Source organism: Rhinolophus hipposideros (genome assembly GCF_964194185.1).
Source record: "Rhinolophus hipposideros genome assembly, chromosome: 16".
NCBI lineage: Eukaryota > Metazoa > Chordata > Mammalia > Chiroptera > Rhinolophidae > Rhinolophus > Rhinolophus hipposideros.
The window spans coordinates 42,283,718-42,355,806 of record NC_138062.1 but is presented as its reverse complement, the minus strand read 5'-3'; the positions used below and the strand labels follow the sequence as shown (position 1 = coordinate 42,355,806).

At 35.5% G+C, this 72,089-nt stretch overlaps 1 protein-coding gene across 7 annotated transcripts; it reads left to right on the top strand.

Annotated features, from left to right (window-relative positions):
- The first annotated feature begins 17,670 nt into the window (after positions 1-17,670).
- On the top strand, positions 17,671-71,779 carry ADAM28 (ADAM metallopeptidase domain 28). Of its 7 annotated transcripts, none has more exons than XM_081076446.1 (24): positions 17,671-17,826; positions 23,129-23,232; positions 26,936-27,012; positions 29,484-29,562; positions 30,670-30,746; positions 32,315-32,507; positions 35,330-35,401; positions 36,292-36,363; positions 41,086-41,255; positions 44,412-44,496; positions 45,788-45,918; positions 46,942-47,119; positions 48,439-48,528; positions 50,766-50,961; positions 57,080-57,182; positions 59,273-59,432; positions 60,135-60,215; positions 60,519-60,597; positions 62,573-62,642; positions 64,076-64,154; positions 64,938-65,003; positions 65,481-65,546; positions 66,450-66,512; positions 67,639-71,779. In XM_081076446.1, exons 1-24 carry the CDS (start codon positions 17,754-17,756, stop codon positions 67,657-67,659), a joined length of 2,385 nt encoding a protein of 794 aa, XP_080932572.1. In that variant the 5' UTR covers positions 17,671-17,753; the 3' UTR covers positions 67,660-71,779. The 7 variants fall into 7 exon arrangements, 6 of the variants coding, with proteins under 6 accessions (XP_080932572.1, XP_080932571.1, XP_080932573.1 ...); XM_081076445.1 differs by having other exon boundaries at positions 62,573-62,681; XR_013995101.1 differs by lacking the exon at positions 64,938-65,003 and having other exon boundaries at positions 60,519-60,601; positions 67,639-68,257.
- The last annotated feature ends 310 nt before the right edge of the window (positions 71,780-72,089 follow it).

The window sequence follows — 72,089 nt, the reverse complement described above, 5'->3', positions numbered from 1 at the left end:
GTTTATTCCATGTGTCCATGTCTTGGCTATTATAAATAATGCTACAATGAACATGGAACTACAGATATCTTTTCAATTTAGTGTTTTCATTTCCTTTGGATAAATACTCAGAATGGAATTGTTGGATCACATGGTAGTTCTATTTTTTATTTTTTGGTAACCTCCATACTATTCTCAATAGTGGTTGCTCCAATTTACATTCCCACCAACAGTGCACGATTATTTATTTTCTCTACATCATCACCAACGCTTATTATTTCTTCTCCTTTTGGTAATAGCCATTTTAACAGATGTAAGGTGATATCTCCTTGTGGTGTTGATTTGCATTTCCCTGGTGTTAGTGATGTTGAGGACCTATTGGCCACCTGTATATGTCTTCTTTGGAAAATAGTCTATTTAGATTCTCTGCTCATTTTTTTTAATCAGATTTTTAATTTATATTTTTTTGCTATTGAATTGAGTTATTTTTATATTTTGGATATTAACCCCTTTTCAGATATATGATTTGCAGATATTATCTCCCATTTTGTAGGTTGTCTTTTCATTTTGTTGATGGTTTTCTTTGCTGTGCAAAGCATTTTAGTTTGATACAGTCCCACTTGTTTATTTTTGTTTTGTTGCTTTTGCATTTAAGTAAATGCTTATTTATTTAAACACCTGTTTAAATTTAGATGATTTAATCGAGATCAAGAAAATCAAGATTTATTTAAAAATAAACATGATTTATTTTTTAAAAATCATCACAAAGACCAATGTCAAGGAGCTTACTGCCTTGTTTTCTTCTAGGAGTTTTATGGTTTCAGGCCTCACATTCAAGTCTTTAACATTGTTCTTTACCTATTTTAAAAGTGATGGTCTTAAATTTGGGTTTTCAATTTCCAATAGTTGGGTTTCTAGGACAAGCTTAAAAAACAGCATTTTGTTTTAGTTTAACATTTATCCAAATTAGTCTCTTCCTATTATAATAGTCTTTGGCAATACTTAGGAAAGGAGGCACAAATGGTAAAATAGGGAAATAAGAACAATTTATTCAAGGAGAAGGGAATTTTTGCAAAGAGAATCAGAGAAGTAAGACAACCATCTAAAATGAGATTTATGGACCAGAAGGCTGAGATCAGTGGTTCTCAAGCCTGGATGAGCATTAGGATCATCAGGGGGAGCTTTTAACAAACACTGAAGTCTGGGCCTCACCCTAGGAGTATCCGATTTAATTGGCTTTGGATGAGGTCTGGGCTTTGGTGTTTTTTAATAATTCTCTAGGTGATTCTAATGTACAGTCAGGGTTGAGAACCACTGGTTTAGAAATGGTCTCAAATACCCATATGGAATATACAGATAACATAATCGGAAGTGCATTTTATTGGTATTTCTGCTGAAAGTGAGCAACTTAATCTTAAATTTCTTTCAGTTTCAGGAAATATTGTTGTTAGAAGTTAGACACACACAGGCACACTAAAACACAAGACTGAATCAGATCTTTAGAGCAACAGAGAGGTACAGTCTTTAACATGGTCTTTAAATGCTATTGCTCAAAATTTCCAATTTGCAATAACTGTTATAATAATAATCACTTGTCTTTAATAAAAATAGAATTGCGCAGTTTGTGCTTCTAAGGTTTTTAAAACATTAACCAAAATTGTTAACTATAATATTAAAAACATGAATTGGCACATTTCCTTGGAGGGGCTGTCCAGGTTTCTTTTGTCCACTCCCTCTAGGAGATGAAAGTGATGACACATGGAGAGTGAAAGCAGGAATGTGGCATGAGGTGCAGCCCCCATCAAAAGTTTCCTCCACACTGAGAATGCTTCTGTAGTTGAAAGTAGTTGGGCTGAGTATGGTTGAAGACCTCTGGTTAAAAAGCAAATTGATAGGTATGGATAGAGTTGCAGGACTCAGCATGATGAAAACACAGGCCAGGTCTTCTACTGAAAACATGCACATATTTCTTTCATTACTTACTTTTATTAGATCATACTCTTATTTAAACATACTTTCAAGGATTTTTGGGAATGAAGCACTAAACAAGAATGGAACACTGACGAGGTAGCAGAGTCCATGCAAAAATACTGGTTCCATCAATATATTGGAAGTCATGGTGGAGACTTGCATACTTCCAATGCCTCCCACGTTGCTTTCTCTTCCCCAGTGATTAATGAAAGTGGACTTCCCAGTCTCCTACTCCCCAGATTTGTTATTGCTACCTGAGCTTGCAAGCCATTCCTCCTTCTCTCCTTACTGTCTGAATCCTTCTCAGCCATTGTCAGGGAACCTATCAAAAAACCCATTGGCTCATCTGTCTAATACTTATTTGATCTTTGTCAACATCAATGTGTAAAATAGGAATGATATTACTTGTCCTACTATTTTTATTAGAGCAAAAATTAGATGAACTTATAGGAAGTACGCTATAAACTTTCACTATTCGATGTTATCAAAGTTCAATCTAGGAAAATTGCTTACTTTCTTTGTTTTTACTGACAAACATCACTGTGGGAAGTATTGCAAATATGTTGCTCTGATTGAAATATTCAATGTCAGTCTGTACCTCACTGCTGTCCCGTAATTATTTTATTTAATTTTTTGTGGTCTCCCTGTTGCATTATCTTTTCCACTTTCTCTATCCCCCATTTCAGCTCTTGTGATAGGCAGCCTTCTCTCTGTTAGTAAGAATGATTGGGTCCATCCAGTGGGAGTTTCTTTAACTTTTCTACATTTCATCTGTATATTTCTGTGCATTTTCTTCTTCTTATCTCTCTTTGCTTCTGCCAAAAATCTTTCCTAAAAATTACCTTGACTGAATCTCATCTTCTGTTCTATGAAACCAGCTAAGTCATTACACCCTCTCTGCCCATCCTCTTCCCTCTCTCTTTGTTCATTGACTTGTTGCCTTTAGACATATGCAGGTCTTGCCATCCTAATATAAACTCTCCTTTATCCCGTTTCTACCTTATATTACCATGACAACTCTTTTCTAGATCCCAAATCTCTTAAGTGAGTAATATTCCTCATTCCGCTTTGAATATTTAACCTCTCATTATTTCTTTACCTCCTATTCTCAAGCCTCATTTTCTATGATTTTTCTATTTCCTATAATTCAGCATTCCTATCTTTACATCACTAACACCTTTTTTGGCCTCTGTGACATTATCTGTCCTAATTCTTGTTTTACTTTTTCACTGACTTTTTTCTGTCTTATCTTCCAAGTACAGTTTTATTCTAAATTCATTTCACAGCCATCTTCTCTTTTTATGATTTCTCCCTTAAGAATATCATGCATTCTTACAAATTCTAATATAAACATAACTCTCAAATTTATTCAATGCCAGTTTCTTGAGTCCTGTTCTTGCATTTTCAAATTGTTTGATGATAACCCCACCAAACTCATATTTAAAACTGAACTCATTATGTTTCCCTCAAGCACATTTTTTCAGTACTTATTTCTATTAATAGCATCAGCCATGTAATATTGGCACTTCAATCTCACTCAACAACCTACTCAACCATTTTTAGTCTAAATGTAATTAGATTCATATTTAAAAAGCATTTAGTCAGTCTAGCTCATGCAGTAAAACCATCTAAACACACATATGTTTTCTTTATTTGCATTTAGTTTTGAATAATATTGATGTTTTGTAAATATTATTAGTATGAAATGGATTACTAGGGATAGTCTGATTTTATGGCACTGTGTTTATTGGAAAAAAAAGTGGATTTATGGTAAATCTGACATGTAACTGTCATCTAAGAACTAACCAAATCGAATATCTAATGTGGCATGAATCCCTTTTACGTCGCATTCTGTCTGTCTGTAGTAAATTTTAAAATTTGTCTTATTTTACATTCTAGGCTGTAATGTTAAGGGATAGCAGGGATTATGTCCCATTAATCTCCTACCAATAGTCCCTAGAACATTGCCCACATAGAGTAGGTAATCAATAAACATTTACTAAATTCACAGAGACATTCATTCTTTGAGGTATTACTGAAAAAGCCACTCGCAATGGCTGGTGGGACAATTGCTGATAGCAGAATAGAGAGATTGCAAAAAGCAAACTTGCCTACTTATACATTTTTTTTCTTAGACCCAAACATAGCTGTGGCATCTTCAGCAAGAAACAAGGAAATTAATACAAGAAATATGTACAGTTCTACCCTATATTACTACCATGTGTTTCTTATATTCCATCTTTTTTTTCTTTGTGTTTGGCAAGCCCTACATAGTTAACTGTTCATTCTGGGAGTTCTTCCAGAAATATCATGAGATTAGCTCACTTATGAAACTTGAGCAATTTTACTACATGATTATTACTAGTAATAACAACAATTAGTTAATAAACAGAAACATTGAATCAGGACAAACAGAGCTCTATGGAATCATTTTCTGTTTAAAATGTTGTTAGAGGTTAGTGTTAGAAGAGCCAAGGAGCAGAGTTTGAGCCAAGAATTATGGAAACATAAATCTTAGGGAAACTGGCTTCCAACTTTATAAATTTTCTCATAAAGTTTCAGTTACTTTTTTGAACAGTTTTATAAAATTCCAGCACTTCCCATTTTATTTTGGAACTGGATTATCTCAGACGTAAGCCACTGTTCTTATCTGACTTTTATGGTTAGTTTCATACTGTCTTTTGATTAGTTTGACTGGCACTGACTCTAGTGCCATGCCTAAAAATGTGGGCATGTCAAAGAAAATCCAGTTTTTATTTTTAATGCCAGCATGTTATGTATGCTTTCATAGAATGCTGCGTGGGGAAATGGATAGTCTCCATTCATTGTGGCAATAGGAATTGTTTTTCAATATAATCATTTGCTAAAAATGAATGTGCTGGTATGGGCTACTGCTTATACCAGTCAGTGTGTAAAATTAGAAAAAAGTTAAAAGAAACCCTAGAATATGAAGGCACAATTTAAATCTTGAAGAGTTTTTAAATTGATAGGTTGATATTTGATAGGTTGATCATGCTGATATTTGTAAATGACTCAAATGACTCACAAATGGTGTATGAAATATTTACTAGGGAATAAATGTTTAAAAAAGAAAAAGAAAGCAAAGAAAAACACCAAGTTCTCTCTTTTTTAACTTTGTCTGTTTTAGCCTATATAGGTACAGCAAATTTCAGAATTCACTATCAAACATTTATCCCATGAGCTTAAGTCAAATTAAATGAAGACATGTTAGTAATAATACTTTGTAAAATTATAAATGGCTATATAAATGGAAGGTTTTATTATCATATTGCAATATAATTTAAAGTAATATTAGACAATATGGAACAGTTCAGGAAATGTTTGAGCATTGTAAGTTCCTCAATGCTAGAAAGATGTTTTGCTTCATATTTGTATCTATTCAGCAAGGTAACGTATTTTAAGTGAAAATATAGATGTGAATATATTAATATATAATTTTATATTTATATATAACCATGTATAAATATGAATATATTAATATATAATTTATGTTGACATATAAGTATGAGAACGTATTAATACATATTTTATATATAAATATAAATTAGTACTTAAGTACTACTAATATATAAGTACTAGTACTTATATGTATACATATTATATATATAAATTTTATACACAGATATATGACATTTACAAGAAGTGGTACCAGTATAAAAAGTTTATGTTTTCATCACCTTAATTGTCACAATTGTATGTTTCTGTTGTTCTGTGGAAACTTTAATAAAGAGTTAAAGTCAGAACAGTAAGAGAAAGCAGGAGCCCAGAATTTTCCATTGTGATACACTGGAAATATTCTTAAAAAGCAGAAATATTTATGGATTGATGTGTCTTACCTGAAAACATGGCCCTACAAATATAATAGCAGGTAGAAAATCATCTTGGTGGCTCATCCATTTTCAATGGATGTTCTACAACGTATTATATACATGGAAGGCATTCCTGCTCCAAAGTAATACACCCAGGCTCTCTAAAGTTAACTTCCTATGTCAGTTATTTTTAATAGAAAATTTTAATGCCAGCCCCTAATATTTTGGAGAATTAATATAAGCTCACCACACCTGTAGAATTGACTTTCTCCTTGTTTATTAATACTACCAGACCCTCCAAACCCAAGTCTAATCTCACTTTTTCCTGGAGGCATCCGCAGTGCAGAAAGGAAAATTAAGTCATCTTATCTGGCTGTATTATTTTACAGATGAGAAAACTAATGTGAAGAGAGGTTAAGTGAATTGCCTAAAATCACATAGTCTGTTGCTCTCAGGCCAGAACCCAAATCCTCAAGTCAAAGTCTATTCCACTTTCCTGGCTTCCTTACCATCCCTAGAGAACATCTCAGACTTTGAAAATTACCAAATAATGCAATTTAGGAAGATAGTGTTCTAGGAAATGGGTGAAATGTTCCAAGACCGGCTGCATAGCCTTGTCAGGATGTAGGTCTTCCTGACAAAGGAAATAAATGTAGGAGGCTTGTTAGAGGCAAGGCCTCACTCTGTCCTGGCTGGTTAGTTTGAGGAGGTGATAATGGCAGTTACAGCAAGGATGGAATAACCACTTTGTCAACATTACCGTAGCTTAACTTTGAATCGGTGTATGTTCTAGAACACTGATTTTGAAACCAGATCTGTAAATGAACTTCAGGGGGTCAGTACCTGTCATGTGAAAATCTATGCAGTATTTTGTGGTTTTTTTTTTTTTAGTTTGGTTGGTTTGCTTTGCATTCATTTAGGCTAAAGACCACAGAATTCCTCAAAATGTTAAGGGTTTTCTGAACCAAACGAGTTAAAAATCACTTCCCTAGCCTGTCAAAGGAAGTGAATCCTGCTATAAATGTGGAAAGCTAATTTTATCTTTGGTATTTCCAGCATCTCCTTTCTGCAATATTTTGTCTTATTATAATACTCTGTCCCAGTCAACCCCATCCATTTCAGGTACTCAGTGTTCTCATGGTCTTTTTCTCCCTCTTCAGAACTTACCTTCAAAAAAAAAAATTAAACTCTTTCCTCTCAACTGCGATGTTATATGGCCAAGAAGGCAATTATGAGTCTACTCTCTTCTGTTTAGTTGAGCTGGAGGTTTGAGGAGCCCCAACTGCATCCTGCTTTGGATAACCCCAACATTCCTTGGCTCTCTGCCATTCTCGTTTTGAGGCCAACTTTGATGATTCCAGGTAAAGTAGAGTTCTCTTTCTGTGTTTATCAACTTAACCTTCTAAAGAACATGGAGTTTTGTCTGTGGGAGGTACATAATATTTCTATTGCTATTCAGTTCTAAGAATTCTTTAATTTCTCTTAAGATTTGCATTTGTTTGATCTCCGGGTTATTTATAAATCTGTTCTTAAATTCCCATTCATAAGAGGTGTTTAATTTTTTTATTTCCATACTGAGTTCTAAATTAATTTTGCTGTGGTTTTTAAACATAATCTTCACAAAACATGATTGAAAAATTTATTCTATTTCTGTGAAAAATGCCACTGGAATTTTGATAGGTGTTGCATTGAATCTATAGGCAGCTTTGGGGAGTATGGACATTTTTTATTTCTTTGTATAATTTTTATTTTTTTATATTACATAGTTTCAGGTGTACAAAACAGCATAATGATTAGACATTTACAACCCTCACAAAGTGATAACCCCCCCCCAAGTTTACTACCTCTCTCCTTCCAACCCATGGACACAAGATATCTTTCCATTTATTTGTGTATTCTCCAATTTTCATCAATGTCTTATAGTTCTCAGTTTATAGATCTTTATTTCCTTGGTTAAATTTATTTCTAAATATTTTATTATTTTTGATATTGTTGTATATGTGATTGTTTACTTATCTTTCAGATATATCATTATATATATATAGAAATGTAACTAATTTTATGTGTTGATGTTTCCTGCACATTACTGAATTCATTTATTAGTTCTAACAGTGTTTTTGGTGGAGTCTTGGGGGTTTTCTACATATTAAGATCATGTCATCTGCAAACAGAGACAATTTTGCTTTTTTCTCGCCTACTTGGAAATTTTAAATTTCTTTTTCTTTACTAATTGCTCTTACTAGGACTTCCAGTACTATGATGAATACAAATAGTGACAGTGGGCACTCTTGTCTTGTTCCTGATTTTAGAGTAAAAGCTTTCAACTTTTTATCATTGATTATGATGTTAGGTTATGATGTTAGATTTATCATATATGGACCTTGTTATGTTGAGGTGTGTTCCTTCTATACTAAATCTGCTGAGAGTTTTTATCGTGAATTTTGAGATAAATTTCGAGAGTTTTTATCGTTGAATTTTGTCAAACGCTTTTTCTGCGTCAACTGAGAGGATTATATTATCTTTTTCTTTGTTCTATTAATACATACGCTGTATCACATATGTTGATTTCATGTATATTGTGCCATCCATGCATCATAGAAATGAATGCCATTGATCATGACAGTTCATTCTTTTCATATGCTATTGAAATCAGTTTGACAATATTTTGTTGAGAAATTTAAAATCTATATTTATCAGGAATATCGGACCATAGTTTTAATTTCTTATATCCTTATCTGGCTTTGTGTCAGAGTAATGCTGGCCTTGTAAAATGCATTTGGAAGTGTTCCCTCTTCTTCAATTTTTTTGGGAGAGTTTGAGAAGAATTGACATTAATACTTTAAATATTTGGTAGAACTCACCTGTGAAACCACCTGGTCCTGGGCTTTTCTTCGTTGAGAGGTTTTAATTACTGCATCAGTCTCTAGTCTTTATTGTTGTTCATATTTTCTGTCTTCATAATTCAGTCTTGGTAGGTTGTGTGTTTCTAGGAGTTTATCCGTTTATTTTATGATATTCAATTTACTGGCATATAATTTTTTATACCATGTTTCCCGGAAAATAAGAACTAACTGGAAAATAAGCCCTGGCATGATTTTTCAGGATGACATCCCCTGAACATAAGCCCTAATGCATCTTTTGGAGCAAAAAATTAATATAAGACCTGGTCCTATTTTCGGGGAAACATGGTAGTAGCCTCTTATGATACTTTGTATTTCTGTGGTATCAGTTTTAATGTCTTTTCTTTTATTTACAATTTTCTTTATTTTAATTCTCTGTCTTTTTATTGGTTAGTGTGGCTAATGATTGCTTAATTTTGTTAATTTTTTCAAAAAACAAATTTTCAGTTTTATTGATTTTTTTTCTATTATCTTTCTAGTCTCTATTTCATCTATTTCTGCTCTAATTTTTATTGTGTCCTTACTTCTGCTAACTTAGGACTTGGTTTGTTTTTCTTTTTCTAGTTCCTTGAGTTATAAAGTTAGACTGTCTATTTGAGATTTCTTTTAAAAAATTTTATTGGGGAATATTGGGTGACAGTATGTTTTTCCCAGGACCCATCAACTCCAAGTCAAGTCATTGTCCTTCAATCTAGTTGTACAGGGCACATCTCAGCTCCAAGTCCAGTCGCCGTTTTCAATCTTTAGTTGCAGGAGGTGCAACCCACCATCCCATGCAGGAATTGAACCAGGAACCTTGCTGTTGAGAGCTTGTACTCTAACCAACTGAGCCATCCGGCTGCCCCTCTGGCAGCTCAGCAGTAGCAGCAGCTTGTTGTCTTCAATCTAGTGTGGAGGGCGCATCTCACTGGCCCATGTGAGAATTGAACTGGCAACCCTGTTGTTAAGAGCTCACGCTTTAACCAACTGAGCCATCCGGCCACCCTCGAGATTTGTTTTTCTTAATGTAGGTGTTTAACCCTATAAACTTCCCTCTTAGAACTGTTTTTATTACATCCCACAAGTTTTGGTATGTTGTGTTTTTATTTTCACTTATGTCAAGATATTTTTTTATTGCTCTTTTTATTACTTGTTACTCATTGTTTGTTTAGGAGTGTGTTGTCTAATTTTTACATGTTTGTGAATTTTCAAGATTTTCTCCTGTTATTGATTTCTAGTTTCATCATTGTGGTTGGAAAAATGCTTGACATAATTTCAATCTTCTTAAGGTTATTGTCTTGTTTTATGGCCTATTATATGACTATCCTGGAGAATGTTCTGGGTATGCTTGAGAAGAATGTTTATTCCACTGCTGTTGGATGAGATGTTCTACATATGTCTGTTTGGTGCATTTGGTCTAAAATGTATTTCAACTCCAATGTTTCCTTATTTATTTGTGGTCTGAGTAATTTAGTCATCGTAGAGAGCAGTGGGTATTGTAGTTTCCTACTATTATTGTATTGATGTCTATTTTTCCCTTCATATCTGTTAGTATTTGCTGTATATATGGAGCTGTGTTTAAGTGCATACATGTTTGTAATTGTTATATTCTCTTGATAAATTGACCCCTTTATCATTATATAATGACCTTTTTTGTGTCTTGTCAAGACTTTTTGACTTAAAGTCTATCCTATCTTCTCTGATATATATGTATATATAGCTACTTCAGCTCTCTCTTTTTCCATTTGCATAAAATATCATTTCTTATTATTCCTTTTTCAGTCTCTGTTTGTCCTTAAATCTGAAGTGAGGTTTTTGGAGACAGTATATAGTTGGGTCTTTTTATTTTTTTTCTTTCCTACTCAGTTACTCTATGTCTTAATCAATCTAATTTTAATGTAATTATTGATAGAGAAGGTCTTAGTATTGCCATTTGTTAATATTTTTTTCCTGGCTGTTTATTTGTTCCTTTATTCCCTTCTTCCTCTCTTGCTGTCTTTCTTTGTGACGTGATGATTTTATGCAGTGATCCCTTTTTATTTTTCTTTTGTGTATGTCCTCTAGGTTTTTGTTTTGTAATTACCATAGGGTTATATAAGTCGTCTTACAGTTATAAAAGTCTATTTTAAGCTGATAGCAACCCAACTTTGATTGCACACAAAAAATTTTCACTTTTACTCACATTTTATTTATGATCATAAAATCTGAGACTATCCCAGGCAAACGGAGCTGTGTGGTCACCCTGCATATGGGGTTGAAGAACAAGGAGTCCAAGAGGATTTTGGGGTTTGGCGAACTCATGGGAAACTTCAGTGCAGTTTACAGGGAAGGAGCACTTTGTATTTAATCACCCATTGTATGATATGGAATTACAGGGTGTGATAAATGACCTAAGTATGTACCACTTTTTTCTTTGTCTTTCTCTTCTTTCTTCTTTCTCTTTCTCTTTTCACTTTTCATTGTAATAACAGTTAATATGACTGATATGTAAAGGATCAGGATTGTAATGCTTTGGACTCTTGCTAGAACTAGTCCATAAATGATCTAAAAGTGAGTTTCCCAAACCATATTCTGGGAAACACTAACTGAAATAATATAGTCGTTTTAAAACCTGTCCTCAGTTTTTTTGATATTCTTTCTATCAAGAGGCGTCTAATTCCCCTCCCTGTAGTGACTTGACTGTAATGAATGGAATATGGTGAAAATCATGCTGCATGATTTTTGAGGCATTAAACACAACTTCTGTCTGGGCCTCTCTTTGGGAACTTGCTCTTGAAGCTCATATGCAGCGCTCTGAGGGGGTATCTAAGCCACATGGGAGGTGTTATGACAGTGTCCAGCTGGCGCCTAGCTTGGGTCCCAGGCAATAGCTAATGCTAACCTTCACACCTGTGACAGAAGGAGCCTTTTGGTGTTTAAAGACCCAGCCACTGTCAGGCTGCAATTTCATGAGAGATCCCAAGCAAGAACCCCAGGCAAGTCACAGAAATGTGCAGTAGGCATACATGATTGTTTCATAAGTATTGAAGTGTGTAGGTGGTGTGTTATACAGTAATGAATAAGTAGAACAAAGGGTAATCATTCTTCCACCTAAAATACTGTGTTTTCCTGACAATAAAACCTAGCTGGACCATCAGCTCTAATGTGTCTTTTGGAGCAAAAATTAATATAATATGATATGATATGATATGATATTGTATGATATGATATGATACAATATAATAAATACCGGGTCCAGTCTTATATAGGACCCGGTATTTATTATATTACATTGCATTATATTATATTATATTATACCCGGTATTATATTGAAAAAAGACCGGGTCTTATATTGATTTTTGCTCCAAAAGATGCATTAGAGCTGATGGTCTAGCTAGGTCTTATTTTTGGGGAAGCACAGTAGTTCTATTGTCAAATATCTTCTGAAATTCTATATACTATGTCGTCATTTCACCAGGCATAGTAACGTATTAAAGTTTCTGATAAGTCTTACAGTGAAGAAAGCCTATGTGTCATAGCTTAATTTATGCATTTAATGACCACCCCAGCCACCTTTTTTTGTAGAAACAACTTTTAATATTTAAAAAATCACAATGTTTCACAGAGAATATTGAAAAATACCTTAGAAGAGCCCTCTACTACTACTTGGTATTGTAGATTGTTGCTGAAATATCTCATTAAGGGCTAAATTTATGTTTTATGTGTATTGTTATCTTTCTAATTTTGCCAAAATAGATACTGTGCAACTGACTAAAAGCTTTTGCTCCCAGTAATCAAATGTCCGTTCTGGACCAGAAAAGATCTTTATTTCAAGAGTGGGCTAGACAGAATCCAGGGTGACAGGTTTAATTATTAGCCTGGGACGGAATGAAATTCAGGTTTCTGGGAAACCTGAGCTCAAATTATCTACCTGATCTCTCCTGAGTATCTGATTCTGACCAAGAACAGCATGTTTGCACAAAATGCCACCTGACATTTATCTGAAGCAAACATTAAAGGCTGAAACAAAGTTCAAGCAACAGTAAAGAAACTAGAACTGTAATTAGTATGCACGTAGGACTTTTGGAGGACAGTGAGCAATACACAGTTCACTCTAAGACCAAACTTTAAGGAGAAGTGATAAAGAGAAATATAAATTAATCATGAGTCACTTTGTAATTTGGTAGAAACCACATCGTCTGTGTACAAACATTGCAAACTCCATTCCTCTTTCCCATCCACAAAGAGTGAGAACAGATGGCTTTGGAGAAATTTGTTTTGTAAGAGGAGCTTTTGAATTGCATAGTTTCTTTTCTTTCTTTTTACGTTAGCCTTCCCTCCATCCACAAGGCCCTCAAAGTCTTGATTTGTTGTACTGTTGGGGGATGCCCACTTCTCTGTCTACACTGACAAGTCTCTTGCCCTGGCCCTGGTCTACTTCTGTCTACACTAACAAATGAACAGTGTTATAACTGGGGGGTTTCTTTCTTTCTTTCTTTCTTTTTTTTTTTTTTTTTTTTATAAAAAGTATCTTCGCCTCACTGACCTCAGTTTTCTTTCAGGAAAATTAGTGGGTTTGGCTAGAAGGCCCACTAAGTTTTCTTCCCACCCTCCGAGTTATTCTGTAGCTCAGATCCCTGATACATTCAGCAGCCTCTTTGTTGGGATTAATAACAATGTGGGCGTCTTCCAATTATTTGGAGGCCTTCATAGAAAAACGACAGACCGAGCTTGAGCAAGAGGGCGTTCTGCCAGGAAATGGCTCTCAGACTTGAGCAGTAACATCAGCTCTTCTGGGTTTCCAGCCTACTGGCCCACCCTGCAGATTTTGGACTTGCCAATGCCCACAGCTGTGTGAGGCAATTCAGCGAATACTTCAGAGTATGATGACCAAAGACAGAAATTAAATAACATGTGGGAAAAAGGAATTCAAGTGGAGAACTGGGCTTTAGACAAGAGCTGGAGTGTGATCGAGAAGAGTAGCCTGGAAGCAGTGTATAGCTGTTACCTCCTTTAACTCTAGCTACCCTGGCATGAAGAGGCCAATGCAAAAAATAACGAACCAAGCCAACGTGAACTAAGAACTTTAGTGTCCTATGTGGGACACCATCACTGGCTATAGAAGATCCAGAGCCTGTAAAAATACTTCTACATTATGGACCAGTTTCCATCCAGTGACAAAACAGTTGCTATAACAAACCAATCAGAATCTAGTTCTCACTCTCTGCTTAAGGATCTTGAAAAGGCATGACATTCAACTATATCAATCTGTCAGAGTCGTCAAATGATTTGGAGTGGAAGGGTGTACAAAGAGGAATATAATGGGTTTCCTGCTGATAATGTGCTATGTGGGCTCTAGTGGAGTACTAAAAACTTTTATAAGGTTAAAAATACATATCAGAATTCTATGCTAATAAATACAAAAAAATCTTGCTACAAAAATTTAATTTGAATTCATTCATTTGAGAAATATTAACAAATTTTATTGGGCACTTACGCTGAAGCATGCACAGTTCTAGGTGCTAAAGATATATAAGAAGGGAAATTTGACTAGGGGATCTCATCCAGGGGAGCAGAGTAGGGAAAGAAACTTGTGGGTAGGCCAATGCAAGCCCTCTTAGTTTTCTTCAGGTGTAAAAGCATACATGATGTAGAGTCTTAATTTTAATTCTTATACCAGAAGGAGAGTGGGGAGAGTGTAGGTCAATAACAGAGAAAAATTAGGAATCACTACCAGCCCTTGTCTGTTGGTTAAGTACATCAGATTATGCAAATGGTGAATCAGTTTGATTGGACCCAGTAAATCTCTGATGGTTACCTACTGCTTTTAATTTAGATGTTGTACAATGAGAGGCAAGGCCTTTTCTTGTCACAAAGAACCTAATGGAATACAGCATGTCTTAAGCACACAGCTAGTAATTCAAGGGCAGAGGGATTAGCGGCTGATATTAACACATAAGCCAGAAAGTAAAATCTTATATAAATATAGTACCTGAAAGATGGCAACTAAATCTCTTGGCTTCCTCATGTAAAAGTATATTTACTAAGCTTAACAGCAAATAGCTTTCTTTCCTTTGTGTCACACTATCTACTTCCCACAGGTGGGAACATGGTAAACCAGAATAGGAAACCCTAAGGCTTTAAATTGGTTTTGGCTTTAAAAGAATAACAGCTCTTTTTCCTTCTTTTCTCTCAGGGACTCATGACTTATGGTTCAGAGGCTCTACTTGTTTTTTAAGAGTGATACTCCTTCAATCATTAATTGAGTATGCAAACATATATTTAGTAGCTACTTTTTTCTCAGCACTGTGTTGGGGTCTTGGGGATACAATGATGAAGACTAATACATATTCTAAAGGAGAGCTCAGTTTAGGGGAAGGAAGACCAATCAACAATTTTGGAAAAGATTTAGATATTTTTGTGTTTATTTTACATAATTTTTAAATGATAAAATTAATGCTGCTTAAAAGTTAAGAAATATAGAAAGAAAAGGTATAAAAACACATCTCAGCACACACATAAAAGAAATCTCTCTAAATGTTTTGGAATTTGTTTTTGTTTTTTACCCTGTGATGGTCTTTGAAATTTTCTTAGAATGATTCTCAGTGGTTTTTGTTTAATTTTGATGATTTTGCATATAACTTTATTGCTTTATTTTTGTCCTAGTATTATGATGCAATGATTTCCCATAATATTGAAGTTCATTGTACAGGTAATTTTAAATATTGGCTTAATATTTCATTGAGTAGGCATACAGTAGCTTACAAACCCACCTTCTTAATTTTGGATACTTAATTTTAGTTTTATCTTTTATAAATCACATAATTAACATTTTGATGCATAAAATTCATTTTATATTTCAGATTACTTTTCTTAGAATGTTTCTCAGTGGTTGATTTAAAACGTAAGAAAATATTTTAAAATTTTGAATTTGACAGTGACCAGTCTTATTCTCTTGGATGTTACTTTCAAACGCTAAGTTCGCACTTTTGTTTGTTCTGTTATCCTAAGTAGTGGTAGAGATCTGATCAGATACATTTTCAACATGTATACAAGTGTAGAGAGCAGAGAGAAGGAATATGTTCATCCATTTTCAAACCTGAGTTTCTAAAGCCCACGACACATCCCTTAATAATATTATTAGAAGCATTTACTCCATGCCAACTCTGCAGTTCATTTCTGGGTACAGGGAAAGCAAAGAAGGCAGTGCCTCTCAGTTATCGATGACGCTCTATCATCTTTGGATTGAAGGAGTGGTACCTCTCTGTCCATTCCAGAAGCAATTGGAAAAGCAAGGCTATTTAGAAATGTTTTAATTAAATAAAAACATATCAAAGATCCTATATCCAATAATCCCAAAATTTGCCACACATGCTTAGAAAAGATCTATTGTCTTTGATTTTAATACTTCCCTCTAAGAGTTGTGGTGAAAAGTGATACATCACAATATAAACCAACAGGCACATTCTAATCACCCAGTAAATATTGTATCCTTCTCTTTTTCCCATTAAGAAGAACTTGTGTCCCCTTGGCCTGAGTGGGGCCTAGTAAGTGGTGACTGAATCATCCTTTCCTCTCATCTCCAGCCTTCAGCACTAAAACCATTTCCTCGTCTTTCTGCATGACATTCATTCTTTAAATTAATCAAAATAGAAAGCAAAAAGAATAGTGAGACTTCTGGGCTGAAAACAGATTTTTGTGAAGTTCTTTTGAGGAAAGATACCATCTTCTGTGTCTGCAGTCCCTCTTCTGCCCCTCGTGACTAGAGTACCTAGAAGCAGAGCTTTTATGATCCTGATGTGTGAAACTGAGTTACAATGAGGTCTTCCTGGTGCTTTAGTAATAACCCACCTTGGGCAGAGTTCAAGACATGACCACTAATTCATATAATTTATTGGTTCTAAGTAATTGTTTTGGAAGATATTTTGAAACCCTTGAATGAAATAAATATCCAGAGAACACAGCAGGATAACTATATTTATTTAATCAGATTCAATCTTTGAGTCTTAGGAAACTACCCATAGATGGGTCCTTCTTTCCCATCCTCCCACTCCCAGGTTTTAGGGCCATCTACTCTTAAAAAGGAGGCACTGTCTTCCATAAAAATAAGATGTTTGAAACTTTGAATATTTCCCCTCCCCATTTATCTGTGTCTGTTTTTCCTGTGGTTTCTTTTTCAAGGTGCGCACCAAGAAAAAAAATAGGAGGAGAGTATCATACTCTGCTACAGATTCTCAACTCCAAGAAATGTCTTCCAAATCACCAATAAAAAGGCAGTACCAATCGAAAGACCAGGTCCTCCCTGATACATTAATTCTCATTATCTGCTTCCCCCTGGGTATTGTAGGATGCTTTCATTATCAATCTCTCCCTAGCCAGCTTACTTGAGGGATTTTCTCTTTCTGACAATCATTCCCCAGTGGACTGTGCTCCCTGAGAGAGGGAGCTAGGATCTGGGCAAACCCTGCTAGTGAATGCTACCACAAAATAATCTTTCATAAGCTTCACAGTGCTACAGTCCTTAGGACAGCTCCCTCATACACCTGGGCTGCACTTTCCTCATATGAAACTTGGAGATGTCAAGACTTACATGGAAAATGTTTTTATAAGATTGAGTGACACAGTATACCATGCACTTTCAAATGGTGTCAGGCATGTATTTAAAAAGGGGGGCCTTCCCAGTCTTTCATAAATGCCGATATATAGGAATTACACAGTTTGGAGCATGGGTTCAAAACAAGAATGCTCTTACCTGCATCTAGATCATAATAAATACATACATTTATCAAGATATGTCGAAGCTGTAATCTTATGGTGACTTATTGGGCTATAGTAATGTATTGGAAATGCCCTGCATTTGAATGGGGAATGTGGGGGGAGAAGGAAAGAGAAAACATAGCTTACGATAAAGGAATCTTAGAGCCAGGAGGCTCCCAGAACTTCCGCCTGCTGCGCCTTTGTTACGTGGCCACAGCTTCAAGATTGTGCAACACCTTCAGTAAACACTTCCTGAAGCAGAGGCAAGTATGCACCTGGGAGTTTCATTCTGTCTCACTTGACAGGAGGCAGCCACAGACCAAGCAGTGCACGTCTGTTTCGGCCAGAAAGGCAGACCATGCTCCTGGAATCACCCAGGATGTTGCAAGTTCTTCTTCTGGTGGCCACTTTCTTCCTTTCTCCAGGTCCAGGTAGGTGGTTAAGTCTTTCTCATGTTCTGTTTAATGTACCAGTGAACAGCTTGCTTTTCATCTTCTCCTGATACGTTTCTTTCCAGCAGTTTTACTAACCTGTTGGGCTGGTTTTATTTTGGGGGGCTGTGACTGATGTAAACACTCAGTGTAAAGGCAAGGCACGGAGATGTCCTTAATCGATATTTACGTGTCTGATCTGAGAATATAGAAACCAAAGGGAAGATGTCATTCACCATAATTTAAATAATGAATAGGATCTTTAAGTCGAAAAGTGAAATTCATAAAAACCCACCCTGTCATTTTTAGAGCAGGAAAGATGCAGTGGGTTTGACTGGTTATCATTGTATGGACGGCTTTGGGAAGTATATGCTGTTATTACTGGGACCAGTTGGCATGTCCTGTTCTTTTTGAGTGTACATTTTTACGTTTTGTCCTTTCATTCCTGGTGATAATAAATATGACTAATTAGAAAGAGTTGACCAACTTGGTTTTATAAATCATTGCAATATGACTTGATGACAAGAATGTTGTAAGCTGATCATTCACTTCCATTTTGCTGATTATATCAAACATTTAAGAATTTAAAAGTGGAGGAATCCTACTTCCTAATAATCAATTCTGTCTAGCACGTCTCTCCATTTCTGATAAATTCTCCCATTAGCTTTTGGTTAAATTAGATTGGGAAACGCATTGCCTTGGCCAATTTTTATTTCTAGAGCTTATTTAACTTAGCACATTACCTTCAGTGCCTAGGAATCATCGCTGGTCAAACTTTTCTTGGATTTTAGAATGCTTGCTGGGACTAGGAATGGGAACAACAAGAACTATGGGGTTAAGGAAGAAAAGATTCTCCTCCCCTTTGTACTCACTCTGTACTTTGTCACTAAAAGTGATTTTCCTTTTCCTCTTGTTTCTGATTTGTTTTCCAGACTTGTGAATGTTTGACGTAATATCTTTAAATATAGAACTGTGCTAGGCATTCAAGTTATTGACTTAAAATTCCTACTTTTTGAATTGAACTTAATAAAAATTTTCTTTCCCTACAGTCTCCAAAAATAGTGTCATTAGAAACTCTGTGGGACCCTTTGCTTGGTTGAAATATAAGAATTGCTTGGGTACTAGCTTTATCCAACAGCATAAAGATTCAGACTGGACCCATGAACAGAAGCACATAGCTAACACTGGAGTACACTCGTATTATAGCCTTTTCAGTGAAATGGGGCATACCAACTGATTCTGTTCCCCCATGTTTACTTTCACCACATGGCACCAAGAGATGCAATTTCCTTAAAAGTCATGCCTAAAAGTGTGATACTGCAACTACTTGGTGGTGGGAACAAAGGTTCTGAGTATCTCTTGTGAGAATGGGGGAAGAGACAGAAAGCTGCCCACCTTATCTTCCCTCTCAAACAGAAAGCTGCCCCCTCCTTTTACATTTCACCTTGTATTTTCAAGACTGGCTCCTTGGTCACTGAAATACCCTGATATTGTTTCCAGTAGATTTATTTCCCAGCCAGAATGTAAGAAGTGAAATCATTTTCATTTCACCATCTCTTCCTTTTTTGTTTGTCAGCCCCCATCATCCAAAAAACACACACAAATATGTGTTTCTCAGACCATGACTTTTGCCCACTTCTCATATACATGAAATAAAAGAATGAGGTAAAACCAGGCCAACTGTTTTTAATAAGCTTAACAATCCCCTGAGAAAAATACCTTATGGGATTTCATCATAGAAAAGAAAAAAAAACTTAAAAGGATGTGACAGGTGTTTTGAGGGGAGAAATGAAGTGCATTGACAAAGGTGAAAGGTCTTTACTATATTGTAGCAGAATATCCAGGAGGTATAGTAATTTTGAAATTATTTTATTTCAAATTAACAATTCTTTCTTGCCTTTCTAAGGTGACTAGAAGACCCGAGAGATTACATATAATTTCATTTTAATAGCCAAAATGATAGACTTAATTAGAATGTGTTTTTTTCCCTCAGTGTTTGTACTCACTTTTCCTACATGAAATTTGAAATCACCAGATGGTTTGAGCAGGTACAAAGAATCCCAGAACTTAAATCAATATCATTGTATAAACCCTGATTCAGGGCTTAATGTCATGTGTTCAGTTTACAAAGACATTGCTTTAAACAGTTTTTGAACAGATCAGAGCAAAAATGAAAATGTAAATATTATATACAAATGTGCTAAACTCCAAAATGGCCCCAAGCACATTAAAAAATAAAGCAGCAATCCAGACCAATGTCTGTTCTATTAATCTTTTAATAACGTTTCACCTTTTAAAAACTAATAAACATAAAAATAATTATCCAATCTAAACCAAAACAACAGATTTATTTTTCTTGATCCAGTTTGCTAGTCAAAAGTAATCCAGCACCTATGAGTTCTGTGGGAGAGAGAAAGCAAGTATTAAAATGAATTAGTAGAAACATATTGTGTTACATCTCAGATTTGTGTAATCCCCGGATGGCGGTTAGTTGTGTTTGTTCCACAGGCTTCAAAATAATTAGCCTGTGTTATTCGGCTGGGAGGAGGCTGAACCATCTCCATCAGTTTTAAGGGCGAATAAGCCAAACAATATTTAGGTCTGCTGCATCTCTAACTGCAGTGCAATTTGTTATATCTCAAGTTGCATTCATTCAGGGGCCTTCTTGGTTTCAGAAAAATAAAGGCCAGTAAGGGAAATTCTATCTCTTTTCTTTAGAGTAAGTGGTATGTCGTAAGAGTTTGTGAAGAGCTGGAAATCATTCACCTCAATTTAAAGAGAGTAAGAGGTTCCTGAAGACTAAAAAAACTATGGTTTATTTTATTTATTGATTTATTTTGGTTGCATTTGGAAGTGCTCTGCTATCAAACAGAGAATTGAAAATAAAATTAACTGCTAATTTACATATTTCCACTTTGTATTTAAGAGGTCATTTCTGATTTCATGAAATATTAGAATTTAGATACTTCTAGAAGCATGAAGATCCGTGTGTATATATCAAAGACCAACTTGTGTTGGTTGGATTAACTTCTTCCTTTCTCACCTCTTCTGAATGAGAAATGTGCATGTGTTAACCATTTTTTTTTTTGTAAAAAATAATCAGTTGGGTGGTTATTATTTTATAAGCTGAGGGCAGATTTGACTAACATTTCCTTTCAAAAGAAGGTATGTAATGGGTAAAAACCATTTTTCATATAGCACTTTTAAGAGTTACTCTGTTTGCAACATTGGCGAATATATAGCTTCATGAGGTCCGTATTCATGGGACTAATTGCACTGAAAGGTCACATCCCACCAGACAGTAGGCATGCTTCATGGTGTGCTTGTTTGGCATCACAGCTACCGGAGGCTGTAGAGAAACGTGTCATTACCATCAGTTAATTTCTTGCACACATAATTTTCCTACCTCTTAGCATCTTATTGGTTTGAAATAATTATGGTAATTACAAAAATGTTCCCTCAATAAAAAGACAATGATTGATTTAATGTCCCTTTAGTCTTCTGAACTTCTGCTATAAAAATTGTTTATAACTAACATTATTATTTTCCTTTACAAAAATTCACTAAACAGAAGTTAAAAGATGATTATAACAGCAAGAGGTAAATGAAAAACCTTGTGAGGCAGTTCTGGAAGTATGACTATGTAATGAGACTTATTGTATCACAGCTGATTAGAACTTTATTCAAATGACCCTCATCTCTTGAAAAAGTTTATAGGGACTTCTGTATTTATTTGCCTAAAATTGTAGACTACTTAAAAGTGGCCTTAGGGTTTATTTAATCTGCCCCCTCTATTCAAACAATTAAAAAACCAAAACTAAACCCCACGTTAATGTATTCTAGTGTTGATGGCATGGATGTGATTTTGAAATATTTTTTAAGAGTAAATCTCAAGTCACTGAAACAAAAGCCATTTTATTATATTAACACTTCAACTTTTTAGCCCATTTAATCACATTTCCTGTCTTTCAAAGTTAGATTTAAACAGCTCTTGAGTGGTCAAAACAACTGAAGCCATTCTAAAATGATAAAAGAACATTGACATCACTGGGAAGTTTTGAAAGTTCCTACTTTAGTTTCTGAAGGAACTTTTTAAAACTAAATATTCTTTGGGGTATTTTGGAATAAGTGTACAGTCATCCAAGAGAACTCACAAAAAAAAATTCAGTTTTATTTGTTAAAAATTCATCCATAGTAACTTAAATGTATATTACAATAGGATGTCAATTTGAATACTTTAATGAACCAGGGCTACCTTTAGAGAGCCTTCTAGTTATTACACAGAGAACTAAAGGCTTTCCAGTCACAGCATTAGGAAATCACTGGGTAGGATCCTATTGCATCTACATTCTACGTGGACCTGCAGCCCCTTCAGCAGCCAGAGAGCAAGTCTGTTGACATTTCCTCAGGCACCACTCGGCACAGAGCAGAGACTGGACCACGTGGGCAAATAAAAAAGAAAATAGAAAGTTGTGTTAACTTTGGAAAAACTGAATTTCTCTCAAAAATAACTTCTAGAAACAACACTGAAATGAGAATTCAAGACACAGATAAAAAGTTGGATGAGATAACTTTCCAGTGCTCTTTTACTGTATAACGGCAGGATCAAAAAAATTTCCTTCTAGGCCAGTACTTGTGTTCTAGTTGTATGTTTCTCTAATTTTCCTTTTCTTTTTTCATATTTTGGATGGAAAAATAAAGGTGTGTCTGTATTGCAATACCGGCCTTTTCTATGGAACTGGTATTGGAACCTTTTCTTAATGACTTAGTTTCTTTTATTAATGGAAAATATTGCTATTGGAAAACCCAGAACAAATATATTGAACTCCAAAATGGCATCATTAGTTATTAGTTATTTCATTTTTCTAACACTGTATAGTTTTCAGAGTGCTTCAACTCAATTGCTCTGACACTGATTAGCTTCTTAAAGGATTTATTTGGCTTTGACCTTCCTATACTATCTTTTGCTAGTACTGCTTGCTGCATTCCTCCGCAGGGGATCCAGGACAACAGAGAGAAGTGGGAAAATTCAAAAGAAATATTTTCACTAAGTTGAGAAACACTTGTAAACTTTCAGTGGGGCATTTGTAGATATAGGCTAAAGTAAAGATTTGACAGGAAGAATGTGTTTCTTATTTTGTTGATGGCTTCTGGTGTCTTGAATAACCCTCTTACGTAACTCAATACCTCTGTGTGTGGTATCGCTCATCAGGAATACAGTAAAGATCACCATTGCTGACGCACCTGTGTGAGTTCTGCTCAGCTAAATTTTCTCTTACTCGTTTTTTTTTTTTTTTCTCAGTAAATGCTATAAAAGAACTCCCTGAAGTAAAGAAGTATGAAGTGGTTTATCCCAGAAGACTTCATCCACTACATAAAAGAGAGGTCAAGGGGCCAGACCAACAGGTACAACTTTTGATTTAACAGAGACAAAGAATCTTGAATATACATATATATTTTATACACACACACACCCCACACACACAGTGCCAAAAAAATGTATACACATTTTAAGAAAGAAAACGGTATTAAAATTGTAATACTCAATATATACCGATAACAAAAGATGAATACAAGTCACGTTTGACTTCTGCAATGACAAGAGGTGCTCAAAGTGGTTACCATCAGAGTCCAGACACTTCTGATTACAGTGAACTTGAGCAATATTGACCAAAATGTCCACTTGTATACATTTGTTTGGCACCCCTGATATATATTATATATGCATATATATATATTATGTATATATGTATATATATTATATGTATATACACACATATGATATACATATAAATATATAACTATATGTAATATATACATATTCATATTTATATATATATATTTGTATTTGTTTTTTGACCTATGTTAATCTTTATTAATCTTCACAATAACCCACCATTTTATTATTAGCCTTATTTTTCAGATTAAGGCTCTGACAATTAAAATAAATTGTCCATGGTCACACACAGAGTGAACATTAACACTTTTATGGTAATTTATAATTTATTCTGCATACTCCCAAAGAAATTTGATACAGTTTATAATCTATCTATCTACACATGCACACAAAGAAACAAAACCATGAACATTAAAACTGAAGTAGAAAATAAAATATTGTGGATGAATGCATGTATGTATACATATTAAGATTAATTATTGTAATTAAACGTGAAATTTACCTCTGTCTTTTCTAAAAAAAGCAGCTATTAAAGAGTGTGTAATTCTTACTAAATACAATGACACATTCTCAGTCAATTAGAGGAAAGCTAAAACGTGATGATTTATTCAACCACAGTTTTTTAATTACTGAGACCTGGAAGTCTTCTGCAGGGAGCCTGGAATATCCAGATAAATGAGACATAAATAATAACTTGCATCAATCTATTGGAAGGTACAACTCACTGGGGAGATCATATTCCCCTTACTGAACAAATTTCCTCACAGATTATTTCTTTTAAAGCAAACATATTTATAATAGCAGAACCTGTAGTAGACCCTACTTCCAAAAATTATCTCTCAACAAAATATTTCTGCTAAATCTCTAAATTTAAAGGGGTGCCATATGCATTGGCTTTCCTTTCAGTCAACAGTCTGTATGGCTTTCTTCCAATGTTTTGTGTCAGTCCCTTAAAAATGCCAGATACCTTTTTTCACTGAATAGTTTTAAGAAAAATTTGAATACAGTTCCAGTGTTGTTTTTTTAGTCACAATTATAAAGTGAGTTCTTCAAAAGTGTGAAAGTAAATGTAAGCTGTTGAACAATTTATTTTGATGAAAAACCATAGAGTAGTTACTGGAACATGCGATGATCAGTCAATATTTGAAATAATTGAGTAGATGGATGGATACAGTTATTATAATGTGTTTGCTATTTATTGCAAATGCATTATCTAGTCTACTACTCAGTTAACTGACTGTATGAACCTTATGTTTTCCTGATCCATAGTGAAAGTGTAAAGGATCTAAATTCAGAAGGCTTATCTTGTTCATGTCTTAGCTTTGGTAATTCTCCCTGTATAAATTTAGACACACACGAACTTCAAATTCTTTGCCTTAAAATTGAGATAATAATAGTAATGTTTATTTTATATGGCTATTTTGAAATAATGTACATGAAAAGCAAAGCACACTGTAGTTATTAACTCCCTGTTCAAGAGTAGCTATGATGCTATCTTGCGTAACCTATCATACTCCACTTCTTATGACTAACTTTTAAGGCTCTTTGTGCTTAATGCTACAGTTTATTAAGCCATTTTGTTTTCTTTCTGCTGTCAGCATAACCTCCTTTGAGTCACCCTTGGTATTTTCAAGGCACTGCTTAATAATATGCTTGTTTCTATCCCTATGCCCTTCCTTAAGGATTTCTTGCTAGTTATAGTATATGTAAAGCCTATGTGTAAAGTCCAACCCATCTTACATTCTGTGTGAAGGCAACATGGAATAATCATGCATATACTGATAGATCCCTTTCCTGAAGTCATGTTTTAATCCTGGTCAGTGTTTCACCATTTGGTTCTTGATTTTTTTTTTTTAATGTTGATTTTATTGCAGTGATGGTGTGTGTACGTGTGTGCATGTGCGTGTGCGTGTGTGTATGTGTGAGAGAGAGTATGTAATCTTCTCTTCTGGTTTGAAACTGCCCAGGTCAATTAAAAAAACAAAAGTGTTTTCTATGTCTCTGACATGTCTCTGCCTATCCTTCACCCTCATCACTCAGCTCGTCCTACAGAAGAGATTCCATAAATGCTCATTGATTCAAAGAAATCTTTGCAAAACATACTGATTTTATCTTTTAAAGAAAATAAAAACATTAAATCCCATAAAGAATCAAAGGAAATGTTGCCTAAATAATTTGAATACTTTAATGTTTCTTTATATGGTAAATCTTATGTTTATGTTTGTAGTTTTATCCAGCATATTTGCAAGTTTCTCCTTGCTCCCTTTAGTTGCTCCCAGAGAATAAAAGACAACATGTTATTGGACATGATGAATATAATGGGATGAGCACTGAATGCGTCCACAAATATATATAACTCAATCATGTTTACTTTCTAGTATTGAAGTGACATTGGTGTTCTCAGGCATTGGTGGATGCCTTTAAATAACCCTATAGAAAGTATCTGATTGAACCATTCAAAGTAATTCCTGATTAAAGAAACATTCCAAAAGAGTTAATCTGCTTTTCCCTGGTAATGGTTCCCATGTTTAGGTATCTCAGAAGCTCATGTCCTTTCCTATATACTGATGTCTAGTTTCCATTATTTCTTACATCACCTGGACTCTACCATGATGTCGAATAGCCAGATTTAGCAAATAAAAATACAGGATATCCACTTTAATTTGAATGTCAGATAAACGATGAATTTTGTTTTAGCATTAAGTATTCTCAACTATTGTATGAGGCAGGCTTATATTTTAAAAAAATATTCACTGTTTATTTGAAATTGAATTTAACTAGTATACTATATTTTAGCGGGTGATCATACCATGTGGCTTTTGTTCCCTCCGCGTGAACATACAGAACTAAACCTTAACAGTCTCTCTGTGAGTCCAGCCCTTGGCCCATCTATAGATATAAGGCCCGTGCCTCTGCATGTCTGATGTTTCAGTCCTGCCCTGTTAGGATTACTGAGTTCTGCCATATCACACTTATCTTCCAAGCATACACTAGAGAAGCCAGTGACATCCTCGTCTGTTGTACAGCAGGTACATTCTTTCCCTTGACATAGAACTTTTATTTTTGTTCTGGTACATCCTATGAGTAATAAGCACACTATCTTACCAGTATAAGCCAAGGTCTTGAAACTTATTCTAGTGGTTTTAGTATTGATGCCATTGGTCTTTCTTGTGCAAAGAATTAATTAACAACTACTGAAAACATCCAGAATTCATGCTGCATGTGACTGAGGAATATCTGGATCCAAAGAAGCTACACAGGTCTGTCTAGATTAATTACCTCTCAAGGTCTGAAGAAAAGGAGTCTTGTTATTATTATTATTATACAACTGTGCCTTTTACTGGAGCAGAGACTGAGGGGCCAGATGGACCTAGCCAAATGAATATCTGTGTGTGTGTTTAATTACCAGCAAATGTTTGTGCATTTTTGCAGGAAAAATTTGAAACTGAATTGAAGTATGAAATGACTGTTAATGGAAAAATCGCAGTGCTTTATTTGAAAAAATCCAAGTAAGTGTCTTAGTTCTGATATAATCCTCACCAACAGCAAGTTCCATGTGGAAAGTGTGCTAATTGAGTCTGTTACTACTTATGGCTCTCACAAACTTTGGCTAATTAGCTTTTTTTCTCAACTGGCCTGAGGGGTTTGGCGAATATTTCTTCCTATTGAAGCAGTAGAAACGCATTGACTAAAACAAGTTTACTAGTGTTTTGATACTTCTAGTAATAAAGCAATGAATGAGGTGCAGGCAGACATACATTTTATCAAATTCTATGAAATTGCAGATAGATTTTTTAACTCCCTACATCATTGCATTTTATTCTAACACTGAAATATTAGACAGATAATCCTCAACACCTAAAAACACAAACAATCCAATTTAAAAATGGGTAGAGGACCTGAACAGGCATTTTTCCAAAGAGGACATACAGATGGCTAATAGACATATGAAAAGATGCTCAACATCACTAACCATCAGATAAATACAAATTAAAACCACATTGAGATATCACCTCACATCTGTTAGAATGGCTCTCATCAATAAATCAACAAACAAGTGCTGGCGAGGATGTGGAGAAAAGGGAACCCTCATGCACTGTTGGTGGGATTGCAAATTGGTGCAGTCACTATGGAAAACATTATGAAAGTTCCTCAAAAATTAAAAATAGAAATACCTTATGACCCAGCAATTCAACTTCTTTGGATTCCATAGAAATCCAAAACAGTAATTCAAAAAGATATGTGCACCCCTGTGTTCACTGCAACATTATTCATAATAGCCAAGATATGAAAGCAACCGAAATGCCCATCAATAGACAACTGGATAAAGAAGATGTGGCAAATATATGTGTGTATGTGTGTGTGTGTGTGTGTGTGTGTGTGTATATATATATATATATAAATGAAATAAGTCAGACTGAGGAAGACAAACACTATGTGATCGCACTTATATGTGGAATCTAAAGTACAAAACAAACAAACAAAACAGACTCATAAATACAGAGAACATATTGATGGTTGCCAAACTAGGGGAGCTGGGTGAAAAAAGGTGAAGAAATGAAGAAGTACAAATGGGTAGTTACAACATAGTTATGGGGATGGAAAGAACAACACAGAAAATACAGACAATAAGAATGTAATGAATGTAATGAAAATATAGACAATAAGAATGGTGCCAGCTGACTTAACAGGGGAATCACTTTATAAATTATATAAATGTCCAACCACTAAACTGTACACCTGAAACTAATATAAAATAATATTGAATGTCAACTATAATTGAAAAAAGGAAAGATTAGATATTAAAACAATTTGCAAACATTTTCTTAAAAAAGAAAAAGAAAAAGAAAAGGAGACATATATAAAGTTAAATCCACTGAAGGGCCAAAGAACAAATCAGTGGTAAAACCAGAACTGAGACCTTCTGATCCTAACACCAATGCCTTTTCTGTGCAGCTATCCCCTAACCTGTCTATTTTTCTCCTACATCACATTGCGCTCTTATTCCTTCATACCCTTCATCCCATTCATTGAAATTCAACATCTCTTTTCAAATTTCGCTGCTTCAACTCTCACCCAGATATTGACCATCCTATATCTAGACTACTTCAAAAGCAGTTTTTCGTAATTCTTTGCTTTAAAACTTTTTTAATCCCTAAATTGTTCTATAAAGGACAGCAAGATAGACAAATAGATTATCATGTCTTGCAAAATATCACAGCTGACGAGTTTGGAAACAGTGTGATATCATGGAACTAATACATGCTTTGGTTCAAGGCAGACCTAGATATGGTCCTGTACCACTCAAATTATTTACTCTCATCTGGAAAATAAGAAGAGTGATATTTACCTTGTAGGATTGTTGAAGAGATTATGTTAAATGATTCACATGACATGTCTAACCCAGTGGCCTGTATAGAGCTAGCATTTAATACATCTTAGTCACTATCTTTTCTCTTTTCCCTGATTATTTAAAATACATATTCAGGCTCCTCTTTTCTGGCATGATAATTGAAAGAATTTTAAGAAGCTCAGTGGAAATGCTAAAAGGGCTCTAGTTACCAAATGCAAGTCAATTTCTACTAAACTCTTCGCTGCTACAGTTGTTAATAGTCACTGGTACTGAAAGGGCCGGGTGGAAATGCAGTTATCCTAAACTGATGAGGAACATTACTTTTCTGATAATTTTTATCAACTTTCCCCTTCTCAGTTCCATTTGATTCTCAAATCTCTCCTCAGACAAGTCTGCAAAGTCTGATGACAAAGCAGACATTGTTCCACATTCATCAGGAATGTCCTTGTCTCTCTCAGTCTTTCCATTTTAAGCATCCCTTTCATGCTTGGACTTGTTTTGAGGGGTTAGGAGAAGGAATTTAGGAGTAAAAACGTTTCTGCACAACCAGTGGAAGCTCGCGCTTTGATCACTGGACTTTGCAATTAACATGAATAACCATGACCTTTTTATTTCCCCCGCCTCCAGGGATCTCCTTGCACCAGACTACACAGAAACACATTATAATTCCACTGGAAAGGAGGTCACCACTAGCCCACAGATCATGGTAAAACAGAATATTCTAGATTCATTGTTAATTGAGGTATGACTGACGCACCCAAATGCAGTGTGATTTCCAGACAATTGTGAAAGGGAAATAGCATTTATAGCATTCGTGCTTTATTCAGTAGTAGTAATTTCTTAATTGGTCTTTCATCATTTGTACAGTTTGGCAAGAACAGAGTCATTCCTTGACAACCACAGTAACCCTTTCCAGCCTTCAAATGCTCCCTGGAGGATGCACAGAAGGGACCTCTTATTTTCATTAGAAGAGTGAAAAATTAAATACACCTGGTGTTCTTAGTTAATCTCTAGATCATGCAGTCTCTCAAACTCTAGACATTTCCTCAATGGTAGAATTGTAGAATTCTATGTTTTCTTTAAATAATTTCCACTCTTGACTCTTATTCAGAGTAGGTGACAGTGTGAAGTAACACGAGTGTTTTTTTTTTATCATTGCCATCTTTTGTGAGCTGCGTTTTTTATTGGAAGGCCTTCACACATTCTCGTCTATAGCAATGGCACAGAGGTTTACATAGGCCAATAGCTCATCTGTCCCAAAGGAGAAAAGTGTGCTTGATTAAGTCCTCCCACATGAAAAAAGGTTAGGATTGGGCATTTTGGTCCAAAGGGAGGCAGGGGTTACTGTACTACTCCAGTTAGTCTGGTGAGACTCTCAGATAAATTAAGAAATAACAGAATAATCTTAATAACACATTCACTGGAAAATACTCACAGGTGTTAGAAAAAAATAATAGCAATCAATTAAGGAAAAGAATGAATGTGTGATGTTTTGGGATCTCAGGTTTTAAACGTACATTTATAAGTTTGTTTTTTCCAGACTGTATACTCCCTGTTATCCTTTTTCTGCAACACCAACATTTACGCCATTTAGTTAACGCTCTCTAAGTATTTGGGATCATGAGCTAAATAATATAGATTTTTAACCATAAAAAAACAATTTTTTTTCATATCTCCGAGTTGACTGTTATTCAGCATAAAATAATTCAAAAACATTATAGACCCTGTTTTAAGATTTCAAATTTAAATTTAGCAAGGGGTCTGAAAATCACATACACCTTTCCTTATAAAACCCCTTTTCTCTTTTCTTCAGGATCACTGTTATTACCAAGGACATGTCATTGATGAAAAAGTTTCGGAAGCTAGCATCAGCACATGTAGGGGTCTAAGGTAAGACTTCTTGAATGGTCTGTATGTACCTGTGGTGATGATGATGTGTGGGTTTTAATAAACCTGAAGAATATCACATATAACTAACTTTAGTATAGTTAGGAAAATTCTAAGGGCTCAAAAATTTTGAAATTTGAAGGAAACATGACTTCTGTTGATAGTAGTTTATCAATTACACATCTGAATTGCTTATAGAGTTGCTTTTGTTTGTTTGCTTGCTTCTTTTGAGCCCCAATTTTAAAGTCAGAATCTTTAGGGATTGGGAGCTCCTCTCCACCTTCTCTCTTCACTCTAAAATCTCTAGCTGTCCTATCCATACCTGTGATATTCATTTCTTTTTCTGTGTTAAGGAGTCCTCATATATCTGTCTATAGTAAGATATCTTCTGATACTCAGCTTTGGTTACCTAATCCTCTTATATATCTCCATATCTAGATATCTTAATGAAGTCTGAATCTTAATATACCTCCAATCAAACTAATAGTTGTATCCCAAATCTGGTATTTCCCCTATTTCAATGAATAGTATAATCAACCGGCCACTTGCCAGTCCAGAAACCTAGGTTTCTTGATGACTTATTGCCTCTCGACTACCCCTTTTCAATCCATTATCAAGCCTTATTGATTATATGTTCTAAATATTTCCTGAGATGGTTCACTACATTTTCTCATTCTAGTCCAAACTACCATGATCTTCATGTAGACCATTGTAATGAACCATCTAACTTATCTTCTCACATCCACTCTTGTCTTCTAATTCTATGAATACTTAATCCAGTCTCCCTATTATGTATTCTTGTGCTTTTTATTCTTAACAGTGATCTGCTGTAACTATATATATATTACATATATGTCATAGACAGACAGATAGATATAATCCACGTCTATCTTCTTCATTTGAATGTAAGCTCTATGATAGGAGAGACCATGACTTTTCTTTTTTACCATCTGCCTGTATTCCAATGCCTAACAAATATTGGGTTCTCTCTAAATATTGGTTGAATGAATCTTAGCTCAGCTCACAGTATCAGCAGAGAGAAGTGAGATGAAATCGGTATTATTTATTGATCATGTGCTTTATATATTATCTCCTTCAATCTTTACAACCATCCTATTAGGTAGATATTGTTATTTCTATTTACAGACAGAGAAACTGAAGCTATGTGAGTTTAAGTAATTTACCATGGTATCACAGCTAGTAAGTGATAGACCCAGAATTTTAACCCTTATCTATAAGACTCCAAAATCTCTTTCATTTTCAGTGCATCTTTAGAGCGGACAAGGTATGAGGATTTGAAGAACAGTGGATTGAGAGTCAGGAAATTTCATTCTGTGCCAGTTCTGACCTAGGTTATCTATATGACATTGTAGTAGTCACTTCTCCCCAATAGGTCCCGTTTATTCCTAATGAAAACAAGCTTAGGTCTCTCTAAGGGGGTCTTCAGCTGTAATGTTACACTGTATTCTATTGCCATGAGCATGGAATGTTTTGGCATTGTTAACTGTTTAGACTCTCTATGTCATATGCAGGAATATTTTTTAAGAAGCCTGGATTCTCATGTTTTTCAGGGGCTACTTCAGTCAGGGGGATGAAAGGTACTTCATTGAGCCTTTAGGCCTCACAAACCACGATGAACAGGAACACGTGCTCCTCAAGCATGATCCCGATGAAAAGAAGGCTAACAGTACCTGTGGGATGGATGACATGTTGTGGGCACACGGATCTTGGCAGAATATGGCCCCACCTGCCACCAGTCTGGTTGTATGCATATCTTTGGTTTTTATTTGTAATGCTGTCTGTATGCTGTCCTGGCTGATCTGGGTTCCAGTCTGAGCAGCTGCAATTGGATGAAACTTTTTAGTCATTGCTGACATTAGCAGATGTTAGAGACATTAAAACCTTGTTGTACATAGATTTATTTAATAAGTACTTATGGGTTAACTATTATTAACAATAATATTCAAGGGCTGAAAAGAAGCATGAGGCTTGCCCTCTAGGAGCAGGCAACTTGTACAATACAATATTAACAAAAGTGTAAGGTATTATTACTACTTTGCGATACCATATCGTGCTGTGTTCGTGAATGAACTCATTCAACAAATTTTTAAGTACTGCCATAGGTTCTGAGGATATAGCAGTAAGCAAAATAAATATAGAATCTGCCCACAGGAACTTAGAATATTCTTTCATGTATGGAATTAAGCTTCTGGTTACAGAAGTATCATGTCTTCCAAATGTTCTTAGGATCCATATGTACTGGGAGAATTGGTCTGGATAAAAGAAAATCTCTGTTAGATTTGATTTGCTGTGGGTGTAAATTCTAGCAGCGATATGATATCTAAGAACCCAGAAGAACTACTTCTAGATATGTGTTCCTACGAATGTCGGTCTCCTGGTTTAGCTGGTACAGACCTCCTATCTCTCTGTCTCAGTTCCTTGCTGATCACATATAAATAGCCGTGCTTCCACAACATCTATTGTTTTGGTTTTCCTCCTACCTGACTAGTACTATTCCCCAGTTCCTCTATTGTTATCCCTTCTCTGGTTGACCAGAGGCCCTCAGAAAGCTCAGTCCTGGGTTCCGTTCTTTGCTTTATCTATATATTCTTCTCTAGGTAACCTTATCTTGTACTATGCTTTATTTGAATAGGAACCCTGTGCTAATTACTATCAAATGTATATCTCCAACTTTGGATTCTCCTCTAACGACCAGACTATTATAATTAACTACCTACTTCATGCATCTATTTGAGTGTTTAATAGACATGTGGTCAAAATAGAACTACCAATTTCTAAACCCTAAACGAAATCTGCTTCTCCCTCATTCTCCCCTTTCTCCACTAACAATACAACCAATCATCATTTCTCAAGCCCAAATCTGGAAATTATCCGATTCCTCTTTCCTTCATATCTTCTCATATGGATTTGTTAGCAAGTGCCCCCATATATTCCAGATATTTCATTTTGTTCCTTCTTCCCAACTACCACAGGTACCATCCATCCCACAGTAACCATGGAAGCAGCCTCGACCTGACTTTCCCACTCTCATTCCTGCCAGTAGAATCCACTCTCCACACAGTATATTGCCAGAGTGATTCTTTTATTCTAAATCACATCATGTCACTTTTTTTGTTTAAAGTTCTCTAATGGCTTCTCATTGCATTTAGTACAAAATCTAAAAAAAAAACTGACCATGAGTTACATGGTTAGGGCCCCTGTATGATTAGGGCCCCACTTATCTCTCTAATCTCCTGCCATCCTCTACTCCCCACCCGCTGACCTGCCATATTATGTTCTGACAAACACAAACATTCTCTGTGCTTAAACATGCCAATATCAATTCACCTTGGAGTCTTTCTGTTCATTTTTTTTCCTTTGCTGGAATTATTTTCCAATTTATCTTCCCTTGCCTGGCGTCTCATTTTCATTAATGTGTCAGCTTCAGGGCCAACTCTTTAGAGCTTTCCCTAACCATCTGTTCTAAAATGACTACCTTGTCACTCAGTACCACATTGCTCCATTTAATCTTCTGCATAGCACTAATTCCCATCTGATATGTCTATGTTTATTTGTCTACTGTGAATTCCTGAAGCACATAGACCATGTCGATTTCACTGCTGTATTCCTATGGCTGAGAGCACTGCTGGTGCTTAGTAAGTGTCAACAAATACGAGGGGTGCCAAAAAAAATGTATACACATGACTTATATTCATCTTTTGTTATCGGTATACATTGAGTATTAACATTTTTAATACAGTTTTTTTCCTTTCTTAAAATGTTACACATTTTTTGGCACCCTCTGTATGTTGCTCCCATGGAGGGTGGAGGTAAGTACATATCTCATTAGTTAGTACCTACAAATCTACTTTCAGTAATCTATTCTTGTTAATGGAAGCTTATTTACCTGTTAAAAGATAAGCACTTCTGGAAATGCAGCATAATAAACTTTGATGGCTTATTATTTAGTACAAATAATGTGTCTGCTATTTTTCAATGGAAGAATCCACTATGAAACCTCTTTTTAATTGTTGTTTTATTTCGTTTCATAAGAGAAAGGAACAGAAAATAGGGGAGATTGGAATGTGGGAAAGAGCTCTAGTTCAGTTTGAGAAGAAAAGAACAGATTAAGTTCCATTGTAGCTCTCTGCATTTCACCAATAGTAAAGGAGTGGGTCTTCACTGGATAGGAATAAAAGGATAGTAAACAAATAAAGAAAAACAACAATAAGAGGATACTGAAGTCAAACTTTGTCTATTTAACTTCAGGATAGTGGAAGACGTCCACTGTTTAAAAATTCTGAAGACTTGGGTTTTAATCCCCACGCTCCTATTAATTAGTTGTGTAATCATTTAAAATCTTTGGTAAAATAAAGGGATCAGACTAGTATTGTATTGAGGGCTCTTAGCTCTGATCTTATCTATAGATGATTCTGGCTGATTAGATTTTAAAGTGGTAATATTGTCTTTCTTTATTCACAGATATCAACAATTGTTTTTTCATAAAATTGCACATTTAAATAAAAGAATGACTCGTGTAGAGAAAGATGTTGTCTTAGTAATTTTTCTTTTAATATTTATTACAGAAATCAAAATCCCGGAAGGTTTGGGAACATAAGAAATACATAGAATACTATTTGGTCCTGGATAATGGTGAGGTAATTATATCAGATAAATGTGTCTTTTAAAATCCCCTTTTACGTAAATTTATCGTGTGAGATATGAAATATATGGATCAGTTTGGAAAAATCATAAATATTAGCTATTCTTTTTTACAATGTGTTCTGAACCTAAGAAAATGTATAATTAGACCGATATGATTTCTTCTTTTCAGGAATATACACCTTACATGACATGTATAAAGTGAATTTTTTGCACTACAATTCTCCTTTCTTATTGCCTTAAGAGCTCCAAACTTAATTTCCAATTAAATTCCTTTGTCATTTTGCCTTCTTTTATGTATTTAAATCATTGGTAAATCAGAATTTATGCTCATCAGGGAGTGGTGAATATAAAAAAAAACAACTTATGAATAGAATCTTACGAAAAAGGTAATTTTTTAGTAATGTTCATCATTTATCTTTTATAAAAATGTATTTTCATCTATTGAGTGTTCTAAACCGGAGGTCCACATCTGTGACCTCCAAAGGAAAAATTCAGTGCTATGATAATGAGTAAATTATTTAGTTCAGGCCCTAAAGCTTTGGCCTCTTTTATTGTATTAAGTTTATTTGCTGTTGTGTATTTTTAAATGAAAAACTTAGGAAATGAAATCATGATATTTTACTAAAAATACATTTAGAATAATTCCTTAGAGCTTTATACTGAGTTAGTACTTCAGGGAACAAAACAGCATCTCTACCCTGAAAATTCTTTAATTTAACTAGAGAAATAGGAGGCACTTTGTTTCTCACTTTTAAGTGTTAACTTTTATAACTGGTCATGCATTATAACCACTGATAGTAAAATAAAATGAAGTTGCCTTGTTTATTTCCCGTTATATTCATTTTTATCAATGCTCATATTTTGTCTTGGTCATTTTTTTTAGTTTAAAAAATACAATCAAGATCCAGAGGAAATAAGAAAGAGGGTGTTTGAGATGGCCAATTACATCAACATGGTATGATGCATTTTATTAAATGTATTTTTAACAATTTGCTAGGTGGTGCCATTGGTGTTTCTATGAATGCGCATGGAGCAGGAAAGGAAAATCAATACTGCTAAGACTACAACTGCTGACAGGCTCTCGAAGGGTGACCCCGACTTTTGCTACTTAATTAAATATGAATATTACGTGAGAAAGATTTTTCTCACCCACTTGCCACACTATTCACAGATCCATAAAGGTATAAAATGTGGTTTTGTTGGCAAGATTTTTGTTTTTCTAAAGCTAAGTAAGAAATTGAAGCTGAATAATACTGGATGTCAACTATAATTTAATACATATAGTCACAGGATGTGGAGTAAGCATAGGGAATAGAGTCAATGGAATGGTGACAGCTGTATACGATGTCAGAGAAGTAGTAGATTGGGGGTATCACTTTGTGAGGGGTGTACCTATCTAGCTATTACATGGTTTTGGATACTTGAAACTAATAATAATAAAAAAGGATTCAAACAAAAACATAAAAAAATAAAATACTAACAAACTTGTCTCCATAGAAAGCCAGTCGAAGGAAGAAAACAGAAAACAAACAAAATAAGCCAAGCTCTGGCACAGTGGCATTATTTATTATCTTATTTAATCCTCAAAAAAACCCTAAGATGTTGTTAACCCAATTTATAGTTAAAAAGATGAGATGCTGAGAAGCAAAGTAACTTGTGTAAAATCACAAAGTTAGGAAATGGTAGGGGTAAGATTTGAACTTAGATTCGTCGGATTTCAAGACCACTTTTATTGTACAATTGTTGAGTCTTTTCTTTCAGCTTGATTTTTATCATCTAATTTCCAAACTCTTTCAAAAATGTTTCTACATCCCTTCTATTTAAATCTTTTTCTTCCCCCTGCAGTTTGCTCTTTTTGGCTTTATTTAAGAAGCAAGTTAATGTTTACATGACATTGAACTTCAAAGCTCAGGCAATAAAGGGGAACATAGAGTGAAAAAGAAAAACAGTTTATGTTTGCCATTTCCTTGATTTTCTTTGCCTTGTGGAGAGCTCCAGAGGGCATCAGGACACAGACATTAGTTTCTTGCTGTTTGAACATATAGTTAGCTTATGTTGAAATGCATGAGTTATTTTGTGGTGTCCTGCAAATCTTCTAAGGATAGAAAGAAAATGAAAGTGGATTCCATGACTAAGGTCATATCTTGTCTTCTCACCACAAAGATCACGCTCACTCTTCTTAAGGAAACCCAAGAACTGGCCGTATTTATTGAGCATCTACTCTGTGACAGATACTTTTCTGGATTACAGAAATAATGTGGAGGAACAAAACTGAGAAATAGCCTTTCCTTCAAGGAGTTTACATTTTTGTTCAAGTGGACAAACATAAACACATCAAATAATGAGGACATAGAATGGTGAAAAGTGCTCTAAAGAAAAATAAAGCAGGGAAGGAGGGAGGGAGGGGATGGAGGGAGGGAGGGAGGGAGGGAGAGAGAGAGAGAGAGAGAGAGAGAGAGAGAGAGAGAGAGAGAGAGAGATTCATTTTGGGTCCTATATTAAACAGCGAAGGCCACTCTAATATGACATTTGAGTGGAGACCTAAAGGAAGGGAGAGAAGTGTCTGATCCTAAAGAAGGGTGTTCAAAGCTGAGCAAAGAACCTGAGGGCAGAACCTAACATGTCATGTTTGAGGAACCACAGGAAGGTTATTGTGGCTGGAAAATAATAAGACTTTCCCAAGGTGGGAACTGATGACATCTGACAGGTAGCAGTGGCCAAAACCTGAAGGCCCTGATGAGCCTATGTGAAGACTGTTATTCTTCATTAGTGAGGAGTCCATTGGAGAACCTTCAGATGAGTGTTCTTAGAAGATTCTCTTGCCCATTATATTGAAAATAAACTGAGGGAAAGCAAGGGTGGAAATAAGAGCAGATAGGGAAATTCTGCCATAACGCAGGACAAGAAATAATGATGGTTTGAGAAAAAGCAGTGATAGTAGATCTGTTGATAATTGGTGATTTCTGGATAGAGTCAGCAGGGGTTGTGAGGTGAGTGGGAGATGGGAAGTATAAGAAAAAGAGAGGAGTCAAGTGACATTAAAGGTTTTGACCTAAACAACTTCAGGAATGAGGAAATATGGTAGGGAAAGGTTACTTAGAGGAAAGATTGTGCTTTCCATTTTGGACACATTAAGTTTAGGATATCATTTTGGTAAAGATTTCCAGATGGGAATGCTGGATATACAAAATTGCAAGATCTGAGCAGAGATATAAATCTATTAAGTCTTCAGTATATATAGATAGCATAACACATGAGTCAGCAAACTATAGCATGCTGGCCAAATCTGGCCTGCTGCATTTTTACAAAACAGAGTTTTGTTGAAACAGAGCCACCCCCATTGATTTACACACTGTCTATGGCTATTTTCCTGCTCAATGCCAGGGGTGGTGAGTAGTTGCAACCAGGACCACCCGACCTCAACCTTAAAATATTTTTTATCTGGACTTTTATAGAAAATAATTACCAACCCTGGTGTAAGATCACCAAGGGAATTGGTGTAGATAAGTAGAAAAGAGACCTGAAGATAGATCCTTGAAGTACTTTGAGGAGAGATCAGAGTGGAGGAGAAACTGACAGAGATCAAGAAGGAGGGACAGACAGTTAGGTAGGAGGAAAACCAGGAGAGAGTGTTGTTCCAGAAGCTACTTGGACCAAAAATCTATCAAAAGAAAAAATGGTCAATGGTTTTAGATGCTCTGAGCACTGAGGATTGGCCATTGGATTAACAAAGCAGAAACTCATAGTCATCCAGATGAAGCAAGTTTCTGTGGAATATAAGAGTAAAAGCACGATTAGAGTGAGTGCAGAGAGAATGAGAGAAGCAGAATTAGAGAGAGTAAATGCAGAAAATTCTTCCCAGAAGTTTTGCTATAAACGGGAGCAGAGCAATGGAGCATAAATTAGATGGGGAAGGGTCACAAAGAGAAATTCTTTCCCCATCCACTGCTCCCCGCCAAGATGGATCATCCTTTTTTTGCTGCTGATGGGAACATTTCCATGGAAGGCTAAGCACTGACAACATAAGGGAGTTGGGAAAATCGCTGGAATAATCCCTTTTATTTGGGGAGAGATAGGAGATGGAGTGCGTGAGTAGAGCAATCGGCCTTACGCTCACAGACCATTCATGCAGATGGTAAGAACTGAGAAGCACAGGTTGTTTGAACAAGTGTAGGCCAGTGGGTAGATGGGTGGTAGGAGCTTATGGAAGTTTTCTTCAGTTCGCTTTTATATTCTCAGTGAATTTGGAAGCAAGGGCATCTGCTTTAAAGTGAAAATTTAAAATAAATTGTCAGAATTTCTAAGAAAGAGGAGTGGATAAAATATCAAAAAAAGGTGCAAAGATGGAGTGGATTTTGGAAATGCAGGTGGTTTGCTGGAGAGGGGTAACAGTCACATGGGTTAGTAGTCATGGCTTCAAAGTGGAAGCAGTCAGCAGAACGTGCTTTCCCCCATCCGTGTCCTGGGGCATGGTGGAGGAGAGGCATAGTGGGGAGTTACTTTTAACCAGGATTAGAGTTTTGTCAGGTGAATAAAATAAAACGAGAAAGGGATACAAAAATTGAGGGAATAATAAAGGGGAGGATTTTAATCTGGTTAGATTTTAACTTCTCTTTTGGTGATAATTGCATTCCTCAATGCTTTTATTATTTTCCAAACTACTTTAAAAAACAAACAAACAATAATTTCTTTGGGTTTCTCAGCAAAAAGTTGCCCCATGAGAAAGCCTGTCCCTATACAGGTTTGTTTTTTTTTTCCCGGCTTCACTGAGATATAATTCGTGTATAACAAATGTTGTATAAATTCAACGTGTTCAATGTTTTGCTTTGATACACTTATGTATTGCAAAATGATTACCACCGCAGGTTAGGAAACACCACCACCATGTCCCAGAATTGCCATTTCTTTTTTCTGGTGAGAACGTTTAAGATCTACTCTTGGCAATTTTTGAGTATATTATGTAATATAGTATTAGTAACTATAGTTACCATACTGTACATTTGATCCCCAGGATTTATTTGTCTTATAACTGGAAGTTTTACCCTTTGACCAACACTGTGCAGTTTTATAAACTGTAGTAGCTATTTAAGATTTTATCTTTAGAGTAAGCATATTGTCTGTCTCATAAGCTTAACTTGTGATTTGTAAAGGTTATTTTATGGGCATTACAGATTATTTGGTTCAGCCTGGGTTTAAGAATTAGAGCACCGTGTACTTTATTGTCACTTACAGATGCAGTACTTTTTTACATAGCATGTTTCTTTTCTAATATCCAAAGCAATACCAAGTCAGCCTTGCTAACTCTGAAAAACTATGACTCTAATAATTTTACAAAGTTATTGAGTAAGTATTTTAAAAATAAAGTAATAATAATGAGCTACTAACAGAATATTATACTATTTCTTGAGATACAAACAGGAAAAATTTGTCTCAATAGGACCTTTGCTCTAAATAAAGGAATTTACAGACCTGAACTATCTAACTATCTAACACATCTTGTCTAAGAATGGAGATGCTAGCATCTGCAAAAAGAGATGATAATTTCACAAGTATGTCTGAAAAGAAGGTTTTTACAGTGGTGTTTTATATAAGTGTGAAAATCTAAAGTCCATTAAAATATTAACTGATAATATCACCATTCTGAGTCATTGCTTTGCCATTTATTCTCTTTGGACAGCTTTATAAAAAGCTCAATACTCACGTGGCCCTAGTTGGCATAGAAATCTGGAATGATGAGGATAAGATAAAGATAACTCCAAATGCAAGCTTCACCTTGGAAAACTTTTCCATATGGAGGGGGAACGTCCTCCGAAGAAGAAAGCATCATGACATTGCTCAGTTAATCACGTATGTATAAAGACCTTTCTACGGTCTTTAGTATAGAAACTTTTCAAAGCCTGGGCAAGGCAAGTGGTATCTCTGGGTGTAGGGTAAGAGGAAGTGGCTTACATATAGAAATTGAAATGTTTAAAAAGTACTCATTTGGATCTTATGTTGAATATGCTCTTACTTCTTTTTTTAATTAAAGTTTATTGGGGGTGACAATGGGTAGTAAAGTTACATAGGTTTTAAGTGTACAATTCTGTATTACATCATCTATATATCACATTGTGTGTTCACCACAGAGTCATTTCTCCTTTCGTCACCACATATTTGATCCTGTTTACCCTCATACTTTTGATCCAAGTATTTCTTTTTCTTTCTTTTTTAAAGAGCAGCTAATAATTTAGCAATGATTCATAAGAAGTTTGTCTGTTTTCATTGGCTGTACAGAAAGGACAGACAGGTTTAGAGAATGGCAAGAGAGATTTAGATTAGCTTTAAGCACTACTCAGTTCAAACATCTAGGAGAGAAAAAAAATAGAATATGATAGTTACATACCTCTACCATCCTGCTGAAATAACAAACTAAAAAAAAAAAAGATGGGAAATAAATCTGATATCTGTAAATCACACAATATTGCTGAGTCTATGCTTCAAAAGACATCGAGGAAAATCTGCCACTGGGATCGGATAGAAGGAAGTAGCAAGAAGTGACTAGAAATTGTTTGAGTTTCACTTCCTAAGAAAACTGTGGTTGTCATGGGAAATAATGGACTAGGTCCTGTCAGAATTAATTAATATTATTTGCTGGTTATCTATTACTGCATAATAAATCTGTCCACAATTTCTTGACTTAAACTAAATCTTCTTCGCTTATATGGCTGGTGCCTTGCCTGGTCTGAATGTACAGCTTTTCATGTGGCTAACTTGGACTTACTCCAACATGACAGTCCCAGGGTTTTGGACATTTTATAAGGTGACTAGCTTCCCCTAGAAGACACATTCTAAGAGGCCCAGGAGAAAGCTTTAAAGCTTCTTAGAAATCACAGTGTCACCTCTGGTATATTCTGTTGGTCAAGAGCAAGTCATAGACCTATCCAGATTCAAGGGAAGGCACTACCCAGGACACGAATACTGCCAGATTGGCTCATTGGGAGTTATCTGTAAAGAATGCTGCAGCAGTTCCTTAATTTGCAAAGGTGAGTTCCAGACCCAAGGGCCCATCACAGGACTGAGCTCATTTTTTGGAGAGGTTTAGTGATTTTTCAAGGTCTCATAGCTACTAAATAGTAAGGAAATCCAACTCTTACTAGACTGGTTCCACAGCCATGCTCCAATTGTAGTGTATGTGGAGTATATGTGGAGTATATGTATATGTATATGTAGTGTATGTAGTATATGTGGAGTAACAGGGTAGAGAGATACAAATTATAGAGATGATAGATGTATACGTAAAAAAATGGCAATCCAATCCACTATCAAGAGTAAATTTTCTGAATAGACCAAAATAAACAGGATAAAAACACTTAAAAGATATGATGGGAAGAAATAATTGTCCTTATACTTGTACATTGAAAATTTTACATTTACCTGACAAATTAACAAAAAAATACCTCTACCGAGGCATAACCAGGTAGGAACCTTACAGTCCAAATACATGCTACCTACTAAAAAGAGGAACCAAACTAGATAACTCTGTAATGGGGGAAGATTTCATTCTTTATAAATGAACTGGTAGTAAGAATGGAACTCAAACAAATGGAGACTTAAGTATAAATAATTTTGGAATATGATTTTAAAAGAATATGTAAATGCCATACATCTTTAAATTATCATATATGATACAAATTATCATTTCAAAATAATGGATATCCTAAAACTACACCGTGAATCGAAAGTGGGAAGAAGTTATTTCCTCATTTTGCATGGCAAAATCAATGTACTTCATTCTATATGTTGATAAGTGGGACAATACAGATTCAATTTTTTATGTAAATACATCTACTAAGGGAATTTTAAAAATTTCTGGAGACAAACCAGGACCAGGATCTTGAACAGAGAGCTGAAGAATGATAACAAGGAAAGAACATGGAATCATTACAATTCGAAAGAAAAACTAAGTGAAACAAAAGCAAGGAAAGAAATTAAAAATTACTAACACCAAACATATCATCTCTCTAAATAAATGCATATGGTTCAAATTCCTCTTCAATAGGACAAATATTTTAATTAACATAAATGCTTCATTAACACAAATACTTTCAGAATGGGCCCAGACTCCAAATGGTACTATAGCTAAAACAGTGCTAAAAGAAAACAAAAGTAAATGGATATAAAAGTATATGAGAAAAATATAAAATATAAATTAAAAAAGCATATGTGGCAATACTAATAGCAACATTATATATAAAAAATTATATATATGTGTATACATATATATATATATACATACACACACACACACACACACACACACACTTATTAGGACAGAAAAATCTCCCTTTATTTTCTATAAGGGATGAATTCCACAATGAAAAATATAATAACCATGAATGAGATATAAAATATTAAAAGTGATTGATTACATTCAGGTAGTTGGATTTAGGTTACACAACAACCATTGTATAAGAAAAATGCCTCATTCAAATACAAAAACTGAAGGAAATACCAGGGGTGCCAAAAAAAATGTATACAAGTGGGCACTTTGGTCAACATTGCTCAAGAAATAGTTCTCTAGTCAATGGAATTGTAACAGCTATATATGACGTCAGAGGGGTAGACTGAGAGAAGAGAGTTATCACTTTGTGAGGGATGTAAATGTCTAACTATTACATTGTTTTGTACACCTGAAACTGAAAAACACAAAAAGTTCACCGTAATCAGAAGTGTCTGTATGCTGATGGTAACCACTTTAAGCACCTCTTGTCATTGCAGAAGTCAAACGTAACTTGTATCCATTCATCTTTTGTTATCAGTATATATTGAGTATTACAATTTTAATACAGTTTTCCTTTCTCAAAATGTGCATACTTGTTTTTTGATATCCTCTGTATTTAAGAGTGATGATTCACAATGTTTCTCTGCTGACCATTTAGAATTCTGCATGAATTGTCTGTAGAAAATATAGCTTAGAATCATAAATTGTTATATCAATTTCTTTTTTCTTTTTTCTTTTTGCAGGGCAACAGAACTTTCTGGCACGACTGTGGGTCTTGCTTTCATGTTTACAATGTGCTCTCCTTATCATTCTGTTGGCATTGTTCAGGTTTGTTTTGAAGAGGCGCAGTGGGTTCTGAGTTCAAGCCTGTCAGATGCTCTGTTTTCTGAATCTATTGAAAAGATGGTGTACTTTGTCTCCTTTAGTCTCTTGACATGATTAACGTTGAATGTCAAATGTTGAATCAATCTTGCATATGTAGTATAAACCCAGCATGTTCCTAATGTATTATCTTGTTTATGGAGGTTATTCCAGGGGAAAAATACATTTAAGTTATGAAAATAATTATTTAAAGGAAGATACCCTAAATTTGAAGGAACCTCAAATAAGGCAACTGGGAAAGTCTCTACCTACACACATTTCGATTTTTCCTAATTTTTGGTTTGTTTTTGTTCCCATTTGAGGAACTCCGTCTTAATTAATAGCAAGGCTTACCAAATTCATATGAACAGTGTGAAATCATATCGTGAATGGTAGGTATTAACTTCCCATCTTACACAGGTGTTTGGCAGTCTTGTACTGCACCTGATGAATCTCTTTATTTGGTTCTTAGAAATGAAGTAGGTAAGGAAGGGAATCAGGTTTTTGTGGGTGAGTATTATTGGCACATTTCTGTCTCCCTACTGGGAAATTACAAACAGCAATGATTTTCTAGTATTGTTTTATTTCTCTGGATAACTTGGAGCCTCCAGCCCAACACTTCTAATCAGAAACAATCTGGTTTGACCACTAGCTGGACTTCATGCAATGGGGCAAGCCCATAATTGACTGATATCTAGTCTTGGTGGTAATAGAACTGAAAAAAGATACCAATGGTGCTAAAGTTCTAGGTTAAAGAACACTTTAAGGGCCCTATTGGCTAAACATATCAAAGCCCTCCAAATGAATTAGAAGGTCTGTAAAGTAAGACAGTGGGAGGGAGGTGAATCATCCAAAAACACTTCTGATTTCTTATCATTGTTGAGGAAATTTTACCACTATCTCTCATGGCAGAAACCACAAAACCTTTCCTCATTATAAATATTCCTCATTCTCAAGAACAAAGAGCAGGCAATATGCTCTGTGATGGGCATTTGGTAGCAAAGTTGTGAGTGAGTGTGTGTGTGTGTGTGTGTGTGTGTGTGTGTATGTGTGTGTTGGGGGGGCAAGAGAAGCAAGGGGAGAGAAAGGGAGAGGGAGAGGGAGAAGGAGAGAAGAGCACATGGTGGGTAGGGTGAGGAGAGTGAAGCTAAAATCAGTCTCTCTACTCCACTTGGCTACAGTAAAAATATTTAATTACATTCTGGGTGATAATTCAGTTTGCAAACCAGAGGATCTGTTTTCCTACTCTCACCCTTAGGACCACAGTGACAATGTGTTTAGAGTTGCAGGGACAATGGCCCACGAAATGGGCCATAACTTTGGAATGTTTCATGACTCCTATGTCTGCATGTGCCCTTCTACAAAATGTGTGATGGACAAAGCACTAAGGTGAGACTATCCGGGAAGATGCTATTTTCCCTGTTTTTGGTTCTTTCTGGGCTGTGGTACTTTTTTACATCATCTTCAGCGATGTGGTCAAACTTTTAAATGATTAAGTAGCATAGTCATGAATGTGTATATGTATCAAACCACCTTATCCCTCATCAATTTGTAGTATTTTTCATTAACTAAGACATAGTTTAAGCATGCTGTCTCTTTGCTGTTGGGGTGACTTGTCGTTGTATCCTCAATCTACACAAGACCTGGTTTCAGAAAATCATTAGCATTTATCAAATTTTCAATAAGTTCAGATTGGATGGTGATACGAAAAAGTTCTGGGAGAAAAGTCTAAAGAAGAAAGTTCTCACAGGATGGTGAAGAGAGAATCTGCGCAAAGATGACACATTTCTGTCTTGATTTAGGCAAAATTAGCAGGAAATCTCACCTTTACAAATTCCACAATCTCTTTTATGTGTTCATTCTCTCTTTTCCATTTCCCTTTCTCAGCTCACTCAATCTAGGATTAGTCTCCCATGCCCTTCCACAAAATAGCATATGCCTGCATACAACTTGCATATCCGGTGTTATCTTTCCCAGATATTACAGCATTTTTAAACCTCATTTTTATTTGTGGAACGAATAAATCCTGTCAATAAGAATTCCTTTGAAGAAAAGTGAATTCCTAGACATGTAAATAAGTATGATTTTGCCACCTTTAGGACTTTGCAACCAAAATGACCTAAGGCTGAAGAATATTATCTAGATAAGTCCAAAGCATTTTTCTTTTTTTTAAAACAGCAGCCTGGATGCCATATTTTAGAGTATGACCATATTTGCTGATTAAGCTGGAGGTATTTATGTCCACACAAGTGGGCTAATTCAGGCACATTAATGAGCTTATGATTTAGCAGTTCATTAGTCGATTTGGTTTGATCTTTGAGGGCAGCTTTGGGGTATATTATACCCAATGGCTGATGTCCCCTACCTGCTCAGTATGATCTCATTCTCTTTTCTCTTTCCTTGTCTTCACAGTTTCTATATACCTACAGACTTCAGTTCCTGTAGCCGTGTCAGCTATGACAAGTTTTTTGAAGATAAATTATCAAATTGCCTCTCTAATGCTCCATTGCCTACTGATATCATATCTACTCCGATCTGTGGGAACCAGATGGTAGAAATGGGAGAGGACTGTGATTGTGGGACTTCTGAGGTACTACCAAGTCCTTTCTAAAAAAGTCTAGTTTGTTTTTCAATTGCTGAGAAGATAAACTATAAAATGATATAGGGTGGTTCATTACAAAGTTTCATGTTTCTTGTGATTTCTGTACATATCCATTTGTCGATCTTTGTCAGGCCAGCCTTTTGAACAATGACACTGCGTTGCTTAACAGACCTTCTTGAGGACCTATGAAGTCTGTTGTTCATTGCTTATTTTGAAGTACCACTCACCACCTGGGACTTTGTGTACACCTCCCTTCCATTCTATCAGAAGTACTTCACATTTCTCATGTGCCTATGACTTCCTGAGCGGTTACTTTAGAGACAATACTGCGATGGTGCTCAGAGAGTGTAAATAGCTTATCCAAGGTTACTGAGCTGGTACATAAAGGAGTCAATATAGGGATTTAGATCTTTTTTTTTGGCAATCCCGGAACCACCCTGTACTGGGATTTACCACATCTCTTTGCGACTCAGGACTTATTACGATTAGAAGTGTCTGACCTGGTCCCACCCTGTTCACAGGGCCGCCAGGATTCTGAATGGTACCTTTGCCCCCATCTTATGAACAATTAGTATTAATGACATGTCAATCTCTCAGGGGGTCAGTGTCTCAGTAATTGCAAAATAGGATTACAACTTTATTCATTCCATGAGAAAGAGGACTTTTTGCCAGATGACATAAGAATAAGAGTTTTAACCGTAAATGTTGTAATTCTAAATATATCACTCCTCTTTGGGAATCTAAACAGCTACAATCAGGAAGTTGTCTGATTTCTCAGAAACAAGGCAGTGAGTACAAAATGAAATATATTGCTTTACACAGAGTTGAAGAATTAAATGTCGCAATTCAATAAAGAACTGAATTTTTCGAATTATATTTTCAGTTACATGTTTTAGAGATTAAATTTACTACTGGATAGGTACAAAACTGATTAGTTGAACTAATTATGTTTTTTATCTATTTAGATGAATTTTATTTTTTTGAAAAACTCCTTTTTCCTTTTGTTTGCTCTTATATTTTACACAAAATAGATCTTTTTCAATATTACCGTGGGAGACTGGGGGAACTAGAAAATATATTCAATTTTTTTAGACTGTAAGTAGAATTCAGATAAATAACAAACCGTCAATTGCTCCCAAATCTCAGTTTTCCTAATGTTAAGCTTTGTTTTATCTTTCATTTTCCTGAAAGTTACTTTCAGACTACACCAAAGGAAGGTCTGTGTGATGAATAAACTATATTCTGAATTGTGCCAAAATGAGACCAAAAGTAATTCAGCACTTACATTTGTTTCTGGTATTTCTTAGGAATGTACCAACATTTGCTGTGATGCTAAAACATGCAAAATCAAAGCAGGCTTTCAATGTGCATTAGGAGAATGCTGTGAAAAGTGCCAGGTAAGACTGTTTTATTCTATCTTCATAGCTATGATTACCCTTTATTCTTTCTGTGTTGAAATCTCAGGGGTTATGTGAAATGAAACAAGTAAAGTAATATTTTTCTGTCTGTACAATAATGCGACCTACCATCTGTCAAGTTCTCACTGAGTACATAACAAATATGGGCTGTTTGATCCTCCAACACCCCATTTGACGTAGATATTATATCATTTAGCTTTTGAGGAAACAGAGGCTCAGAACAGAAAATATAAAGACAATTAAGTCACTAAGTGTCAATCTCTAAATACTACCGGTTCCAAAGCCAATACTGTCACTTCAACCTCCTGCTTCTTGAGATGCCACAATCTTCTTGTACCAAATCTCATAATTGGGCACATATTTCTTTAATGATGGGTTTGGTAGAAAAGCTTTTATTTTGAATAATATGGGTGCTCCCTTATCTTCAACCTTTGAGGTCACTTCAGGGTGAAATTTGTAGAAAGAAGACATAAAATGAGGAAGCTATGTTATTTCTCGGTGGGGCTTTTTGACTTTCCCTTCAAGTTAGAGTTCAGTATTTTACATTCCACTGTTGCATTGAATTCTATATCATGATTATTTGTCTATGTGTCTGTCTCCTTTGTTAATTGAATCTTAAGGGCAGGCAGGGGAATGCCATGCTCACCTAGCGCAGAATTTCATGTATTTTAAATGCTCAATAACTATTTGTAGAAGGAGTATATAGATGACATACTGGGTTATAGATAGTGTTTAGGATAGATTTTTTTTTTTTAATTTTAGGAAGAAAGAAATAAAGGATGCCAAAAGGAAGAAAATTTGAGAACTTAAGTAGTATTCAAAAAGTGTTTACTAAGTGCTATTTGTTAGAGATTGTGGAAGATTTAAAAAAAAAAGTTTTCTTTGGCCTTGAAAAACTTGCTACTTCCTTACAGAAATGATATACCTACCTGAAACAGATGGAAATATGTCTGATATTTTAGGTCGATATTTTAATGGTATTTGTTCTTCGTGTAGTACTTGGTACTTACAGTTTCACTTAATTTTCATAATGACCTTGTAAAGTAAATATGAGATGGGGAAAAGGATTTTCAGAGACTAAATCCATTTTCTAAGTTTACGCACTTAGCCACTGGCAGAGCTGAGATTCAACCCTACATCCTCCAAACCCAAGTTCAGGCCTCTTTCCCCACCACCTGTGGAACAAAGAAGCAGCAGTGTGCATGAAAGAAGTCAAGAGGCATCTTCATGGAAAATGAGGCTTTCAATTAGTCTGGAAAATAATGAATAGATTTTAGAAAAGTGGACAGAAAGAGGAAAAAAAAATTCCACATTTGGAGGCTGAGAGAAAAAATAGAAAGAGAACCAAAGATAATAAGCATGGATTGTGTGACAGCTGATAAGAAAGCTAGTCTGGCTGGAGCAGCGTGGGTTGAATTTGGAGGGTCTTATATGCTCCAATTAAAATTTGGATTTTATTCTGTCACCATCATAAAGATATTGAAAGTTTTTTGATGCTATGAGAAACTGCCTGCTCACTTCAACTAGTGAAAGATATGCTTCCAATGGCCACACAGGCCTCTTCAGATTTGAGTAAATGGCAGAATTTGTTTTACTAAAGTTTCTCTGAGGAAATAAGAGCACGATTTGTAGAAGTAGATGACAATGGAACTCATAAATCAAATGAATATTTGGTTATTTCTCCCTTATGATAAATCATTCCACAGGAAGAAATTAGTTGAAATATCTCAACATACAATAAAACGAATTAAGGATTAGGAAATGTGATGCCTGGGAAAGTCTGAGACCGTGTTGATCTGGTGCTTATAAACTTATCTTCCTTCATAATGTAAGATCCATGTTACCAATAAATCCTGAATTTGCAGATTAAAATCTCCTTGGAAATCTCGACAAAGTTGTGTTCAACAAAGAGAGAAATAACTGCCTTCCTCACATCTAGGATGTTGCTTGGTTTTCTTCTGTATTTTTCTCATTGCTATTTCCTTAGTGTTTGTTCTACAAATTCAGAAATATTGATTGCTTAATGACTTAGGGCATTGGCCAAAGTCAATAAAAGTGATATAATAGGAGACAGTGCAAATGTAAACTAGAATAAAATGATGCCTCAAAACACCTTGCCGATAAAGGGCCAAAGGGAAAATCTTATTTGTATTCATTTGAGATATTAGGGTAAATTGGGTGGAAAAAGTCTTCTCTCCTTTATTATTTTCCTACAGCTTAAAAAGCCTGGTACGGTGTGCAGACCAGCAAAAGACGAGTGTGACCTGCCGGAAATGTGTGATGGTGAATCTGGTATTTGCCCTAAGGACCGATTCCAAGTCAATGGCTTCCCTTGCCAGAATGGAAAGGGCTACTGCTTGGTGGGTCTGTGCCCCACTCTGCAGGAGCAGTGCACCGAGTTGTGGGGACCAGGTAAGAGGACAAACCCCAGAGCTGGCATTCCTGCCTCTCTCTATGCATATACAGAAAAAAAGAAAATCGTATTATTCCAGGTGACAGAGCTTAATCATGGCTAAAGAAGGATTCTGTCCCATTCTTCTTTCTTAGAAATTGTGCAACTGCTCAAAATCCTGGATAAGAGCATTTTAGGACTTAAGGTCAATTTTGGGGTTGCTAGATTGAGCAAATAAAAAAAAAGAATGGCCCAGTAAATTTTAATTTTAGATTAACAACTTTATTTTAGTATTAGTATGTCTCATGCAATATTTGAGGCAAACTCATATTTTTAAAAGAATTCTTTGTTTATCTGAGATTCAAATTTAACTGGGTGTTTGGTATTTTATCTGGCAACCCTAACCAAGATCTTTCTCTGATAAGGAAGTGCGATGTGTGTGTGTGTGTGTAGATGTGTAGAGGTTATAGGAGTGGGCAGAGAGTAAGGAAAGGGGAAGGGTAAAAAAAAGGATAACTCTGGGAATACAGAGGAGCAATGAGGAAAAGTGAAAGCTCTTTAATGTTCATTTTGTCCGTAATGCCAGAATTCTACAGGCCATATTCTCTAATTAGACCATAAAAATTTTTAAAATAAAAGCATAATTTAGAAATCTCCAGAAACTCTAAATCAAAATTTAAATTGTTCTAACTAACTTGATTAGAAAGGCAATTTTAAAAATATCAATTCTTTGGACTTCCTGGATAGGATCTGATATATAAATATATATATATGTATTTAATTTTCATAGCTTTTTCGGCTACACTTCTAGATTCCTACTTAAATGGCTGAAGTAATGTTGTTTTAAATAGGGAAAATACATATTCCTAAAAGTATTTGAAGAGGGTTATCACATGCCAGAAACTTTTCACAATTTATGAAAATATGCAAAAGAGAAGATCAAGGAAAGCAACAGAAATTATTGATTCACAACACACCCAGAATGAAAGAAACCTTGGAAATAAATGGACAAGAACCTAGAAAAATTCCTCAGTAAAACGCTGTGTGTCAGTCAAGGCTGGGCTGAGACACAATTTAAGGAGCAAAGCTTGATACCACGAATGTATTGACAAATGCAATATAGAACGGAAAACATGTGAAAACAAGTTAATCTCCTACACTTGTTCAATTGGCACAGCTCTGTTACAGTTAATGCTTAGTGTTGGTGAGAATGTGACAAAACATTTAGTTTCTTATACGCTGGTATAAATGTGACTTAAGCAATCTTTTCAGAGAGAATTTGGAAAAATGCACATACGTGTATAACCTAAAATAAGGGCACTCCTTTTGCTCAGAATTGTACCCAAGAATATTTATTTACAAATATTTTCACCCAGCACTTTTAAAAAATAATAGTGGAAAATTGGGAAACACCTCCAAGTCTAAGAGTAAGGATTAGTCAAATAAATTATAGTGTAGCTATCCAATGATTTCTTACAACTATACTATAGAATATTTAATGCCTCAGAAAAGGGCACGTATATTGTTAATTGGTAAAAAGTAATTTATGAAGCTGTGTGATACCAGGTATATGAATGATGCTTTTCTGCTATGTTAGCTGTAGTAATTCTGAAGTTTGGGATTAGGAATATGCTTTTTCCAAATTATTTATGCCTAATTACTCAGTATTTCAGGGTGGATATTTTATTATAATAAGAAACTAATAAATATTACTTACTTGTAGATACAAATAATCAAGAAAAGATGATAACAAACTCATTTTATCATCCTGAACATTGAAATACATAATTTATTTCAAGTGGTTTGAGTTTACAAATTATTGTAACATGTTTAATAATTTTCTTGAAACCAGTGTAATACCTTCATAGATTTTTAATTAACCTAGTTAGTTGTTTTTTGAAAGACTAGATTCAAATTTTCCCCATGTTATTCATTGATATTTAAAAGCAGCATCCCCCATAGAATAGGAGCATAGGTCTTAGCTTCAGAACTGAGTGTTAAGTCTGGTTTTTCATCTTTCTCTGTGACTTATTCAATATGATTTTTCATTTCCTTATTGATAAAATGGAATGATAATAAGAATGGCTAGTATTTCTCAGTCACGTCCTACTGTTCTAAGAGGCTCACATATATTAATCATTTAATTCTCACAACAACTTTATGAAGTAGGTGCTATTATATATCTTCATTTTACTGCAGAGCAAACTGAGAGGTTAAGGCACTTGCCCAAGGTCACACAGCTGCTTAACCTTACTTAACGCCCTAGCTCTTAACCACCGTGTTCTGTTTACCTGATGGGGATCTGAAGAAGATCCAAAGAGAAATTAAATATGTGATGCTTATCACTGTGCTGGCACAGAGCAGAAGTTTGATTAAGCATAGTATGTAGCTGTCACAGTAGCACAGAGCAGCAGGATAACATTCCAATATCTGCCATGGGCTGTTAATATAATACCCTGTTTCCCCGAAAATAAGACCTAGATGGACAATCAGCTCTAATGCATCTTTTGGAGCAAAAATCAATATAAGACCTGGTCTTATTTTACTATAATATATGACCCAGTCTTATATAATATAATTACTATAATATAATATAAAATAATATAATAATATAATATAATACCGGTCTTATATTAATTTTTGCTCTAAAAGTTGTATTAGAGCTGATTGTCTGGCTAGGTCTTATTTTCAGGGAAACACAGTAACTGTGGCTCTCCTGGCCAAATCTTTATATTTATATAGATTTCTCTTTTCAGCAAATTGTCCAGCTGTTTCCAAATACTTAGATAGCCATTATTCAAAAATAGAATATTTAAAAGATTGCTTTCAATTCCAGCCAGTAATCTTGAAATCAAATTTTGCAATCTACATTTCTGAGAATGGTCAATGGTCAATGACCATTGGTCAATTACATCCTGTGCCACACAATGACATTTTGGTCCACAATGTAATGCACATATGACGGTGGTTCCACAAGATTAGAATGGAGCTGAAAAATTCCGATTACACAGTGCCATTGTGACATCATAGCACAATGCATTTCTCACGATTCTATAGAGATGTCGGTGTAAACAAACTTACTGCGCTATCACTGGTATACAAACATAGCACGTGTAAGGGCTGACAATTACGTTTGCAAACTCATCCTAGAAAAAGAGCTACACACCTCACTGCTGAATGTCACTACAGTCACTTTCAAATTACTCCCCTTGGGAAGCTAGGCACCGATGCTAGGCCTAGTCCACCCTTCAAAGCAATTTTGGAACTCTTTTTCTGGAATGGCCATCAGAGCTGTCGTGGTATTACCCTTGATGTCCTGAATGTCATCAAAATGTCTTCCTTTCAATATTTCCTTTATCTTCAGGTAAAGAAAGAAGTCATTGGGGGCCAGATCAGGTGAATAGGGAGGGTTTTAATACAGATATTTGCTTACTGGCTAAAAACTCCCTCACAGACAGTGCTGTGTGAGCTGGTGCATTGTCGTGATGCAAGAGCCACGAATTGTTGGCGAAAAGTTCAGGTTGTCTAACTTTTTCATGTAGCCTTTACACTACTTACAAATAGCAAACTTAGTTAACTGTTTATCCAGTTGGTACAAATTCATAATGAATAATCCCTCTGATATTAGAAAAGATTACCAATATCATGGCAACAAGTTTGCAAACCTTATTGTCAGACCTCATACAATTATGTACAGTACGTAATACTTGATAATAATAATAAATGACTATATTACTACTTTATGCATTTACTATACTATTTATTATTATTTTTAGTGTATTCTTTCTACTTATAAAAAAATAGCTTTACTGTAAAACAATATGTCAGGTTATGCCTCATATGCCAGCAGCCTCATATATCTCATGTTTATCACGTCTCTTAATTGCATTGTTTTCTCTTGTGCTTGATTTCATCTCATGCTTTCTTCATCATGGCCCCTAAGGTACTAAATCCACTGCTAATTGTGACAGTAAGAGGCCACATCAAATGACTGACCTGGAAATAAATTAAAAGTGCTTAAGGGCTATGCAAATGGAAAATCAGTGATGGTTATTGCTCGCCAGTCAGGCACGCCCCATACCACTGTAGATACAATCTTGAAGAATAAATACAAAGTGACAGAAGCTGCTAAAAGATCAGCTTATTGAAGTCAGAGAGACTAACAAAAATTTGAGAAGGGCCCGTATCAGACATCGAGAAACTTCTAATGCCCTGGATTGAAGACCAGACACAGAAGTGTGTCCCTCTCAGCACCATGACGATCACGGCCAAAGCAAGAAGTTTGTTTGCAATAATGTTGAAATAAAAGTTGGGCCTACCTATGAGGTTGAATTTACTGCTAGCTCTGGATGATTTAAGTGATTCAAGAATTGTTCGTTATTCATTACATAATATGAAAGTGACTGGGGAGTCTGCAAGTGCTGATGTGAAGGCAGCTGAAGACTTTTGGGAAACTCTAGATAAGCTGACAGTGGAGGAAAATTGCTCGCCAAAGCAAGTATTCAATATGGATGAAACCTCCCTATTCTAGAAACTGATGCTTGAAAAGAATCTCATCCGTAAGGAGACCAAGTCAATGCCAGGTTTCACGACTTTTAAGGACAGGGTAACAGTCTTGCTTGGGGGTGTTGTTTCAGGGTTCCACAAATGGAAACCCTTTGTGATCTGGCACAGTGAGAATCCAGGGCCCTCAAGTGTGTCAATACATACACGTATCAAGTGTCCTACAGGAGCAACAAGAAGTCCTGGATGACCCAGCTCCTCCTCCAAGATGCCCTCCTGAATTGCTGTGCCCTTGAAATGGAGAAGTGCTGTTTGCAGCATAACACCCCTTTCCAGGCTTTGCTTATTGTTGGTAATGCTCCTGGACAGCCTCCTTTTATGGGTCATCTGCATCCCTAGATCACAGTGGTGTTTCTCCCTCCAAACACCACCTCTTTGATCCGACCAATGGGTCAAGGAGTTGTAGCAGCTTTTAAGACCTCCTACCTGAGGGGGAACTTCGCCCAGGCCTTTGCTGCAACTGAGGAAAATACTGAGAAGACACTGATGCAATTCTGGAAGGATTCCATCTGTGATTGCATCTAGAACCTTGCTTGGACTTGGGGTAATGTCACCAAGGAGTGTATGGATGGCATCTGGAAGAAGACACTCAAGAGGTTCATCCACAGCTTCAAAGGATTTGCCAAGGATGAGGGGCTGCAGTAATCACCGCGGCTGTGGCTGAGACGGCAGCCAGCTGGAACCTGGGTGTGGGTGAAGAGGTTCCTGAAGTACTAGACTAATGAGGAGTAGTTAGAACTAGAACAGGAACACACAATTGAAGAAGAGGCAAGAGAAAAGGAAACCGCAAGAGAAGAAAAAGAAGAATACCCTAGAAAATTCACAGTAAAGGGTTTAGCAGACACTTTTGTAGACCTCTACAAGCTCCCTAAAAAGTTTGAAAACATGGAACTCAACACTGAAAGGCTGGGGAATGTTCATGGGGTGTTATCTGCTTACAAGCAAATTCATGTTGAGAAAAAGAAACCAAGCAAACCACTGGATATATTTCTGAAAAGAGTGACACCTCCTCAAGGAGAGCCTCAGGCAGGTCCTTCGGGAGGAATTCCAGGAGAAGGCAGTGTTACCATCGGAGGCAACCACTCCATGCGTGTTTTTGGCCCTGAACACCTTCCAGTGAGACAAGACGTGGAGGTGGGAGACAGTGATGATGACCCTGATTCTGTGTAGGCCTAGGCCAGTGTGTGTGTTTGTATCTTAGTTTTTAACAAAAAAATTAAAAAGCAAATTAAAAACTCAATTAAAAAAGCATGTAGAATAAGGATATAAAGAAAGAAAACACTTCTGTACTACTGTGCAGTGTAACCCGGGAGGAATAGGCTATCCTATGTAGTCTAGGTGTGTAGTAGGCTAGACCATTTATGTTTGTGTGAGTGCACTCTGTGATGTTCACACAATGAAGAATTCACCTAATGACCCATTTCTCAGAATGTATCCCTGTCGTTAAGCAACACATGACTGTTTGTTAAAATAGTGTTTCTCATGCTGGTTTTATATTTTATTAATCCTTTGTAGCATTGAGCTCTCTGTCTTCTTTCTTTGCAAATGTGTCTCTGCTGATCATGCCTCATCCAGGAACTGAGGTTGCAGATAAGTCATGTTACAGCAGGAATGAAGGTGGGTCAAAGTATGGGTACTGTCGCAAAGTGAACGACACACGCATTCCCTGTAAAGCAAAGTAAGTGGCCTTATTGTTTGAACCTTCCTGCCCCACAGACTAGGGACATTATTCACTTCCAGCCACACGCTCTGATTTATTCCATTTAAAGAGAAAGTGAATTTGGACATCATTCATTTGATAAATATTCACTGAGTGACTATGTGCCATATTTTAAGCTAGGCACTGAGTTAAGACAAGAAAGAATTGATTCCTTTTTTCAAGTCCCTTGTAGTGGGTGTTCCAGATGACACCAAGTACAGTCACTGTCAAATAGAATGAATGTTTGAGGTAGAACATGCAGGTTGAATGGGCCTGTTTGGAAATGTATCCATTGATTTTCCAGGATATTTTGGGTGCTTTTCCATATGGGAAATATATTTATCTGTTCAGAGAAATATTTCTCTGTTTAGAGAAATATTTATCTGTTCAGAGAAATAACTAATACTATGCTTATACAGTTTTATTTAAACTTGCCATGATATTACATAAAGAAAAAGTCCAGTAAGAGAAATAATTGACAATTCACCTGAAGAATTTGTTTTAGTTTGTGTATTGATATTCTTGAAAAATCATAGAATATTATATGCAATGAACTTGAGATTTTTCTTTAAGTTTTGTTTCAATTTTGCAATTTTAAGATGATGTTTAAAATTCAAATTATAATAGATTAAATTCCCAGTACCTGGTCCAAATTTTACACATACAACATAATGTACAACAAGAGGTTGAACAAAGTTTTTCTACTAAACACTAACTTTTCCAGATGATAGATATTACCAAACAAACTGTATTTTGGATATAGGGTCATCTCTTGGGGAGTTTGAGCCTAAAGGATGGACAGTCATATCATGTGGTCTCTCCTTTATAGGAAATCAGGGCAGAATCAAAAGGGGAAACATATGTAAAAGGAAATATATGGGGGAGAAATGGGCACTGTGTAGTATGAGAGCTAGTGAATGGGGAAAGAGAGTAGGATAGTTTCATCTTTTCTCTATAGCATGTACACACATTATTGTCCCATTATTGTACACACGTTTATATGAGGACTGCATAATTTCCACAGCTAGAAGCAGCAACATTTCACTCTTCCCACGGGATTCCTTTCTAGTCACTTCTTAAGAGTCACGGTGTATAGTAGAGTAAGCTTGGAATTCCCTGTGCCCTAGAATCTTCCTTATAGCTCTTCACCTAAAACATTCATTGTCTCAGGTTTGGAGACAATGCATGTCTTCCTCTACTGTTCAATTGTATTTTCTAACAATCACCAAAGATATCAGGAGGATCCGATTCTATCTATTTTCAGTACACTTTTTCACAGCCCTCCTCTGAATTATCTAAAATTGCCTGTAATTTCAATTGACATAGTCTTTATTCACCTTGGTGGTAAAAGAATGGTTTTATTGAGTGCTGAGCAGTTTCATCTGTATTTTCAGGTAGACAGTGCTTTCTGTAACCCCACATAATGCCTTGGAGTATTCCAGGCTCAATTTTATATTGACACAACCATAGCTGAGAGAATTATTCTGCACGATTCATGAAAATAAATAAGGAATGTTAGCTGAAACAGGATAGAATCTGATTTCCTAGGTGCCCTCCATGATGGCAGAAAGCTATCGTCCTTATATCTTCTAGCTTCATCAAATATATGACCTCCATTCCCAATTGTTTGTCTCAGTCTCTGTTGGCTTCTCCAGCTCCAGCCATCACTTTCCAATAAGCAAAAAAGGAAGAAACGAACAAACAAAAAATGAGAAGTACATGCTCCCTCATGTACGGCCACCCTCAAGAATTTGCATTTAAGATTCTGCTTCCTTCTCAGTAGCCAGAACTTAGGCAATTGGCCAAAAGTAGCTGCATGAGAATCTGAAAAATGACTGTGTGTTGTCTTTTTTTTTATAGCAACAATGTGCCTTACTAATTTAATATTCAATGGTTCTATTACTGAAGAATAAGGGGGAAAATTGATTTGAAGGACAAGGAGAAGTCTCTACTATAAGGAGAAAGACCATTAATTAAATATTGATAGTTAAGGAGCTGGGTTATATTTATGTAAAACTGCAACTTGGGTCCTGGTATTTCAACTGCAATGAATTTTGGCTTTACTTCAGGGATGCCATGTGTGGCAAATTGTTCTGTCAAGGTGGGTCGGATAATTTGCCCTGGAAAGGACGTATAATAACGTTCTTGACATGTAAAACATTTGATCCTGCTAACAACAGTCAAGAAACAGGCCTGGTAGCCAACGGAACGAAGTGTGGAAACAATAAGGTAAGTTGAAACGGTGTTTTTTTATTCAAAATGTTTAGTATTGTTTTTCGTTTTTGTTTTATTTCTCAATGCCTCCTTGTGTTTCATAGGAACAGTTTTCAAAGTAATACTGTGTCATTGATTGATGACTGCCTGCATTTATTCCTTCAATATTGTTTAATAAGTACCTATTTATTATGTGTTTAACACTAAGTTGTTAAACTTAGGTAAGTTTTATTGCCCTCAAATTGATAGGTTATTAATGAATGGTAGTTACTCTGATAATAATAAAGATAATAATAACAATGATATTTATGTTTACACAAATCATATTTTTTAAATAGTGCAAATGATGTGATATTGACATGTTTTCCATAATAGTTTTGTTTGAATGGGTACCTTGTATCATGTGCAATGCTCAGCTCAGTCATAAATATCAGTCTTAAGCGTTGGACTGAAGAGTTGGGTTAAGGGAGTGACCCCTGAGGAATGAAGTGAAGTAAGGAACTCTTTAAAGAGGGCTTTCTAAATATTTTATTATAAAAATTGTCTAGATCCTACCTTCTAATATTCAAAAGAATGCTGATTTCCATAATAAAAAGGTAAATTTGAGAACAGCATAGTGATTAATAATATAAGACTAAATTCCAAAAAGTTAACAATTTGTAGAGCTGACGCCAATGGACATTAGTGTAAACTTCATGTTTTTCACATCACTTTCAGGTTTGCATTAATGCAGAATGTGTGGATATCGAGAGAGCCTACAGATCAACTAATTGTTCATCTAAGTGCAAAGGACATGCTGTAAGTTTTGACAGTGTTTCACCAAGCTGGCTGAAGCTTATGTAATTTTAGGTCAGTTTTGATGATGTGAAGTTTTAGCATGAAATGATTAAAATTATTAACTTTGCCTAACCTCTCAGTCGTTTCAATAAAAGAGTTTGTCTAAGAACCTGGTACGTACTGAAATTCCTATTATTGATTCATATGTTATGTAGATAGCTAAAAGCCACTAGACAAGGGTTATTCCTTTTTCAGAATGGACTTAATTGGGTGGGTGGTCAGTCTGTTGTGGAAATTGACAGGATAATTCCTGCCCTCCCCCAGGTGTGTGACCATGAGCTCCAGTGTCAGTGTAAAGAAGGCTGGGCTCCTCCCAACTGTGATGACTCCTCAATGGTCTTTCGTAGGTAACATTGCACATCTAACCTGAGAAAATTCCCCTTCTTTCCTAAGCTTTTCTTTCACGTAATTTACCTCTTTTCTCTCCTCTTAGAATTCCTGTTCTATAGCTACTGAATCCATAATATTCATCTTCAAAACTCTTTAACAACTTTTAATCATATTTTCTGTGTCCTTATATTTTTACTCCACGTAACGAAAATATTTCCTCAAATTTTATGTTTGTAATCTTATTTTAATCCCCTAAATTTTCTTGCTTTATAATTGTTCCATTTTCGTAGCAGTATTGACTTAATGGGAAGATATAACATCCCCATAAACCTCTCTAAGGATATGACGGATTATTTTTGTAGGTTTAATTCTGTTCTCTGAATTATCTCTATTTCTTTTGAGTTTGACTGTTCTGTTTTTTCACTCCGTCTCTTGTATGTCATTGTGCCGTTTCTCCTCAGAGTATGTGATCTTTTGTTGAATATGAGATTAGATTAATTTGAATTAGCTCACATGGGTTCTCTTTGCATGTTTGTGTGCTTGTTGTACCTACTGAATCCTTTCCTGATAGGAGATCTGGCTTTGAGCTCTATCCACAGATCGGTATATGTCTTTACAGGACATCATGGTGGGAAGCAGCCAGAGTGGGGATCCTCACCTCTAGTCGCCATGATGGAGAGTACTTTGCCACGAGAAGAGAGGTCTTCATATCATTAACTTCCTGAGGGAGCTGCTTTTCCTCTACATTCACTGTCTCTTTGATTCCCCCTTCTTTCTCTGATATAGTATGGGTATCTCCGATTAGCCTCTGTGCTGTTTCTCAAGCTCCTGCATCCCCCATTGTTTCTAGAGAGTTCTCAGGGCTTTGTCCTGAGCCATGAGCCACTCTTGTTTTATATACACAAGGGGTGGAGATGGGCCTGAATGAATCATCTGTCCCAAGATCAGATTCTCTGTTGACTTCCCAAAAAAGAATAATATCTACTACTGAAGTTTGGGGTAATTTTTTTTTTTTTAATTGTTGATTCTTTATTAGACTTCCCAAGAAAGAATAGCATTTACTTCTAATGTTTGGAGCTATAATTTACTCTGTTTCCATTCACCTAAGTCCCTTTACTTCCTATATTCCTGCAATTCTTTTAATTTTTATAGAGGGTGGAGAATTAGATATTTGAACTGCTGTTATTTTCTTACCTAGAATTCAACTTCTGATGTCCCTGTCTGTGTGTTCACACTTGTGAACTTTTCTTGCATTTATACAAAAATTAATCTTGTTATATCTCTGTAATTAGAGAGTGGAGCTGTTTGAATTGCTCTTCAAATGTATCTCTCCTGGTCTCTGTGGTTTCTGACTATTATACGAGAAATGAATATTTGAAATAACAAAAAATTGAGATTACATTTATTACTTAAGTTAGTAGGTAAAAGAGAAAACACCATATAGACCCAGGAAATTGGTTCCAACCATTCCCCAACTTACAGGGTCACATAATTTCTTTTCTGTCCATAGTAATTGGCAATATAGAGCAAACATCAGTAGAACACTCAGTTATGTCTCTATCAATTCTCTTACTGACATCTCAGCTCCTTGGAGTATGATTTCAAAGCTTCAGTTACTTTTTTCCTGTTTTATTCCACGGACGGATTTTGAAAATGTTTTACTACTCTTCTGCCAGCCTCCTTACTTCATGTTCTACCTAATGTCAACCATTCATTTTCCAATGATTACAAATATCATCCCTTCTAAAAGTTCTTAGTAGCATTTGCTTTAGATTTCCCCCTTTATTTCCTCTATCTAAATAATATTACAATAATCATGATTAAAATGCATTTTCATTTTACAGGCTCTGAGAAGTTTTCCAGGGGATGCATGTTATCTGGGGAAAAGATAGTTGGAATTTGTGCTCAATAAAGAAATAAGCACAAGTGTTGATGTGTGTCTGTGAATTTCCCATATCCTCACTAGGCCTGGGTTCTCTTTGTTGCAGACTTCTCCATTGTGGTTGGGGTGCTGTTCCCTGTGGCGGTCATATTTGTGGTGTTTGCTGTAGTAATCAGGTACCAGAGCACCAGAGGGAAACAGAAGAAAGTCCAGAGGTTTTTGGTGTTTTTTTTTTCCTTCAATTTATTGGGGTGACAATGGTTAGTAAAATGACTTAGGTTTCAGGGGTACAATTCTATAATACATCATCTACATAGCACATTGTGTGCTCACCCCCCAGAGTCAGTTTTCCTGACCCCCTTACCCTCTACTACCCCACTTCTCCGTTATCCCCCAGTAACCACTAAATTGCTGTCTGTGTCTATGAGTTTTTGGGTTTTTTTGTTGTTTATTTGTCTTGTTCCTTTTTTGCTTTCAGTTTTATATCCTACATATAAGTGAATTGCTTTAAAACTTTTGACTTCTAATTTACTTTAAATTCAAACATGTGACCTAGATTCTCAAATTTAATTTTAGTTTTCTTCAAATACTCAGAAATAAGTACAGATATGTTTTTTCTTGGACGAGAGGCTGAATATCTCTTTTGCTGGGAAATCCTTCACAGCAAGACATGTCTTTTTCTTCTGTTAATCACTGTATTTGTAATTAACAATAAGATCAATAGATCCCATTATTAAAGATGTTACACTGTAAGTATATAGTATCTAACATTTATCGATCACTATCTCTATGACAAGCACTATGCTAAGTGCTTTTACATACATTATCTCATTTAATCTTCACAAGAACCTCAGCAGGCCGTAACTATTGTTTGTATTTTATAGATGAAAAGATGTTATGTATTAATTTTACAACAATCCCTCAAAGTCAGGCACTTCACATTTTTCCTGATGTGGAGACAGAAGCTCAGAGAGGTTAATAAACATGTTCAAAGTCACACAAAGCAAGTTATGGGGTCTTGCTTGTACCTAGATAGATCAGTCTTTCAAACATGGTCTTGACACTGTGGTATCTTTCTTACATTTTTTAAAAGATTGACTTATTCATCCATAATAGGCTATTCATAAATATTGAATGAATAAAATAAATCATTAATTAAATAAAATAATTTAGATAAAAGTTGGATTCATCACCATCGTTATTAAGAATAGGGGCTTTGTGAGAGAATCAAAAAGAAAATTAGCGGTCGTGCTTTCATTATTTTTCTGACACTTTTGTTAGTTTCAGCTGTACAAAACAACATGGTGATTATACATTTATATTCCTCACAAAGTGATCACCCCAATAAGTCTAGTACCCACCTGACATGGTACGTAGTTATTACAACATTATTGACTATATTCCCTGTACTCTACTTTATATCCCTGTGGTGGTGATTATGAATTACAGGACATGAAATCCCGAAGAATGTCCTATCGCACAGACGGAAACACAGTCAATAGTGAAGGATGATACAGTGGGCAAACGAATCTTGCAAACTCCTTTTGAGTTTCCCCCTCCTGATGAAGGAGCTGCTAAGTCAATTTGTATGCTATACTTTCACCTACAGGCCACTGTCTACCATGAGCACCAGACCACGCAGACAGAAGAGGAAAACTGAGACGGTGAAGGCTGTTCAATGCCAAGAGGTGAACCATAGTTTGTACTGTTCTTGCCATGGACCCCAGTGTGTGATTCTCTCTGTCTCTTGTCCTGATCTCCTATTTGTCATTTCTACTCACGAGAGGTTTACAAATCCATCGCACTAGTGAGTATGTAGCAAGGATTGTGGTGGGCTCTATAATTACGTGTTCAGAAAGAAAGTTCTTCTTTGTCTTTTGTTGAGTGTAGAAAAGTCTCTCTAAAATGCAGAGGCTGCTTTGCTGTGGTTCAAAGAACGCAAAAATAAAGAGAACAAGGAGGGTAGATGTCAGATCTCTCTCTCTCCCTCTCCCTCTTCCTCTTCCTGTCTCTCTCCCTCTCTCTCTCTAGGTTGATTCTTTATTCCTTTTGGAAATATCCCAGTAAAGACAATTATATATATATATATATACACAATATTATAAATATTAATATAACATTAATATAATATTATAAATATTTGTATTATAAATATAATATAAATATATGTATATATTTATAATTATATATTATATATATATTTGTATAACAATATATGTAATATGTGTGATATGTCCTGGCTATATCCTGAAAGTTTAGAAATTTTGGGAGAAGTGGGTTGATGAGAATAACATTGGTAATAACGTGTTTGATGGAAACTTACCAGTCTGATAACAGTGACCACAGCAGAATACGGCAGCCATCTTAGTGCCATCTTAGTCTTGATCTCCCATGTCTTGAGAGGTCTGCCTATTTAGAAGCTGAATTTAGGAAACAGATAATTTCATTTAAAAATATTTTCTTCTTTTTAGGTAAGTCAGATGAAGCTTCGTGTCCCTGATCTTCCAGCAGAGGGCAGTGAGCCTCCAGCTTCTTTTGTGAGTTAGCAACTTCTCTTAAATACAGTATCACTTCTAATCTAACCTTAAGGAAAAGCTAGGGAAAGACATAATCCCTAGTGCCCAGTTATTTCTTGGGCAATCAGTGAATAGCAATATAAAATATAGATTCTTCTGCAAAACTTTTGGAAAATACAAAATGTGAGAATGTGGGTCTCTCTAGCATACTCCTAAATTTATCCCCTAAACCAGAATTACCAGGTCTATAAAGCTGTAACTTATTACCAGAGTGCTGATCTACTTCATAGAATGCCATTTTCATCATAGGTTTATTGGCATTGAACTTATGTCTGAATTGTATGTGTATACCTAAATAAAAGCAAGTGAACTCACAGCCTTAAACTACTCTTCTGAGTAAGGTCCTCTGTTCTCCATTTCTGAAAATGATTTAAGCCTTTCCATTAAGCACATCTGTTTTCTTTGAACAGATTTTTTTTTTTTTTTTTTTACCTCTAGCTCATTAAAAAGCCAGATTTTCCACCACCACCAATTCCTACATCTGTATCATCTTCCTCTTTCCTTGTAAGTATCAGATGGTCCCTGGTGATTTTAAATGTCTCTTGTGCCCAATGTGAATAGTGTCTCTAAATTTATGGGTTCATTAATGAGATCTGTGCTCCTTGGGCGATCCTAGCACATAGCACATAGGTACATCTGAGAAAGCAAGGCCTACTTACTATCTATAAATTATTATTATTATTATACTATAAATTATTAAATTATTATCTATTAATTTATTGCTATTCAAATAGTTCTAGTGTTAAATAATTGTTAAGAAATGATAGGTAGTTCTGCTGTAGAAGACAAACTATATCCTTCAAAGGACAGTTTGTTTCTAGATGCTGATTTTGGAGGATATAAAATTTTATTATACATTATATTTTACTTCCTTATTTATTATAGATAGAATAAGGTCTATATTAGTCACAGTTTTCTTTAGGAGGTAAGACATAAACAAACCTGGAATAAATTCAGGCACTCATGAAGTAAATGGTAGAATTCATACACTCAAGTAGTTACTGAGCATATTTCCTCATACTTGGTACTCTGCTTTGGGTAAATGAAAAGACTAAAATTTAAGGGTTTTTTCCCCAAGAATGTTTACAATTGTAGTGGGAAAACAAGTCATACACATGATGAAGCACTTGATTCTTCATGATTTGTGCCCTGCAAAACAGGTGATACTAATCACCTGTTAAGAAGGTGAATATGATACAGGGAAAATGAATGGGGTTGGAGTGATTAAAGTAGGAGGAAGAGCCATTGACTAAGTAGTTGGAATTTGAACTGGCTCCTGAGATTTGGGTAGAATTTAAATGAGTGATGAGGAGGTGAGGAATTATTTAAATAAGGAAATAAGAATAGCTAAGATGAGAAATAGATAGCATTTCTAATGACTTACCATTATTTTTGTCCCTAATATAGCATAAAGACACAAAAGTACCTCACACTACTGTTTTCAAGGATAATCCTACGCCTACACCTAAGGTGAGAGATCCAAAGCCAAATTATTATAATTTTGTAGCATTCTAGTGTCAAGGAGAGAAGTTCTACGAGGTCAGACAATTAAATTTGTGAACTCATCTTAGAGAAAGTGCTACATACCTCATTGCTGAATATCACTACGGGTCACCTTCGAAGTACTCCCCTTGGGAAGCTGTGCACCAACACCAGGCCTGGTCCACCCTTCAAAGCAATTTTGGAACTCTTTTTCTGGAATGGCTATTAGAGCTGTCATTGTATTACCCTTGGTGTCCTGAATGTCATCAAAATGTCTTTCTTTCAATATTTCCTTTATGATCAGGTAAAGAAAGAAGTCATTGGGGGCCAGATCAGGTGAATAGGGAGGGTGTTCCAATACAGTTATTTGTTTCCTGACTAAAAACTCCATCACAGACAGTGCCGTGTGAGGTGGTGCATTGTCGTGATGAAAGAGCCGTGAATTGTTGGCGAAAAGTTCAGGTTGTCTAGGTTTTACATGCAGCCTTTTCAGCACTTCCAAATAATAAAGTTGGTTAACTGTTTGTCTAGTTGGTACAAACTCATAATGAATAACCCCTCTGATATCAAAAAGGTTAGCAACATCATTGCAACAAGTTCCCAAACTTAATTGTCAGACCTCGTATGTTTTTCTAGGAGATGTTCACTAAGAACAGCATCTTCTGTATGATTGTAGGATGAGTGCTAACATACAAGTATGTCTTCCTTCTGAGTTTGGCCAATGGCCTAGAGGAAGAAAATGGAAGGGTCTTAGCTAGAAAGTGATGGTTATCCCAAGTCTTCATTTTCTCAGAAATATTCCTCAGGGATTGTGAAATGGAGGAAGATGCCCGTAAGACAATCACACAGTGTTTTATAACTCTTCCCCTGATCTCCCACCGGCTCCATATTATGTTAATTAGCTAGGTAGATGTTTGGATCCCAGTGTGATGTTTTTCTCATCTTCTTTCCCTATATTCTCATGTTTCTACTCTTTCACTGCAATGTATCAAATAATCTATAAGATAGGAGCTGTAACTGCAGAGAATTGATTTTAATTTCTTAATATTTCAAAGTTATGAGATATGTAAATTTTTAGGAAAACCTGATCACTTAAGAGTTTGATCTTTTTCAGGGTTGCAATCCAAATGTCTGAAGCAACAGCTAAGCAAGGATTGGTGGGTAAATGATCAACTTGGAAGATAGGACAATGTGGATGGAAGAGAAATATATGGGCTTTCTCAGTACTATTTGCTCTTGATACCCAAGGAGGTTAACATTTCTTTATTCACGTTATATTTTGAAGAGATTAAACAAATAACAAATATTTTCAAGAGAGACATACTCTTGAGAATCTTTTATGAATTTAAAATTTCTATTCTCCATACTTGGGAAGGAAGATGACTCTAAAGATACACCTATGATGAAGCTGAAATCTCTAATTAGGTAACTTTTCTAGACACTCCTCCGCTTTTTTTTTTTCTTTTTTTTTTTACTGGCATGTTGACTAATATCTGTTCAAATATTTTGAACACCTTGATTATCTCATTTGGAGGGAATTAATTCACCCTCTAATAGGAACAAAAAATAATAACAAGGAATCACAGGAAACTCAGATGGAAGAAAATTATACATTTATCATTAGAAGACTAATAACTTGATTATTTTAACTATTAACCTATCAAATTCTGCTACAATCTTTATTAACTGTGTCATTTAAGGTTTACTACAATGGAATAAAATTTTATTAATTGAAAATATTTTTCATAGAAATTTGTGTAATTCAGTTACTGGCCAGGTTAAAGTGAACTTTACTTTTTATGCAAAGAATGTTTTAGTTACATTAAAAAAAAAATCAGAGGCTGTAAACTGGTGACCTACAGGACATGCCTGGACTGCAGATTTATTATAGTATTTTATTAGACCTGAATTGTTTTGGCCACAAAGTATTTTTAAATGTTTTGAATTTGTTGCCAATACTTAAAAGTTGGGACATCTTGCATAAACATCTAGATTTCCAGCTTTCTAAAAGTAATCCAATGGTTTGTCAACACTGGAATCACGTTGTTTAGGTGACTGGTGGTGGAGCAAACATTGGTCACCTACCAAATAACCCTCTCCTTCCCCGCTTTCAGAACCCCAATTTACTCAATTGATAATCCTAACTCCATCTCATGGGTAAATCTCTATCGCTCTAAATCATCATAACTATCTCATGTCCCTGACCAGTGGTTGACTTAAAGGTGAGTGTACACCCCCTCCCCTTTTTATGCCAGTGAGACCAGAAAGGAGATATGTTGGGGAATTTCTAGGAAAGATATCTTTGTCCCTTCTTCTGGTTGTTGGCATCTGGATATCCTATCTGGTGTTGTTGCGATTATGAGGGCAAATCTGATAATAAGAATAAGGTAGAGCAGAAATATGAAAAGAATGAAACCTGGTCATTTTAAAAAAAATACTTTTTCCCATTACAGTTGGCATTCAATATTATTTTATATTAGTTTCATGTGTGTAACATAGTGGTTAGACATTTATGTATTTTATTCAGTGATCCCCCTGACTAGTCTAGTACCCAGCTGGCACTTTACACAGTTATTACAATATTATTGCCTATGTTTTCTATGCTGTACTTTACATCCCCATGACTATTTTGTAACTACCAACTTGTACTTCTTAATTCCTTCACCTTTTTCACTCAACCCAAACCCCCTTCCAACCTGGCAACCATCAGTTTGTTCTCAGTTTGTTTATCAGTCTGTTTTGTTTGTTTGCTTATTTTGTTTTTTAAATTCCACACATAAGTGAGATTGTATGTATATGTCTTCCTCAGTGTGACTTATTTCCCTTAGTGTAGCACACTCTAGATCCTTTCATGTTGGCGAAAATTGTAAGATTTCATTCTCTTTATGTCCAAGTAATATTCCTTTGTACATATGTGCCATGTCTTCTTTATCCAATTGTCTATTGATGGGAATTTAGGTTGTTTCCATATCTTGGCTATTGTGAATAGTGTGGCAGTAAACATAGGGGTGCATATATTTTTCCAAATTAGTGTTTTGGATTTCTTTGGATAAATACTCAGGAGTACAATTGCTGGGTCTACAATAAGGTAGTTCTATTTTTCAATTTTTTGAGGAACCTTCAAACTACAGTGGCTGCACCAATTTGCATTCCCACCAATAGTGTATGAGGGTTCCCTTTTCTCCACATCCTCACCAACAGTTGTTTGTTGATTTATTGATGATAGCCATTTTGACAGACATGGGGTGATACCTCATTGTGATTTTGGTTTGTGTTTTTCTGATGATTAGTGGCACTGAGCATCTTTTCATATGTCTATTGGCCAATTGAATGTCCTCTTTGGAGAAATGTCTATTCAGGTACTCTGCCCATTTTTTAAATTGGATTGTTTGTTTGTTTTGGTGTGGAGTTGTATGAGTTCTTTATAAATTTTGAATATTAACCCCTTACCAGGTGTATCATTGTTGAATATCTTCTCCTACTCAGTAGGCTGTACTTTTGTTTTGTTGGTTTCCTTTGCTGTGCACAAATTTTTTAGTTTGATATAGTCCCATGTGTTTATTTTTTCTTTTGTTTCCCTTGCCTGAGATGACATATTAGAAAAAAAAGAATGTCACTAAGAGCAATATCAGAGAGTTTACTGTCCATGTTTTCTTCTAGGAGTGTTAAGGTTTCAGGTCCTACATCTAAGTCTTTAATCCATTTTGAGTTTATTCCTGTATATGCTGTAAAAAAGTGGTCCAGTTTCATTTTTGTGCACGTATCTGTCCAGTGTTCCCAGCACCATTTATTGAATAGACTGTCTTTACCTTTTGCATATTCTTGCCTCCTTTGTCATAGATTAAGTGACCATATCGGCATGGGTTTATTTCTGGGCCATTGATATATGTGTTTGTTTTTATGCCAGGACCATGTGGTTTTCATTACTATGGCCTTGTAGTATAGTTTCATAGCAGGTAGTATGATACCTCCAATTTTGTTCTTTCTTAAGATTGATATGGCTGTTTGGGGTTTTTTTATGGTTCCATATAAATTTTAGGATTATTTGTTTTAGTTCTGTGAAAAATGCTATTGGTCTTTTCATAGGGATTGCAATGAATCTATAGATTGCTTTGGGTAGTATGGGCATTTCAATGATATTAATTCTTCCTATCCATGAGCACAGCATATGCTTCTAATTATTTGTATCTGCTTCAATTTCTTTCTTCAGTATCTTATAGTTTTCTGAGTACAAAAACCTGTCTTTAAATGGGTAGATTAATAACTGCTGGAGTCACCCCACACTTTGTTGGGACTTCCTCTTATACGATCAATAAAATTTCTTATTGTTTAAGCCATTTCAAGTTATATTTTTCTCTTATTTGTAACAGACATCATCCCCACTCATAAAGTAGCTGCTTCCATTGTTAGGGCACATGCTTTCCACTCTATCATTACTGCTATATATATATTTATACTTGGCCTACTTTAGCCATTTGCAGCATGGACCTGGCCCTACAGGCCTTCCATTCCATGAGGGATTTTGCTCACAGAAGTTCATTTGCCCTTGTGGTGTGAATTTCTAGGCAAGCTCATGTTGGCCTCAAAAGTGAAATTCAATGCCCAGCAATCCCAGACTCCACCTATCAAATCATTCTCACTATGGCAGCCTTTCTTTCTAAGTGGGAGTTTACTCAAGAACACATTAAAAATATAGCTTTATGTGCATTGTGAGGTTTCAGAGGACCTCTGCCCTAACCCAGAAATAAATCCCTATTTGCAGTAAGGCCATAAGTTTACTTGTGATAACCCTGTGAATCTTTGCTGTTTTTTATTTGTTTGTTTGTTTATTCTGTTTTAATATCTGTCCCTGTCTTGTTATTTTTAAAATTGATGAAATGGAAATCATGAACCTGTGAATCTTCCATCAGCCATCTATATTACCCGAACTACAAATTAAAACATGTGCTCTCAAGAAGTGGAATCTGAACATTCCTGTAGATTCTGAAATGATGGCACTATGTCCTTGAAATAGAGGCATTATAGGTCTCTTACGGAGATAGACAGGAAAACCATTCTCTTATCCTAAGACTTTGAACCAAAGGCCTATAACATTTCCTGTTGGGCTGAACTTTAGAGCAATTTAGACAGCTTAAAGCAAAGACTGTGATTTCATAGTCCTGTTTCCAAACTAGATCTGCAACTTACTATCTTAACCACCTCAGGTATGCCACGAAACATATTTTTATAATTAGTTATTTTTACCTTCTCTACTGAAAAACAAAAAACAAAAACACAAAACCATTAAATTGTGGGCTTTTCCACGTACTCTATGACTGGTATACCATAGTGTTTCTCAAAACACTTCTTAGAACCTCACCTAGTTACTGCTTTGTATAAGTTTTGGGAATGCTTTTAACATTGTATGAAATCATGAAGCATACATGAAAAAGAAAGCAAGTTTTAGTTGCAGTCAGAAGTTATAGATAGAGTGGAGCTATTATTATTTAAATTGGTAATAATAATACCTATGTAGTAAAGAATTGAGGGTGGCCTCTGAATAACACCCAGCAAGGAACTGAGCCC

What these genes read in the sequence shown, in the direction of transcription:
- ADAM28 (XM_081076445.1), top strand. Translation starts at nt 17,754, where the DNA reads ATGCTCCTGGAATCACCCAGGATGTTGCAAGTTCTTCTTCTGGTGGCC. An exon ending in CGAAGTGTGGAAACAATAAG is followed by an intron (nt 59,433 to 60,134) that starts GTAAGTTGAAAC and finishes CATCACTTTCAG; the next exon opens with GTTTGCATTAATGCAGAATG. An exon ending in TGACTCCTCAATGGTCTTTC is followed by an intron (nt 60,598 to 62,572) that starts GTAGGTAACATT and finishes TCTTTGTTGCAG; the next exon opens with ACTTCTCCATTGTGGTTGGG.